The 72,089-nt window shown below is 35.4% G+C and overlaps 3 protein-coding genes across 6 annotated transcripts; 2 read left to right on the forward strand and 1 right to left on the reverse strand.

The window, feature by feature from the left end:
• Nucleotides 1-19,112: 19,112 nt before the first annotated feature.
• LOC21411729 (UDP-xylose transporter 3) lies at nt 19,113-21,565 on the reverse strand. Of its 2 annotated transcripts, XR_002902345.1 has the most exons (4): nt 20,617-21,565; nt 20,316-20,383; nt 19,944-20,033; nt 19,113-19,841 (listed from the first exon to the last, which is right to left on the reverse strand). XR_002902345.1 is itself a non-coding variant. In XM_024166653.1 (3 exons), exons 1-3 carry the CDS (start codon nt 20,737-20,739, stop codon nt 19,988-19,990), a joined length of 237 nt encoding a protein of 78 aa, XP_024022421.1. In that variant the 5' UTR covers nt 20,740-21,565; the 3' UTR covers nt 19,113-19,987. The 2 variants fall into 2 exon arrangements, 1 of the variants encoding a protein (XP_024022421.1); XM_024166653.1 differs by having other exon boundaries at nt 19,113-20,033.
• Nucleotides 21,566-36,587: 15,022 nt separating this feature from the next.
• Nucleotides 36,588-37,739, forward strand: LOC112091901. Its single transcript, XM_024166640.1, has 3 exons — nt 36,588-36,928; nt 37,118-37,349; nt 37,551-37,739. Exons 1-3 carry the CDS (start codon nt 36,588-36,590, stop codon nt 37,737-37,739), a joined length of 762 nt encoding a protein of 253 aa, XP_024022408.1.
• Nucleotides 37,740-52,983: 15,244 nt separating this feature from the next.
• LOC21409488 (protein transport protein SEC23) lies at nt 52,984-66,963 on the forward strand. 3 transcript variants are annotated; one of them, XR_002902344.1, is made up of 13 exons: nt 52,984-54,047; nt 54,141-54,314; nt 55,483-55,644; nt 56,206-56,348; nt 57,324-57,399; nt 57,525-57,697; nt 63,289-63,370; nt 63,590-63,667; nt 63,865-64,026; nt 64,135-64,398; nt 65,123-65,227; nt 66,183-66,420; nt 66,576-66,963. XR_002902344.1 is itself a non-coding variant. In XM_010099653.2 (12 exons), exons 1-12 carry the CDS (start codon nt 53,286-53,288, stop codon nt 66,327-66,329), a joined length of 2,328 nt encoding a protein of 775 aa, XP_010097955.1. In that variant the 5' UTR covers nt 52,984-53,285; the 3' UTR covers nt 66,330-66,963. The 3 variants fall into 3 exon arrangements, 1 of the variants encoding a protein (XP_010097955.1); XR_002902343.1 differs by having other exon boundaries at nt 66,587-66,963; XM_010099653.2 differs by having other exon boundaries at nt 66,183-66,963.
• Nucleotides 66,964-72,089: the final 5,126 nt, after the last annotated feature.

The following is a 72,089-nucleotide window of genomic DNA, read 5'->3' on the forward strand; positions in this document are numbered from 1 at the left end:
AAAAACCTTGAGAAATCCCTGAGAAAACACTTAGAAAACCCTAAGAAGACCCTGAGATAACCCTGAGAAAACCTTGAGATAACCTTGAGAAAACCCTGAGAAAACCCTGAAAAAACCCCGAGTAAACCTTGAGAAAAAGTTGAGACAACCGTGAGATAACCCTGAGAAAACCATGAGAAAACCATGAGCAAACCCTGAGAAAACTCTGAGAAAACCCTGCGATAAACCCTGAGAAAACCCAAAGAAAAACGCTGAGAAAACCCGGAGAAAACGCTGTGAAAAACCTGAGAAAACACTGAGAAAACACTGAAAAAATCATGAGAAAACCCTGAAAAAAAAAACCTGAGAAAATCCTGAGAAAACCCTGTGAAAACCAGGAGAAAAACAATGAGAAAACCCTGAGAAAACCCTAAGCAACCCTGAGAAAAAAAAAACCCAAAGGAAACCCTTAGAAAACCCTAAGAAAACACTGAGAAAACCCTGAGAAAAGCCTGAGAAAACACTGAGAAAACGCTGAGAAAACCCTGAGAAAATGTCGAGAAAACCCCGAGAAAGCCCTAAGTAAACCCCCAAAAAGCCCTGAAAAAACCCTGAGAAAAAACTAAGAAGACCCTCAGCAAACCCTAACAAAACCCTGACAAAACCCTGAGAAAACATCGAGAAAACCCAAAGAAAACCCTGTGAAAACCCGAGAAAACCTAGAGAAAACGCTGAGAAAACGTTGAGAAAACCCTGAGAAAACCCTGGGCAAACCCTGAGAAAACCCTGACAAAACCCCCGAGAAAATCCTGAGAAAACCCTGAAAAAACCCGGAGAAAAACGGTAAGAAATCCCTGAGAAATAGCTGAGAAAACACTTAGAAAACCCTGAGAAAACTCTAAGATAACCCTGATATAACCCTGAGAAAACCCAGAGAAAACCCTGAGAAAACCCAGAGAAAAACCCTAAGAAAACCCAGAGAAAACCCTGAGAAAACCCTGAGAAAACACAGAGAAAACCCTGAGAAATTCCTAAGAAAACGTCGAGAAAACCCCGAGAATACCCCCAAAAAACCTTGAGAAAACCCTAAGAAAAAACTAAGAAAACCCTGAGAAAACCCTAACAAAAGCCTGTCCAAGCCCTGACAAAACCCTGAGAAAACGTCGAGAAAACCCCAAGAAAACCCGAGAAAACCCTGAGAAAACGCTGACAAAACACTGAGAAAACCCTGAGAAAAGCCTGAGAAACCCTGAGCAAACCTTGAGAAAAGCCTGAGAAACCCTGAACAAACCTTGAGAAAACCCGGAGAAAACCGTGACAAAACCCTGAGAAAACCCCGAGAAAACCCAGAGAAAAACCTTGAGAAATCCCTGGGAAAACCCTGAGAAAAAGCTGAGAAAACCCTGAGAAAACCCTGAGAAAACCCTGAGTAAACCCTGAGTAAACCCAAAGAAAAACCCTGAGAAAACCCTGAGAAAACCCTGAGAAAACACTAGGAAAACGCAGAGAAAACCCTAAGAAAACGCTGAGAAAACCCCGAGAAAACCCTGAGAAACCCCCAAAAAACCCTGAGAAACCCTTGTCAAAACCCTAACAAAACCCTGACAAAACCCTGTGAGAACAATGAGAAAATATTGAGAAAACCCCGACAAAATCCTGAGAAAACCACGAGAAAACCCTGAGAAAACACTGAGAAAATGCCGGGAAAACCGTGAGAAAACCGTGAGAAAACCCTGAGAAAACCCTGAGCAAACCCTGAGAAAACTCCGAGAAAACCCTGAGAGAACCCAGAGAAAACCCTGAGAAACCCCTGAGAAAACCCTAAGAAAACCCTGAGAAAACCCCCAGAAATGTAACGCCCTCCGAAATTAAACTTGTTTAATTATGATAATTGTGGTTTATTAGTGTGTCTAAATTGATTTTCTTAATTAATCATGAACTTTTAAATTTATTTTTGGTAATTGCAGTTTTACCCCTCTTTACTTTTATTTGTCTTTCTTTATTATTTCTTTTCCTCATTTTATTTTCCTTTTCTTCTTTTCTTTTCTTTCTTTCTTTTCCTTTTCCCTCCTCTCCCATAACCTTCTCACTCACTCACACTCTCTCTTAGTCTCTCCCTTTCTCCCTCACCGAGCTCTCTCTCTCTCTCTCTCTCTCTCTCTCGCCCATCTCTTCCTCTCTCTTTCTTTCAAGTTTTCCCTCTCTCTCAAGAATGTTCTTGAACCGGATTTGAAGAAAAATGGAGGTTTCCAAGAGGTTTTCAACATCAAAGCTTGGATCGAGGTAAAACTCTTTGAAACTTACTTTAGATTTTCGGATTTAGCTTTGTGGAACTCGTTTTAGTCGAGTTTGGTGATTTTTGGTTTAAATTTTTGTTTTCAAATGGAATCCGAAAGGGATTTGGTGAAACCTTGATGAAAATTGGGGGTTTTTTATTCTTTGGACCCTATTTGTTGATTTAAAACTAGATCTATACATTTCCCTTGAGAATATGTCGAAATCGGACCCAAAATTACTGGTTTTGGCTTTGTTCCTCATGAATCGGCCATTGTTGGCCCTGGAATTTTTCCCCACCGGTTGACCGGTCCGGTCGACTGGTCACCCTTCCATAGGTCGACCGGTCACCTCTCCACCGGCTGACTGGTGGAGTTACACTCTTCTGCCACCGGTCGACCGGTTCCCACTGAAACTGACCCTAAATAGTCCTAACAACCCTGTTTTGACCCCGAAACTCGATGGGGGATTGACCTAACCTCATTTGAGAACTCAAAATGAGTGGATTAGCCACATGAATCCTTGTTTCCCATTCGATTCTCCGGAATGAATCTCTATCTACAAAGAATCATGATTTGAATTAAGAATTGTTTATGAATATTGATTTTGAACTATGGCACACTAATATGATACAATTGCATCTAATTAAACGAGAATGTTTGATGAGAAAGGTCAAACTCTAAATTGTTGCTTTTGATGGGAAAGTTAGTGGCACGATTGGAATTGGAGCCACAAAGGAAAGCGGAGGCTAGGAGAACGGAAAGCTAAACCAGGTTTGATATCCAAAAGGTAGGATATTCTTGTCCATATCCTTGTTAGCCTTACTTTAAATGGTTTTAGCCAATGAAAATGTTTTAGAACAAAACATGTTTAAAGAAAATGATTTTTAAGGAAATAACATGAGAATGCTATTAAGTTTTCCAATGATTTTGGAAATGAGATTTTAAAGAGTATCATTTCTTAAAATGAAATATTTAAGGAATGATACAACGCATGGTGGCCACAGAGATCGGGATGTGGGAATCGTATCCTTGGGGGCAGGTCCCGAAACCTGTACGGATCCACTTCTTGTTTAGTGGAATTATGGCTCTGCACTTTTCGTAGACAGACATTTTTACCGCTTCTTGTTTAGTGGTATGATGAGGTGCACACTTTCATTATACAAATATTTTCTACTGTGAGTATTTCCTTTTCTAAAAAGAGATGACCGGTTCCGGGTGTATATCTTCAGACCGTGAGTACCTCCATTTTAAATGCTTTATAAAATTATATCCTACTAGGCCTTTCGCTCACCTTTCTTGTTTTCAAATGTATTAAACCCCTCCAGGAGACGCGAGGAGTAGTGCGGAGTAGGTAGCTACTACCGGTGGCGTGGACTTGACCTCGAAAAGTGGAAGAGTTGTCTTCCCTTTTATCTTTTATTTCAAGGCATGTATAAAAGATTATGGATTGTAAACTTAAATATTACTAGACTGTGGTTGATGTCACATTTACTCTTGTTTATATTCATGTATGCTAAATACATGTGGGAATTCCTGACTTGATACCAGGGATGTGGTTTTAAACTGGTTTGGTTAGAAATTCCACCACCGTTCTTGAAATTAAATTTCTCTTGAATAAAAGGGGCTCGTTTGGAAATACCTGGATGTTTTGGATTTGAAAGAAATTGAAATATTTGTTAATCTCTCTCTCAAATAGGTTTAAGTTTCTAAACGAGCCTCCATGTCACTAACCCCGGTTTGGGGGCGTGGCAAGACTTGATATCAGAGCCCTTGGTTTAAAGCCTTAGGGTTTGGAATTGTGCATACATGAATGACATCAGGAAACCACTAAAACAGTCTAGCTTTCTTTTCAGATAAAAGAATGTCACCACGCCGTAGAAACCCTAACCCACCGGCGATGCCAAATGAGCAATTCATGGAAGCCATGTACGCCGCCTTCCAGGGGATGGCTACTAGAGCCCAAAATGAATGTCCCGCGGAGGACAGAAAATAGAACTACTTCTGTGAGTACAGGCGTAGTTCAATTCTTGCATTCACTAGCGCGGGTGGACCCCAGGAAGCTGAGTATTGGTTTGAATCGGTGTCTAAGTATCTCAGTACCATGGGAGTACCGGATGAGTATTGGGTGGAATTCGCAGCTTTTAAGTTTAAAGGTCCAGCAGGTGCATGGTGGAAGCATATCCGACGAATGCATAATGTAGAAGGGATGACTTGGGAACAATTCGAAGCGCTCTTTAATGAGCAGTTCTTTCCCCAAAGTTATCAAGATGAAAAGGCCATGGAATTCATGGGCCTACAGCAAGGGGATATGACAGTGAGGGAATACGAAGCTAGGTTCAATGAGCTATCCCGTTTTGCTCCTTCCTTGATTGAACCGGAGCGCATGAAGTGCTTAAAGTTCGAGAAAGGTCTTAAGGGTGTGATCCGGAAATCAGTGGTAGCTTTAAGGCATCGAGTCTACAGTGACCTGGTTCCAGCAGCCATATCTGTTGAACAAGAGCACATCGCCTTTCTCCAGGATCGAGAAGCTTCAGGAAGAACTTCAGGAGGACCTCAAAGGAATAACAGAAAAAGTCATGATCAAGGGCAAGGTAGTGGGGGAGTGCCTAGTGGTAGTAGTGGCTCTTCGGGAAGTGGGAAGAGTGAACCCTATAGCTTCAAGTGCCACCATTATGGGGAGCTAGGGCATACCAAGAGGAACTGTCCTATCAGGGGCCAACAGGTGAACCAACAGACCCAGTAATCACTGCAGAATCAAAGGGGTATTGCTCCTAGTCAAGACAGACTTTCACAGTTCACGCCTTTCTATTAGCCCCAGTTGCCTGCACAGATGCCAATTCCTCCTGCACCGATCTTCCGTCCGCCGAACTACTCTTATTTCTGGCCACAGGCTTCCATATCGGTACAGTCTACCCCACCGCAACAACAGTATAGGCCTGGGAACCAGAGACCTAACAACAATGAGAGAGGAAAAGGGAAAGCACCGGAGCAGATGCATACCATGGCCGGGGGAAGTTCTAGAGCTCATGCCAGAAACCCAGTCGTCGAGGGTATGGTACCTATCTCTCACTCTTTTGCACGAGTTTTGTTCGACACTGGTGCTACGCACTCTTTTGTTTCCACTACTTTTGTGAAAATTTTGGGTTTGCAACCCGATGACTTAGAGACTTCAATCTTTATAAGTTCTCCATTGGGACGTGTGGAGGTGACTAGTGTATGTAGGTCGTGTGTGATCACGATTGGAAGTGAGAAATTAAAGGCATATTTGATAATCCTTCCCATGAATCAGTTTGATGTGGTGCCTAGAATGGATTGGTTGTCAAGGTATAGGGCGATTGTTGATTGCCACCGTATGAGAGTTACCTTGACTACTGGTTCTGGCACGACAGTGAGGTATCAGGGAGGTGTTAACCCAGTTATAGAAGAACGACTACTGAGGCATAGTGTCGAAGGAAGGCAGAATTTAGCTTGTTTCTCATTCCTTTCGGCATTAGAGGGTGAATCTGGTATCGCCAGGGAGAATTTTGAGGTCCCCGTGGTCGATGAATATGCAGATGTATTCCCTGATGAGTTGCATGATTTACCGCCTGACCGGGAGATCGAGTTTTGCATTGACTTACTTCCGGAAACGGCTCCGATTTCTATTGCTCCGTAACGAATGGCGCCTGCGGAGATGAAAGAGCTAAGGAAACAGCTCAGAGAGTTGGCAGAAAGGGGATTCATTAGAAACAGCACTTCCCCGTGGGGTGCACCTGTCTTGTTTGTGAAAAAGCACGACGGATCCCTTCGGTTGTGCATAGACTACCGACAGTTGAATAGGGTTACCGTGAAGAACAAGTACCCATTGCCAAGGATCGATGAGTTGTTCGATCAACTGGGAGGATCACGATATTACTCAAAAATCGACTTGAGATTCGGGTATCATCAGTTGAAGATTAGGGAAGATGATATTCCAAAAAACAGCTTTCAGAACTCGCTATAGGCATTATGAGTTCTTAGTAATGCCTTTTGGATTGACGAATGCTCCTGCCGCTTTTATGGACTTGATGAATCGAATCTTCCGCCCGTATTTAGACCAGTTTGTGATAGTCTTCATTAATGACATTCTGGTTTATTCAAAGACTTGGGAAGAGCATGAGCAACATTTGAGGATCGTTCTCCAGACTCTTCAAGAACACCAGCTTTATGCAAAGAAGGAGAAATGTGATTTCTGGTTGACAGAAGTCAAGTTCCTTGGACATGTATATCTGGACAAGGAATTTCAATGGATCCTTCAAAGATTGAAATGGTGCTACAATGGGAACGACCGAAGAACGTAGCTGAAATTCGAAGCTTCCTAGGACTTGCGGGGTATTATCGACGATTTGTAAAGGATTTCTCGAGTATTGCTGCTCCAATGGCTCGGTTGACTAAAAAGGAAGTCAGGTTTGAATGGGATGCCGATTGTGAACATGCATTCCAAGAACTGAGGACTAGGCTAACCAGTGCACCGATTCTGACAATTCCTAATAGCGATGAGCCGTAAGAGGTGTATTCCGATGCATCAAGACGAGGACTTGGGTGTGTTCTGATGCAAAATGGACATGTTGTGGCCTATGCATCTCGTCAATTGAAGCCACATGAGCAGAACTACCCCACGCATGATCTAGAGTTAGCAGCAGTGATTTTTGCTCTCAAGATATGAAAAGGCTACCTCTATGGAGTAAAATTCCAGATCTTCTCCGATCATAAGAGTCTGAAGTATCTGTTCACTCAGAAGGACTTAAATCTGAGATAGAGAAGATGGATGGAATACATGGAGGATTATGACTTCACCTTACAGTATCATCCTGGAAAAGCCAACGTGGTAGCAGACGCTCTCAGCAGAAAGACTCCAGGAATTCCAGCATCTTTGGCATTGGAAGATTGGAAATGGAGTGCAATTGTAGGCAACTATGATCTTCAGTATTATGAGGATTCTAACCAAGCTATGGTGTACAACTTGGTTTCAACGCCAATTCTTATACAACAAGTCAAGCAGAACCAATGGCAGGATTCGCATCTTCAAGGAATTTGGACTCGAGTTCAGAATGGAGAAAAACTAGACGAATGGAATATTCAGGAAGATGGAACGCTCTACTTCAAGAATCGCCTTGCCGTTCCTCAAGTGGATGAGATAAAGAAGACGATCCTTCATGAGGCTCACAAATCGAGGTTCGTTATTCACCCTGGGAGTACCAAGATGTATCAAGACCTCAAAAGGCAGTATTGGTGGAGGGGTATGAAGAAAGATGTTTGCCAATACGTGCCAGAATGCGTGACTTATTTTCGAGTCAAAGTTGAACATCAGAAACCTGCTGGAGAACTACTGCCTCTTCCTGTTCCTGGATGGAAGTAGGAACACATTACGATGGATTTTCTGATGGGATTGCCGAGGACTGAACATCGACATGATGCCATATGGTTCGTTGTGGATAGGTTAACGAAGTCCGCGCACTTCATTCCCTTTCATACGACTTATTCTAGGAAAGTTCTAGCAGAGTTGTATCTGGAGCACGTTGTCAGACTTCACGGAGTTCCGTTGTCTATCACATCGGATCGTGACACTTGTTTCAACGCTAGATATTGGAGAAGTTTCTAAGAAGCCATGGGAATCGAACTGAATTTCAGCACCGCATTTCATCCTCAGACCGACGGACAATCTGAGAGAGTTATTCAGATTTTGGAGGACATGCTTCGTGCTTGCATTCTAGATTTTGGTGGAAACTGGAAGAAGTATCTTCATTTAGCTAAGTTCGCCTACAACAACAGCTATCAGAGTAGCATTGGGATGGCACCATTCGAGGCGTTGTACGGCAGACCTTGTAGATCGCCAGTTTGTTGGCTTGAGTCAGAAGATCGACTGACCCTTGGACCGGATGTTATCCAGAAGAATAATGAAAAGATAGCCGTGATCCGGGAACGACTGTTAACGGCTCAAAGTTGTCAAAAGAGTTATGCTGACAGGAGGCGTAGACCCTTAGAGTTCTTAGAGGGCGCTTTTGTCTTGTTAAGAGTCTCTCCGTGCAAAGGGGTTACTCGCTTTGGTGTGAAGGGGAAACTTGCGCCAAGGTACATTGGACCGTTTCAGATCACACAACGAATCAGTGTCGTTGCTTACCGCCTCGATCTTCCTCCAGAATTGTCTCACGTGCACAATGTGTTCCATGTTTCTATGCTTCGGAAGTGTCAACCCGATCCAGAAGCCATTGTGCAATGGTATGACGTGTCGATCCAGTATGACACGACTTATGAGGAAGCACTTGTACAGATTCTTGACCGGAAGATGAAAAGCCTACGTAAACATGAGATATTGTTAGTGAAGGTGTTGTGACAACACCATGGCGTTGAGGAAGCAATGTGAGAATTGGAAACGATGATGCAAGAACGATATCCGTATATGTTCATATCGTGAGGTAAATTTCAATTTCAGGGACGAAATTTATTAAGGGGGGTAGAATGTAACGCCCTCCAGAATTAAACTTGTTTAATTATGATAATTGTGGTTTATTAGTGTGCCTAAATTGATTTTCTTAATTAATCATGAACTTTTAAATTTATTTTTGGTAATTACAGTTTCAGCCCTCTTTACTTTTATTTGTCTTTCTTTATTATTTCTTTTCATCATTTTATTTTCCTTTTCTTCTTTTCTTTTCTTTCTTTCTTTTCCTTTTCCCTCCTCTCCCGTAACCCTCTCACTTACTCACACTCTCTCTTAGTCTCTCCCGCTCTCTCTCTCTCACCAAGCTTTCTCTCTCTCTCTCTCTCTCTCTCTCGCCCATCTCTTCCTCTCTCTCTCTCTCGCCCATCTCTTCCTCTCTTTTTCTTTCAAGTTTTCCCTCTCTCTCAAGAATGTTCTTGAACTGGATTTGAAGAAAAACGGAGGTTTCCAAGAGGTTTTCAACATCAAAGCTTGGATCGAGGTAAAACTCTTTGAAACTTACTTTAGATTTTCGGATTTAGCTTTGTGGAACTCGTTTTAGTCGAGTTTGGTGATTTTTGGTTTAAATTTTTATTTTCAAATGGAATCCGAAAGGGATTTGGTGAAACCTTGATGAAAATTGGGGGTTTTTTATTCTTTGGACCCCATTTGTTGATTTAAAACTGGATCTATACATTTCCCTTGAGAATATGTCGAAATCGGACCCCAAATTGCAGGTTTTGGCTTTGTTCCTCGCGAATTGGCCATTGTTGGCCCTAGAATTTTTCCCCACCGGTTGACCGGTCCGGTCGACCGGTCACCCTTCCATGTTAGCCTTACTTTAAATGGTTTTAGCCAATGAAAATGTTTTAGAACAAAACATGTTTAAAGAAAATGATTTTTAAGGAAATAGCATGAGAATGCTATTAAGTTTTCCAATGATTTTGGAAATGAGATTTTAAAGAGTATCATTTCTTAAAATGAAATATTTAAGGAATGATACAACGCATGGTGGCCACAGAGATCGGGATGTGGGAATCGCATCCTTGGGGGCAGGTCCCGAAACCCGTACGGATCCACTTCTTGTTTAGTGGAATTATGGCTCTGCACTTTTCGTAGACAGACATTATTACCGCTTATTGTTTAGTGGTATGATGAGCTGCACACTTTCATTATACATATATTTTCTACTGTGAGTATTTCCTTTTCTAAAAAGGGATGACCGGTTCTGGGTGTATATCTTCAGACCGTGAGTACCTCCATTTTAAATGCTTTATAAAATTATATCCTACTAGGCCTTTCGCTCACCTTTCTTGTTGTTAAATGTATTAAACCCCTCCAAGAGACACGAGGAGTAGTGCGGAGTAGGTAGCTACTACCGGTGGCGTGGACTTGACCTCGGAAAGTGATGAGTTGTCTTCCCTCTTATCTTTTATTTCAAGGCATGTATAAAAGATTATGGATTGTAAACTTAAATATTACTAGACTGTGGTTGTTGTCACATTTACTCTAGTTTATATTCATGTATGCTAAACACCTGTGGGAATTACTGACTTGATACCATTGATGTGGTTTTAAACTGGTTTGTAAACTTAAATATCACTATAAATACCTGGATGTTTTGGATTTGAAAGAAATTGAAATATTTGTTAATCTCTCTCTCAAACAGGTTTAAGTTTCTAAACGAGCCTCCACGTCACTAACCCCGGTTTGGGAGCGTGACAAGAAAACCCTGAGAAAACGCTGAGAAAACCCCGAGCAAACCCTGAGAAAATCCAGAGAAAACCCTAAGGAAAATTTGAGAAAACCCCGTGAAAACCCAGAGAAAACCCTGAGAAAACCCTGAGAAAACTTTGAGAAAACTCCGAAAAAAACCTAAGAAAATCCTGAGAAATCCATGCGAAAAGAAAGCCATGCGAAAACCAAGCGAAAAATCTTGAGAAAACCCTGAGAACACCCTGAGAAAATGCTGAGAAAACCCTTACAAAACCTTGAGAAAACCCTGAGTAACCCTGAGAAAACCCTAAGAAAACCCGGAGAAAACCCGGAGAAATCCCAGAGAAAAACCCTGAGAAAAAAGAAAACCCTAAGAAAACCCTGAGAAAACCCTGAGAAAACACAGAGAAAACCCTGAGAAAACATTGAGAAAACGCTGAGAAATCTTAAGAAAACGTCAAGAAAACCCCAAGAAAACCCTGAGAAAACCCCCAAAAAACCCCGAAAAAAACCCTGACAAATCCCTGGGAAAAAACATAGAAGTCCCTGAGAAAACCATAACAAAACCATGAAAAAACCCTGACAAAACCCTAAGAAAATGTCGAGAAAACACCAAGAAAATCCTGAGAAAACCTGAGAAAACCCTAAGAATATGCTGAAAAAACGCTGAGAAAACGCTGAGAAAACACTGAGAAAACCCTGAGCAAACCCTAAGAAAACCCTGACAAAAGCCCGAGAAAACCCTGAGAAAATCCAGAGAAAACCCCGAGAAAATCGGGAGAAAAACCATGAGAAATCCCTGAGAAAACCCTGCGAAAAAGCTGAGAAAACACTTAGAAAACCCTGAGAAAACCCTGAGATAACCCAAAGAAAACCACGAGAAAACCCTGAGAAAACCCTGAGTAAACCCTGAGAAAACCCTGAGAAAAAGCAGAGAAATCCCAGAGAAAACCCTGAAAAAACGTCGAGAAAACCCCGAGAAAACCCTAAGAAAACCCCCAAAAAACCCTGAAAAAACCCTGAGAAACCCCTGTGAAAACCCTAACAAAACCCTGATAAAACCCTGAAAAAACAATGAGAAAACGTCGAGAAAACCCCGAGAAAACGCTGAGAAAACCCGGAGAAAACACTGAGAAAAAGCTGAGACAACCCAGAGAAAACACTGAGAAAACCCTGAGCGAACCCTGAGAAAACTCTGAGAGAACCCTGAGAGAACCCCGAGAAAACCCTGAGAAAACCCCCAGAAAACCCTATGCAAATGCTAAGAAAACCCCGAGCAAACCCTGAGAAAATCATGAGGAAAAATTGAGAAAACCCCGTGAGAACACAGAGAAAACCCTGAGAAAACCTCGAGAAAAACCTGAGAAAATCCTGAGAAAACCATGCGAAAATCAGGAGAAAAACCTTGAGAACCCCTGAAAAAACCCTGAGAAAATGCTGAGAAAACCCATAGAAAACCCTGAGAAAACCCTGAGTAACCTTGAGAAAATCCCGAGAAAACCCTGAGAAAACCCTGAGAAAAACCCTAAGAAAATGAGAAAAAAGAAATCCTAGAGAAAACCCAGAGAAAACCCTGAGAAAACCCTGAGAAACCCCTGAGAAAACGTCGAGAAAACTCCGAGAAAACCCTGAGAAAACACCCAACAAACCCTGAAAAACCCCTGAGAAAAAACTAAGAAAACGCTGAGAAAAAACTGAGAAGACACTGAGAAAAGCCTAACAAAACCCTAGCGAAACCTTGACAAAACCCTGAGAAAACGTTGAGAAAACCCCAAGAAAACCCTGTGAAAACCCAAGAAAACCCTGAGAAAACGCTAAGAAAACACTGAGAAACCCGGAGAAAATCCTGAGCAAACCCTGAGAAAACCTTAAGAAAACCCCGAGAAAACCCTGAGAAAACCATGAGAAAACCCCGAGAAAACCCTGAGAAAATCCTGAGATAACCCTGAGAAAACCTTGAGAAAACCCTGAGATAACCCTGAGAAAACCCTGAGTAAACCCTAAGAAAACCCTGAGAAAAACCCAGAGAAAACCCGGAGAAAACCCTGAGAAAACCCTGAGAAAACACTGAGAAAACGCAGAGAAAACCCTGAGAAAACCATAAGAAAACGTCGAGAAAACCCCGAGAAAACCCTCAAAAAACCCTGAGAAAACCCTGAGAAAAAACTGAGAAGACCCTGAGAAAATCCTAACAAAACCCTGACAAACCCAGAAAAAACCCTGAGAAAATGTCGAGAAAACCCCAAGAAAACCCTGTGAAAATTGAGAAAATCCTGAGAAAACGCTAACAAAACGCTGATAAAAAAACCCTGATAAAACTCTGAGAAAACCCTGAGAAAACCATGAGAAAAAACTGAGAAAACCCTGAGAAAACTCTGAGAAAACCCTGAGAAAACCCCGAGAAAATCTTGAGAAAACCCTGAGAAAACCCCGAGAAAACCTTGAGAAAACCCCTAGAAAACCCTAAGAGAACGCTGAGAAAACCCCGAGCAAACCCTGAGAAAACCCTGAGGAAAAATTGAGAAAACCCCGTGAAACCCCAGAGAAAACCCAGAGAAAACCCTGAGAAAACTTTAAGAAAACCCCGAGAAAACCCTGAGAAAATCCTGAGAAAACCATGCGAAAACCAGGAGAAAAACCGTGAGAAAGCCCTGAGAAAATGCTGACAAAACCCTTAGAAAACCCTGAGAAAACCTTGAGTAACCTTGAGAAAACCCTGAGAAAACCCTGAGAAAATCCTGAGAAAACACTGAGAAAACCCTGAGAAAACACTGAGAAAACACTGAGAAAACCCTGAGAAAACTCTGAGAAAACGTCGAGAAAAGCCCGAGAAAACCCTGAGAAAACCCCTAAAAATCCCTGAAAAAACCCTGAGAAAAAACTGAGAAAACCCTGGGAAAAAACTGAGAAAAGCCTGAGAAAAGCCTAACAAAACCCTGGCAAAACCCTGACAAAACCCTGAGAAAACGTCGAGAAAACCCCAAGAAAACCCTGTGAAAACCCGAGAAAACCCTGAGAAAACGCTGAGAAAACGCTGAGAAAACCTTGAGAAAACCCCGAGAAAACCCTGAGAAAACCCCGAGAAAACCCTGAGAAAACCCTGAGATAACCCTGAGAAAACCCTAAGTAAACCCTGAGAAAACCCAGAGAAAAACCCTAAGAAAACCCGGAGAAAACCCGCCATCATATAACAGTGAACCATATTGACAGAGTCCGTCCAGCATTGATACGCTATGAAAACCTCATTAGGAGCATCAACAGGTGGCTCTGGAGGACAAGGTGTATTTAGTATGAAATTCAGTTTTTCAAAAGTTAGGACGATCTTTAGGTTCCTTTTCCAATCGGTAAAATTCTCACCAGTTAAAGTGTGTTTATTAAGTATCGATGATAATGCGCTAGAAGACATTTTGATCTACAATAAACATTCATATATCTAGTATAAGCAAACTTGCATAAATATTTAGTAATCAAACATATATACATGTTATAATGCAACCAATATGTTTGTGTGTCAAAACCTTAAAAAAATCACAACCTCACAATGATAATTCCCAACTCAAAATTTTGTAAGTCTCCTAGGGGAGATCATGCAAAATTTAATTGGGAACACGGATCCCCTCCGATCAATATATACCATCCGGATCAATCTCTGTCCAGTATATATTGATAATCGTTTTCTTTGGCCATTAATTTAATTAGTAGAGCTTCTAAGAGAGATTAATAATTAAATTAATCTTGAGTGTATAACCATCGTTTCAACTATTTGATCCATATTTTATAATTGTCACCTAGGGGTGTACAACCATAAAATATGCTCAAATAAATTATCCTCTCGGAGATCCACACCGGTACATAATGAATCTCTTCCTAGGGGTCGGTATCACCATGTATTATCTGCGGACCAATGATGGAGGCCATGGGTCTATTCTTCAAAAACCCTCACCCACTCAATCTTTTGGAAAAACAAGGTTTTATGTTAAAAATATGTATGAACAATTTTAATGAGTGGCACTCCCTATTCTACATGACATGTTATCACATTTATAGCAAATCATATTATATGCAATCATACAAAGCAATTAAGCTAGGCAACAAGCATAATAATAATAACCGTAATATTATGGTTTCAACCTAGAGAAAAGAAAAAATAAAGATTACTAAGAATAATCGAAATATATATCGATCCTTCATCTTGAATCTTCCCGGTTGTCCTTGAATTCTTCATCACGATCAAATTCTGGTTATCATAAAATTATTTTTCATGTTTTTTTGAAAAAATCTCAAAAAACTATAAAATCGTGCATGCCACGTTAGGTCCGGTCGACCGATGACAGAGGAGTTATTCTCAACCGGCCGGCCGCCTTTCACTAACTGGCTGACCATAGTGGTCGACCGGCGTCTGTGTAACAGTAACCCAGATTTTCAAATTTTCCAGTTTTTTGACAATTTCAAAAAATTGTCACCAAAATCTGAAAAAACAGAAATCAAAGGAGTTTTTCAATTTATTCAAAAACATAAAACAATTTTATAAACTAAGAAAAATTAGATACATTTACATCCTTCATCTTCAAGATCGATCTTCAAGATCCATCTTCAAGATCCATGATAAATCTCCTCCATTAATTTTACATGAAAATTCCTATACCGTTTTCTGGTTTACAAAATTTCTACTAAAGAAAATAAAATAAACTCTAACAGCGATAATAGGCTGTATATCTAATTATATTGTAAAGAACAAATTCCTATACAACCATTCTAAACTCTAAGGAACCATAACTGGTAAAAATTAAATAATCAAAAATCATTGATAATTTATAAATAATAATCGTCGTACGGGTGGGCACACGTCGTTCAATCCCCTTTTGGTATTCTTGAACTCTTTCCAACCACAAGAGAGCCAAAGGAAAAATCGTTCTTGAGAATTAAATAATTTTTCCTCTCAGGAATCTTTTGTCAATAGCCTCCAAAAAGTCTCTCAAGTGATCTATCTCATAATGTGACTTACTGGGCTATTTATAGTATTTAGGAAGTCATACTTCCGTAGTAATTAGGTTTCCCAAAGCTTTTATCGCATCCAGAGTCAGTTTCACCACGTCAGCACGCGCTACACCTTACAACCGGTCGACCGGTAACAGAGACGTTATAACTCACCAGTCGACCTGTTCTTCACAAATCGGTTGACCTGACCGGTCAACCAGTCTTCACTAACCAGTCGACTTATCCGGTCGACCTATCTGCACTGACAATAGTTATTTTCCTAGTTCTTCAACACGGAAAACTTACACAGAGCCTCAGTTTTGATTCAAGCAACCCAATAGAGAAAATGTCTGATCAAAATAGTCATATAATAGTCTTCCCATATTAAACAACTCTTAAAATAATAATTCAACCAATTTATCTAGAATTAATCTAACAATTAATTCACCCGATAAATCACTCATGAATTAATTAACCAATCTCCTATTAACTTTGAACCCTTTTTTTACGGAAATAACACAAGTTACCAATATGTAGGAAATACACCGTATAGTTACAGGAAATTATGTGAGCTAGCAAAGGAACCCAATGGACATATATAAATCAAGCTCTTATAATCACAACGCTACTTGTAAATCAACAGGTCCGTCTCATTATTATAAAACTCTAGCGCTACTCCACTAAAAGCCTAGAGCTGCACTCTCGATTTATATAACGTATTTACAAAGCTATGAGTAGCTCTCGTCCATGACTCAATATATTAGTGTATCACCCACATAGGATATCCATAATCGACTTGAGGTCAAGTTCTGTTTTACCTTCCCGATTACATTTATCTTATGTTCCATTATCACACCATCAGAAAATAACTATTCGTACCATTACAAACAGTAAACCATTAGATAACACAGAGTAGTCTAATGGCCGAGTGCTCGTATTTTTCAATCCACTGATAATGCATAAGAGGATATCATTGACTCTTTATAGGAGCTATGGATTCCATTATTTATGAATAATGAATCTACGCATACACGAGTCATACTTCTAATGTACCGGTAAGCGTACCTTTTTATAATGTCAGGATGTCTCCCTTTAGTACATCAAATGATACAAGTCAAGCATACGGTTTCATTATCTATCTCAGGATTAAGATGACAACATATAATTCATCAAAAGTGAATTGTTTTACTCAAACAGAATTATTAATTAAAATAATTCAATTTTAATCCGATCCAATATAGATTTCACCATTAAAAACTATATCAATGTCTCTACCCATGGAGTCTCACCTCTGATGACCAAGACAAGCCGTCTCCGTTAGGAAGTAGACAACATAACAATCTTAACATGAATAAAGCGCCCAACTTTATTCTCTCGATTGTTGATCATATGATTTAGACTATCATCTTTAGATTCCTGTCTTCCGCATGTTCTTCACATTACATGCATGACCTAAAGATTTAGAATTACAGTCTCAAATTTTTAGTTTGCTTATCATTCATTTAACTAACATGAACAAAAAGAGGACAATACATATATATATGAAATAAATAAATTTTTATTCATAATCAAAATGTCTTAAAAAACATCGTTACATTTATTTCTAAGGGCATAAACGCTAACAATAAAGCCATATAAGATGGATGAAGTTTATTAATTCTTTGTAATTCTCCAATTTGACCATATATAATAATATCTCCAACAATTAAAGCTCTTATATCTGTTGAAGTTGGAAGATCATATTGTGTAGCATCTTCTTCCCATCTGCCTATTAATCTTAATTTCATTGAATGTGTTTTATCATCATTGTAAAAAATTTTAACAGTTCTGAATAATTTAACCAACACATTTATTTTATCTAACATTGCTATTAATTTCATAGGAATAACTGTGTTCAAATCAGTTGAAATATTAGTTGATGTAACAACTAACAATATATTATGTATTTCGTTTTCTGTGTTATAAATATATAATTGTGTAAATGTTGGAGGATTATTATCAACTGTAAGTAAAGATCTCATTAAATGATGTATCTGACCACTAATTTTAAATATATAAGGACCCAATGTTTCATTAATATTTGATTCAATATTTACTCGAATGATGTAAAAGAAAACATGGAATTATACATTCTAATATTTTTCCTAAAATGTGTACTTAAACTTCCACCATAATAATTTAATAATTCATCTAAAATTAATGGTGTTTTTCTTTTAAATGGTAATTTAATTTTTCCATTTCGAACATAAGGAATATTTATATGGATATTTTTGTGTGCGTTCATTATTCCAAAATAATGCTCTACAATATTCACTATTTACAATCTCCAACATCAACATACTCATTAAATTCACCTATTTTCCAAATTGCACGAATAATATAAAATTAGTTAATAACTTTTATGTTAAAAGTTAAAAAAAATTAAGGTTTAGAATTTACTTTGTTGAACCGATGTTGTATTTGAATGTTGAAATGTGGACTCTAAGCAGATGGGACCACTATCAGAAGCAGCAGAGAGTTGTAAATGTTTAATCTAAATGGGCATTACATTTTTTGTTGCTGACTGTTGTTGTTCGATCTTTGACGTTTTCCTATTCTTAACACGTTCCGAACTTTTTTGATGATCAAAAATTTGATCAGATTTTCTTTTCATTTTTACTATCTGTAAAAAGTACAAAAAATAATAGTGACGGAGCAAACATTATATTAGTTACAGATAAATATTCTAAGATTTAAGAAACATGTTTAATAATTTTAAACGTAATAATTTATTTTATATATTAACTAGCTGAGAATCCATTGCCGCGAAAAATACTGTTATATTATAAAAAAAGTTAAAACTTTTTATAGTATAAGATTTGTTTATTTATACATATATACATATAGATATATTTATATAATATGCTACTTAAAATTTCTTACAATGTATTATAGTTTTTGTTTGTCTTTTTTATTTTGCTCTTCTTAACTGCAAAATACAAATTAAAAAAAATTAATAGTAATAATTAAAAAAGTTAAAAATCTTTAATTATATGTAGTGTAAATAAAAAAGAAAACACACAACATAGATAAATAAGTTTTAGGGATCAATTACTGAAAATTATTCTCATAAAACTTTTCCCATGATATTTCTTATCATTTAAGAAATGCAAACATATTTTTTGTATCTTTTGAAAATGCAAATACAGTATTGTAGCATAATGAAGTTGGATATTGTCTCATCTCTACAGGCATCATTGTTCATTGAGGAGGTATATAACAGGTTACAAATAGGAATTAAAACAAAGGTCAACAACCATGAACTAACAAAAATATCAGTTTTTTGGCTATGGGCTTAGCAAAAGAGACATTTAGATAAGATCAGTTTTTTAGCTATGGACTTAGCAAAAGAAACATTTGGATATGATCCTCATACGATCTCCTCATTTCAAAATTGATTATAATCATCATCGCCACATAAAAAAAACTAAATAAAACTAAAATATGTAAAATAAAGATATGTATATATATATATATCACTAAGAAACAAAAATACAAAAAGTTAATATCTCAGCAGTATTTATTAATGAAGCACAAAAGAAAATATACATAGATCACTAACATTTGTTAACAAAAGAGAATTTTCGTAAGCAGTATATATAAATAGCATCTATTAATGACATAACAAAACCATATACGAACAAAAATAATAAAACACAAACAACAGACATTAATATCACCACAACAAACCAATACATTCCATATCAGCAACAAACATTAAAAAGCTATAGGCAGAAGTTAAAAAAAAAAGATAAGAAAATACATTTGGTTTTTGCAATAATATGTTCACAACCTTTCTGCATATTCACATAACCCAAGTTTATAGTTTCACTGAAGAGATCTGCCCAGAAGTACCTACTTCTAAAGATGAAGTATCACCGGCCGCATAATCAATTTTCGAGCTAGAAATTAGACCAGACTAAGAACATTTACAGAGGGAATCATTTCTACAAAAATGCAAAAAGAATAGGGAGACAAAAGGAAAGCATTAAAAATCCCAGAGCTTCTTATAGTAGGAAATGTAGGGGGAGAAAAAATGAATCCTTACTGGCTCAAGACATTTTGCAGAATTGGTGAGACACATCTTGTTATCATGGGGTTTGGCATTTATAACATAAATCCTTACTGGAAACAGAATAAAATACGACAAACTCCCTCCAAACCATCAAACATTCTTGCTGCTTTGGTGCTTAAAAGGAGTTGAAAATCTCAAGAAGTTTTTGTTTTTTTGTTGCTAAACAAACTCAGCCTAATCTGAAAGACAGCATAATGAGATGCAAAAGAGCTCGGAAAGGCACTGTGAGGTCTGTGAGCTTCATAATAAGGACAAACAAATTCATGAATGCATAGCTACCAGTCATTTTCCAACACAACCATCCAAAACTATCAACACGACTTTGTGTGAGCCCAGATTTCTGTTTTCAAATTAAGATCCAACGCACTTACCAAAAATAAAATAAAAAGTTAAAAAAATCGATTGATTATTAATATTAATCGATAAAATGAAAGAAACTCACCTAGCATGAATGATCTTAACACTTGTTTTCATATTAGGCTGCGACTAGTGGTATACAATTGAACCCGCAATTCCGCTAAGCAAAAGAGTCCTTTTTGCAACATCAAAAGGGAAAAAAAATAAGAAAAAAAAAATCAGAAGATTATCACCAATTTCGTTCAAAAAGAAAGGCAAAAAGCGAAATCAAGAATTTTCAGATCAAAAACCCAAAAACCTAATAAGAACAACTCGATCAAAACAAAAAAAAAAGTGTTTTTTTTTTATGCAAATCACAAATATGTTGACATCTTGAAACAGATAAGAAACAAAAAAACAAAGGTGGAGAAACACAGCAAACGTATCTCACCAGGAGTTGAAGTGTAATATCACTCACCTGAACTGCTTTCTAAAGAATAATGTCTCCAAAAGAATGGTATATGGAATGATTGCTAGCTTTGTCATCTGAAACGCCAAAGACAGAGATATGCATTAGCATGAAATAAAGGTCGTTTTCGAGAAATGCATAAAGATGTGTACTCATAACAATGGTCAGTTACGGCTACAGTTCAGCATAATGTCATGGACAGTAAAACCAAATTAGTAACCAGTCAATACCTGGATAAAAAGAACAAAAAATAGAGACCCAGGATATGAGTTGCAAAATGATGAGAAATGAATAAATAAAACAAAATTACCTGATAGAAACCAACAGAATTAAAACCTAAGCCAAGATTCAGAAGTCCGATGGATATTCCATTTAGTATACCAAATCCCAAGACAGCTTTTGCATCAAAAGGCTTGTGTTCAAACAATTTCATCCATAATGCAACGTGAAGAGAGCAAAATGTGACCAAAAGATGCCAGCTTGTCAAAGTCGTGGTTGTTCATTCGATATTCTGAGTTAGTGCGCTAATTAAAGTCGAAGAAAGTAAATCGTATATGGCGATGAGCAAGTGACTAAAATAAAATGTCAGTAACAATGTAATATTCACTCAAAGAGACCATAACCGTGAAAAATACACATCAAAACTATCTATATCTTGCCTGATCAAATGAGCGATGTTATGAGGGAATTTACACTCATATACAAACAGTAAAAATAATATGTTGTGTCCAAAGATTTTAGAAAAGGAATAAATCACAGAAATGGAAATTTTAATTTCCCCAAGATGAATTCTTAAACCAACACATTTAAAACGTTACAAACGGTATATCGTTAAAGATGTAAGGGCATAATAACGTCCATCTCATAGGACTTGAAAATCGGTAGGTGATTTTCCTAAGCGTTGAGAAGAAATTGAATCATTTTAAAATTCTCTTAAGAGAAATATAGTTATCAAGCCCATTCATTATAGTTGACTTTAAATTTGTTCTATCACCAACCCCAATCCAACATGTTTTACATGTTCCATACTTCTTTAGCCAAACAATAACCAAGAAAGATCAACATCTATGTGAAGCACGTCACGCTTAGCATATCGTTCATATGTCAAAAATGTAACTTTTCAAGTGCAGTTGACAGAAATTCACATTCCATACAGATTCAAAAATCCATTTGTAATAACTTTGCAATTAGCACATTACCAATCCTGCATAGCAATAATATTGAACACAAAAACGTCTAATATTGAACACATTTTTTATGAGATTTTTCGGGAATAAAATATATCAAAAAACAAAAGAAATTTTTTTGAGAATGAAAAATATCAAAAATTTGTGTGGTTTGGGTTTTTTGAGAGGGAGTGGAGGTTGGAACGACGAAGAAAAAACAACAACCAAAGTGAAGTTTGTTTAAAAAGAATAACAACTCACTGTTGATTCCGATCTTAGATGAAGAAGATGAAGGAAGAAATATGTTGATTGCTATGCTGAATTTCTTGGGAAGAAGATGAGGCAGGGTTTCTGCCCAAATGTAATGAAGGAGGCGAGACAATGAAGGCATCTCTCCCGAATCTAACGAAGAAACGACGAGATGAAGAAGAAGAAGAAGAAGAAGAAGAAGAAGAAGAAGAAGAATCCGATGAAGAGATGAAGAGAAAAAGAAGAAGAAAAAAGATCAAAAAAGAAAGATTGAAGGCGAGAGTGAAAGGGCCGGTTGAGTGAGACTCAGAGAGGCGGCGGGATTAGAGTGATCGAAGAAGCTAGAAGGCCTAGGGATTTATGCGGACCAAAATGACCAAAAAGCCCCCTGCCAAGTGAAGGGGGAGAAAGGGCAAAATGGGCAATACACTGTACTATGTACAGTAAAAGACCAAGCAGCCCCTGCACGGAAGGAAGAAAGATGAGGGAAAGAAGGGCAAAAACGTCATTTCACAGTAAACCCCAACTCTTCTTTAGTATATTTATAAAATGTATTTTTTTGTTCTGGTACTGATAAATGTAACATATTTTTTTACTATATTAATATTCTCTTTTTATTACTAGAATTTGTTATTTTTAAATTATATTAAATTTGTTCAGTTTTATATTTATATATTTTTTTACATAATGTCTACATGAATATTTAGATAAAGTAATATATTATTAAAGAATTTTATGACGAAACCTATATTGTATTCATATAAAATTTAGTAATTTATCCTAAGTTATGAAATTACTTTTTATCTAAGTATTATTTTTTGAATTGTTACATTTACATAGTTTGTAAAAAAATGTTGGCATAAAAAATATACTACATTATCATCATAGAAATATCATATTTCAATTTAAATGTAAAAAAAGAGAATATTAAATGGAGAAAGAGCAACTATTGAAAATATTAACAAAATAGACATTATTAAAAAAAAAACACATGATATGAAAGAACAACAGAAAAAAACCTAAAATTTTTTTTTACTTTAATACTAAATTCTCAAAAGTTTATATGTAAAATAAACAAAAGTCAATAACTGTATTGAAGGTAATAATTTTATTGAAAATAATTAAATTTTGTTTTTAAAGTTTATTCTTTATTATTATATTTAGTTTTATATCTTTTATTTTTAAGTAAATCAAATTATATTAAGTTATGAAATCAACCTATAATAAAAAAGTATTATTAAGTCATTAGTGTAGAAGTTTTTAAATGTTAAGAAGTATATTATGTGTATTTTTTTTACATATATGTTTTTATTAAGCAGTAACTATCACATATAGATTCATTTACTAAATACAAAACAACTTTCCTTAAAACAATTATGCTTTATTTTATTGACTATTTATTTTTTTTCAATTTCACTATTGTACTAAAATAATATAATAAGTAAATTAGTGATGCTCAATCGTTAACAAACAATTAATAAGAAATATGATAATGGCTTTTATTACAGATATGTTTTAATTTTATCAACTACATTAGTTAGAATGTTAGATATGTTAACATCAATTGGACAATGTTGTTTTAAAAATAATTAAAAGGACAACATTGCTTTAAAACATTGATACAATACAAAGACAACCCTTATTTAAATGTACATGGATAGAATTTTAAATAAAGTTATAAAACGGTTCATCAAATCAAGTTATAAATCATTTAGATATACCCACTTTTATATAACATTTCTGTAAAAAAAAATTAAGGTAAGCCATATTTTATATTCAACGAAAAAACGAATGAACCACATGAAATTTATCTCTATCGAATATCTCACTTTCGTGTATGTCGAACGTTTGCAGAATTCAACAAGCTATCGTACGGAAATGCGGCTTTTTTCTTTATTCAACAAAAAAGATTTGAATGCAACGTGAAATCTACTTCAATTAATGAAAAGGCACTATAATTTAATATCAATAAAGAAAACATAACATAATAAATAAATAAAACAATAAATAATCTTTACAATACAGTTACTTTAATATTTACAATATATACATATATTGACTTCAGTAATGCCATGGTCTCGTATCCAATGTCCTCAGTATATATTAAATCGCAATATCTTCATCTTCACATGTAGAATAGAGTCCATTCCTTAGTAATACAAAAACATCATTATACCCAAATCTTTAATTATATTCTTTTTTTATCTAATATTGATATGAACAATCTTTGTTTTATTTAATATTGTATAAAAACAGCATACATTATGTATATACAATTTACAATCAACCATATCCACCGTAACAAAATACAAATTTGGTGAAGCTGTACAAAAATAAAAAATAAAAAACCTATATAAAATATTAGAATTTATCAAAAATAAAATAGAAGAAATAAAGATGAAAATCAAGTAAGTAGATATACATAAATTGATTCGGTTATTTATCATGAATTACTAATGGCATATATCAGTAATAACTAAAACAAAATGTAGCAATCCTCTTTAGTATTAACTATATTATTACAGGATTTATGCGAATAACACTGAAACCAAAAACCAAAATAAAAAGTAAAAAATAAAGAATGGTTCAGGTATTCATTAAACCAAAATAAAAAGTTAAAAAGAAAGACATCAGAACATAGAAAAGGAATCGCTCAGGTATTCATCTTTTTGTGCTACCAACATGTATCAAAAGTAACTGAAATATGATTCAACATTGTCATTAGCTGTCAGCTGAATTATTGAAAGACTTATACTAAATAACAAAGAAAAAAATTATAATAACTGTAGATGAGCAAAAGGAAAAATAAAAGACTGACTAAAAGAAAACCCAAAAGACTGACCAAGAAACTGAAGAAAAAAAAACAAAATGTTAACAATTGAAAAAAAATGTGAAAAAACAAAAAACAAAACTTAGACATTTGGACAGGAAAAATGAATACACTGAATTAAATAACAATGAAGTAATAACAAACCAAGGACAAAAGAAAAAAAAAAGCAATAAGAAAACTTTGAAAGTTAAATCACAACAAAATGATCAAAACTTCTCACCAAAGAACAAACACCAGAGTAAATATAGTGAACAAAAACCTTAGAAAAAAAATGGGACAAAGGATGAAATAGTTTAAAGTAGAATAAGAGAAATAAAACACCTATAACTAAGAAGCAAAAAGATTGGTTACTGTTCAAAAAACATAAAACACCCTAAACCAAATGATATGAGGACAAATCTTCAATAATTTGGGCAACATCAACACTTGCTAAATAACTATTAATAATTACTCAATACAAGGCAACAATAAAGAGGAAAAACATCATCATCAGCAGAAACCAATTGATTTTTAATAGAGAACAAAGAATTGACAAAACAAAAAAAATGATAAAATTTTTTTTGAAATAAACCTAACTAACAGTTATCTAATGCATGTTAACAACAAAAGAAAAACACAACATCATTACCTCAAACGAAGAAAAATACATACCACCTAAAACGAAGAAGGCAAACAGATAAAGCAAGCAGAGCATAAAAACAAAGCTTGAAGAAAGGTATAAGAAACAACATGATTAGAATAAGAAAGAAAATAATTAGAATAAAAAATAATACAAAACAAAATTAGAATAAGAAAAAAAAATAAAGCATTAACAGTAAAGAACAAAAAAAGTATAATAAAGAACAAACTTTTCATAGAATATAAGACTAAATTATTATAAACCTAACCTAAAAATAAATAGCATTTATTTAAATAACTTTATTAAATTAATTATTAAAAAATTACATACAGATAAAAATAACATATTCAATACAATTATAATTATTACAACTTAATAAAATCAACAGATCATATACTAAAGAAACAAAATCATATCATAAACTTTAATGATAAATAGGATAATTCTTACAAAATCATATCATAAACTTTAATGATAAATAGGATAATTCTTTCAAAACAGCGTTTATCATAAACATTAACGATAAATAAGATAGTTTCTTCAAAACAGTTAACATACATATTCAAGAATAGAATAATACATATACCTCAAACGAAGAAAGGCAATCGATATAACAGACCGAGCACAACAACGAAAGTCCGAGTTTTGATGAACAACGGGAAAAGAGAAAAAGTAACAGAAGATATAAGTTAACAGTGAGAAAACGAAAAGAAAAACAATGAGAAAAACGGTGGTAATAAAAAACGGAATAGGGTTTATATACACAAAGAGGAAACTTCTGGTTATTATCCGATAACAAAACTAAAAAAGAAAAACCAGCAGGTGAAATAACTGATTAAGAACAGGTGTAAGAAAGCATGTAAACTACAGAAAAATTGATCCAATAATAAAGAGGACAAATAATTAACAAACCTATTACACAGATTTAAAACGCGATAAAATTACCGGAAGAAAAAAAAGCTGGTGAATCTCGAATAACAAAATCAACACAGAAATATCAACGGATGTAATGATTAGTTAACAAAAGGTGTAACAATGCATGTAAATAATAGAGAAACGAAAGTAATAAAAAAAAAGGGAAAATTTTCTGAAAACAGAAAAACACAACCAATATTAAAAAGACACAAAAAACAACATTGAAACAAATCAGAAAAGAAAAGATATCCGAAACAAAAAATAGGAAGAAAAAAAAGTAACAACAGAACATGAAAAAAAGGACCAAAAACAATTAAAAAAACCTCTGAAACATCTAAACATCAACGGTGAAAATGATTAAAAAAATAAAATAAAAAAAGAATAAATCTTCTAAGAACCTCTTTAAAAAAAATTTCTGAAGAAGAAACCGTAAAATACATTCAAAGTGAAAAAATTAATTTTTAACAAGAACAATTGAAAAATTCTTTCTAAACGTCTACAAAATAAAGAAATCAACAAAACAAAATGAAAAGAAAATCTAACGTATCCCTAATTTACAAACATAAGAAAAAAAAAAGGGACACGAACAAAAAATGAAATAGTATAGTCTAAAGAACTAAAAATAAATAAATAATTTCAAGCCCTGAGAAAACCAAAGTGAGACGACTGAAGAAGAAGAAGGGAAAAAAATTTCCTTATGGAAAGGAAGACAAGCCTCTCCCTCTGTGGACAGAAAGCCACCCAAAAAACGCAAGAAGCACACATTCCTAAGCATCTCTGTGTCTTCCTCACCAGAAAAGTAACAACAATGAAAAAGTGTAATGCAAAGCATAAGAAACTCAAACGAAAAGACAAAGAAAAAATGGAGAGAAGAAGAAGACGAAAAGCATATTTAGGCTCCGTTCATTTCACCGATTCGAGTTTTGCAGTTATCAGAAACAGTCACATTTAACTTTTTTACTACAGTAAAAAGCTCCCACATAAAGTTACATCTCAATTTGAATTAAAAATTTAAATCAACGAACTAAACGGACCTTTAGATTAGAAGAAACGTAGAACTCTAAAGGCCCATTAAGACGTGAAAAAGCTGCAGACAGAGAGGAGAAAGGGGGGAATTTTTTCAGAGCAAATGAAGGCTGAAACATTAACGGGGAGGAAAACCTAAAGGAAGCAGGCTAAAGCTTGGGTGAAATGATGGGAAAACCAAGAAAAAAATAAAGCATGTAAAATTGATCCAAGGGAAAAACAGTAAAATCATACAACAAACAAAACAGCAGCTGAAGAGAATAAGGACCCAGACGGAATTTGTTGAAAAATGAGGGGCAAGAGAACACTGTTCTTTAAACATGAAACCCCTGACCTCGTGTAGTATATAGTATAATAATAAGAAATTACGATAAATCAATCGTAAACAATTTAAGCAAAAGATCACTTTTTGATTTCCCTCTGACGCCTCTTCCTTCCTCACATCTCACCTTCTTCCCGACCCTTTTCACTTCTTCTTCCTCTCAAAGGGGTCAAAAACCAAAACAAAAAAGAAAAACAAAAATCCCAATTCAACCCCCAAACCCGAAAAATCACTCAATTGCTGACCCAAACCCCCGACCTCTTTTAGTGTATAGTATTAGTGGATTATCCGTGCACTTGCACGGATATATAATAGTTTAATTAACAGAAATTTAAATGAAAAATATGTGTAGAAACACATATATATATATATATATGTTTATAAGTTGTTGTAAACTTGTAACACATATATACACATTTATTTACACGTCTATCTTTATAAATAAAAATATACATACTTATTTGTTACAGAGTTCACATTTGTATTTGAGAGAATTAGACACAATTCGAGTGTCTGTCTACTCAAATCTCACAAATCTCATGTAAAATAACAGATTACATGAAAAATACTAAAGAAGAACATATACCAACAAAATTATTAGAGGATTGGTACTAAAGACAGAAAAAAGAGCAGACAACATAAATAGTACAGACAAAGATAAGAAAGATAAGATGACATTTGTAACTGTCATCGAAACCAATCCCAGAAAAGTGACTCAAATATTTGAGAACAAAACAAATCAATCCCAGAAGACTAATTAAAATATTTGAGAACAAAACAAAGACAATAGAAAAAGAAGAAATACTGCAGTGGTAAAAAAGCAAGGGAAAGATGATATCAAAATAAAGGAAGTAAATAAATTCTTAGAAACTTCATAAACATAAAAATGAGTTCAACTGGCGAACCAACAACAGAGGCAAGAATAAAAGAAAAGAACGAAAACCCTTCAATAAAATCAGATAAAGAGCAAACTATTTTAGAGTAGACAATGACAATAAGAGCAACATACTGTTGACAAAACAGGATAAGTAAAATAATATAAATTTTAAATAATCTGGGCAACATCAAAACTTGCTAAATCACTATAAACACTTACTTAATACATGGTAACAATAAAAGAAAAATACTACATCATTACCAAATGAGAAGTCACGTTAGACAGAAAATAGAGTGTTGACAGACTAATATAACAAATAGAATAGAAACCTAATTTTTACTCAAATAACAATAACTTATATAATATACATACTTATTTGTAACACAGCTCACATTTGTATTTGAGAGAATTAGACACAACTCGAGTGTCTGTCTACTAAAATCTCAGAAATCTCATGTAAAATAGCAAATTACATGAAAAATACTAAAGAAGAACATATACCAACAAAATTATTAGAGGATTTGTACTAAAGACAAAAAAAAGAGCAGACAACATAAATAGTACAGACAAAGATAAGAAAGATAAGATGACATTTGTAACCGTCATCGAAACCAATCCCAGAAAAGTGACTCAAATATTTGAGAACAAAACAAATCAATCCCAGAAGACTAATTAAAATATTTGAGAACAAAACAAAGACAATAGAAAAAGAAGAAATACTGCAGTGGTAAAAAAGCAAGGGAAAGATGATATCAAAATAAAGGAAGTAAATAAATTCTTAGAAACTTCATAAAAATAAAAATGAGTTCAACTGGCGAACCAACAACAGATGTAGGAGTAAAAGAAGAGAACGAAAACCCTTCAGTAAAATCAGATAAATAGCAAACTATTTTAGAGTAGACAATGACAATAAGAGCAACATACTGTTGACAAAACAGGATAAGTAAAATAACATAAATTTTAAATAATCTGGGCAACATCAAAACTTGCTAAATCACTATAAACACTTACTTAATACATGGTAACAATAAAAGAAAAATACTACATCATTACCAAATGAGAAGTCACGTTAGACAGAAAATGGAGTGTTGACAGACTAATATAACAAATAGAATAGAAACCTAATTTTTACTCAAATAACAATAACTTATATAATATAAACACTAAACAATATTTTACAAATAATATTAACAAACTTAATACAAACATAATCATAATAACATAAAACAGTGAGCACATATATTAACAACTCAATATATACACTTAAGAAATCATAGTAATATAATATATACAATTTTAAGAGCAGTTGGAAATAACGTGGAAGAAGTAAGAAAGAAGTACCTTAGAGTAATAATGAAAATGGATAGAGTTGATGTAGGAAAAGTAAAAAAAACTCCAAAACAGAGACAACAGAAAAGAAAAAAAAACTCACTATTGAAAACTGAGGAAAAGAAAGGAAACAAAGAAGATAGGTTGTAACTGTATGACAATGAAAATAGAAAAAAGTGAAAGACAATAAGCATGACAGAGGAAACAATATATTTATACAAAGAAGATAAACTTTTGAGCATGTGGCGGTAGCAAATACTGCAAACAAAACTTAATACATGTAATAATTAGTTAAAAACAGGTGTTACGCTGTGTGATAACTACTGCAGAACAGAACGAATAATTTGCAGACAGTGAAAAAAAATTAATCCTTTAGGAAAAATTACCCTGCACTAAAAATAAATGTCTAAACATTCTCGACTAATGTAACCTGCAAACAAATATGAAAACATGTAATAATTTGTAAAAACAGGTGTTACACAACATGATAACCAACAGGAAACAAAACTAATGAACAAAAGATAATAAAAAACTACAGATCCCTTATAGAAAATTAGAGGATAAGGAAGAACACATAGAGAAACAAATAAGGAAAATGATAATAGAACATCAAATGTGCAGAGAAAAAAATGAACAAAGAACAGATGAAAAAACAACCCAAATAGAGAAAAGAGGACAAAAATAAAAGAAAAAAGGATTATTTCGAAGACCTAAACCACCAAACACAAAAAAGAAAGAAAAAGCAAGAAACATAGGCCAAAATTATTCCTAAAAAAAACATCCAGAAAGCAAGAAGACGCATAATAAAAAATTCAGAAAAACTAAAAAAACCAAAAAAAAAGATGGAGAAAATGAAGTAGAATAAAAGAACAAAACAACAAAACTAAAAAAAAATAACAAAAAAAAGAAAAAAAAGGAAAAACCATTCGCCGAAAAAAAATTAATAGAAAAAATTCTAAAATTACAAAAATGAAAACACAAAACGAAGAACATATCAAAAGAAGTTATACAATACTACTAAAACAAAACAAATATGGAAATAAAAATTGAATCAAAAAATGAAATAAAAAAACTAACAGATAACACTAACAAATAGCAAATCTCGAAATAAACACACTAACAGAAAACAGATCTTGGAAAACGGAAAAAAAAAACCGAATAAAAAAATAGAAGAAAAAATGAAGCCAAATCCAAGGAAAGAGATTAAGAGTAGTTAGAAATAACGTGGAAGAAGTACCTTAGAGCAATAACGAAAGTGGATAGAGTTGATGCAGGAGAAGTAAAAACACTACAAAACAGAGACAACAGAAAAGAAAAAAAAACTCACTATTGAAAATTGAAGAAAAGAAACGAAACAGAGAAGATAGGTTGTAACTGTATGACAACGAAAACAAAAACAAAGTGAGAGACAGTAAGCATGAAAGAGAACTTAAATATTCTCAGTAATTACATATTTCTAAGGTATTTAAATATTCTCAGTAATTATTGATTAATAAATGTTTCTGGCGTGTAAACTTAAATATTTCTAAGGTATTAAATATTCTCAGTAATTACATTTTTATCCAGAAGTGTGTGTGGGCACATTTTCTAGACTATCTTTAAATATTTTGTGACACATGCCATTTTTCTCTTCCTTTTTCTTTTCTTTTTTCTTTTTCTTTCCTTTTCCTTCCTTTCTTTTCCTTTCCCGTGCATACTCTATCTCCATCTCTCTCTCTCTCTCTCTCTCTCTCTCTCTCTCTCTCTCTCTCTCAATCTTCGTTCTCTCACTCCCTTTCTCTCTCGTTTTTTGTCTCAAACCAACCGGATTTCAAACTAAAGAAGGATTTCAAGAAGTTTTCATCGCCAAGAGAAGGATTCGAGGTAAGATTTCTAAAAAACATCTCTTGAATGTTAGAATTTTTGGATTTAAAAACTCATTTTTTGTTCGAAATGATCTAGTTGTTTTCCCTTGAGATATTTCAAATTGGAACTGAAATTATAGGTTTTCAGACTGATTTTGGTGAGTTTCCTCGCCATGCTGTTCTCCACAAGTCGACCTGTGTGGTAGACCGGACCGATCGACCAGAGTGCACTGATTCCACCGGTCGACCTATGCGGTCGACCGAATTGCACACCACCGGTCGACCGGTGGTGTTGCACTACTCTGTCACCAGTCGACCGGTGTACACGGGATTTGACCATGTTTTGCTAAAAAACCCTGTTTTGACCTCAGTTTTCGAGGAGAACCCAAATTAGCTTCATTTGGGGACCTAGAGTAAATGGATTAGCATCTTTAATCCATGTTTTAAGATTAAAACCCTCAGAATGATGATTTGAAACATGAAATAGTTTATGAAACCGGTAAATGAATTATGGCACACTAATAGGAAATCAAAGGATATAATTGAGATTGAAATTGCTTTAGGAATGAGGATCGGATCCTAAAGTGTTGTTTTGTATCAGTGCTAGCTGAGGACCCAGATTGAGGGGTTTAAGGAAGCAAAAGCCAGAATAAAGTAACGCTAGCCAGGTTTGGTACTTACGAGGTAGGATTCCTTATCTCTTTCTTTGGCAGTCTAATTTTAAAAGAGTTTTGGCCTTGTAAATGTTTTAAAGAAATGGCATGTTTGTGAAAGAAAAGCGTGTTTAAAAACAATAGCTTGATTTTAGCTATTAGAATTATAAAGAACTGTTTCATAAAGTTTAATGAATGATTTCTTAAGACAAGAGATCTTGCGAATCGGTAAACCGGCTGATGGCCTAGATAGGATGTGGAGAGTGCATCCTTGGGGGCAGAACCCGAAACCCGGCCCGGGGGTGGTAGGCTTGTGCATGTTGTTATGTAAGTAATTTATTATAGTATAAATTACTTGCTGATGCCTGTAATATGGAGATTTTCCGTTTATATTCCTTTTAGAAAAAGGATGTGAGGTTCCGACTGTTGTGTTGGAATTGAATGTCTTATTTACTTATTCATTTATTTATTTACTTGCTTACTCATTTATTTATTGGTTTACAAAGTTATTTCAAAATATATCCTACTGGGCCTTTCGCTCACGTTTTTATTGTTTTATAAATATTAACCCCTCCCAGGCGACTCTAGGAGCAGTGCAGAGTAGCGGAGTTAGTTGTTACCAGCTGATTTGGTGAGGATTGTGATCATCCTTCATGTGTACGAATGTAAGGATTGTAACCTCTTTAAACTCTAAATATTTAGATTTCTAGACTGTGGTTAATGTCTGTAATGTTATTTACACGATCGTGTATGTACAATACTGTATGTCCTGTGGGTGAAGTCCTGAATGAGGCTAGAGGTTCGAGTTTAACCTCTTTCTTGTAATGTACTTTTCAACTAAATGGGAGGCTTGTTTAGGAATTTCTTTAATATTTTATTCTTAATCACGTTTAACCCCTAAACGAGCCTCCACGTCATCGACCCCCGCCTTGGGGCGTGACAGAGTGGTATCAGAGCCTTAGGTTTAGGAACCACAGGATTGTACAAACTTGTGTGACATCAGGCATCCACTACACAGTCTAGTTTCTTTTCAGTTAAAGGAGATGCCGCCCCGTCGTAGATCTATTAACCGACCGGCACCGCAGACTCAAGAATTCATGGATGCCATGTATGTTGCTTTGCAAGGGATGGCCACTCGAGCTTAGAATGAGCGACCGGCCGAGGATAGGGAGCAGAGTTACTTCTGTGAATTTAGACATGGACCTATCCCCACATTCAATAGTGAGGGAGGCCCCCAGGAAGCAGAGTACTGGTTTGACTCCACAGTTAAACACTTAAATACTATGGGAGTGCCGGAAGAATATTGCTTAGAATTCATGGTGTATAAGATGGAAGGCCAAGCAAGTACTTAGTGAAAATAGGTGAGGAGAAGGCTTGATGTTGCGGGAATGACCTGGGAGCAATTTGAAGTTCTCTTTAATGAATAATACTTCCCACAGAGTTACCGGGATGAAAAAGCAATGGAGTTTATGTTCTTGCTACAAGTTGATTTGTCGGTGAGGGAGTATGAGGCTAAATTCAATGATCTATCATGTTTTGCGCCATCTCTGGTGGAGTCTGAACACTTAAAGTGTCTTAAATTTGAAAAAGGGTCTTAAGAATTTTGTCAGGAGACCCTTGGTGGCTCTAAGAATTCAAAATTTTCGAGACCTGGTGGCTGCTGCTACAAGCGTGGAACAAGATAACCTGCTTATCAGCAGAGCAAGGAAGCAGCTGGTTGTGAATCTACTTCTGGTGGACCTTCTACTTCAGGTGGGCCAGAGCGGAGTAGTAGAAGAAACCGCAATTAGGGACAGATTAGCGGAGAAATGATTAGTGGTAGTAGCAGTTCCTCTGGAAGTGACGGGAGTGCTCCTTATAGACCCAAGTGCCATCATTGTGGGCAAGTTGGTCACATTAGAAGGAATTGTCCTAATCAGAATCGACCGCCGACTCACCAATCTCAGAGTGATGCTTTTTACGATCAAAAGAGGCCACCGTAGTTTGTGCTGCCTTATTAGCCACAATTGCTAATGCCAATGCCATACCCTCCTGTGCCAACCTACCATCCGCCTCAATATCCACAGTTTCAACCTCAATCATCGGGACCAGTACAGATACGTCTGCCACAACAATATAGGCCAGGAACATAGAGGCCTAATATTGGTGATAAAGGGACCGAGAACGCGCAGGGACAAGCGTATACCCTGACAGGAGGCAATTCTGGAGGCCAAGCTAGCAACACCGTGGTTAAGGGTATGATTTTGATCTCTAACTCATTAGCACATGTGTTGTTTGATATTGGTGCTACTCATTCGTTTATATCAAGCTTTTTTGTTCAAACTTTGAAACTGAAATCTAAGAGCTTGGAAACCCCGATGATTTGAACTCTCCATTGGGATGTGTGGAGGTGAGTAGTATGTGTAGATCATGTGAAATCACGATTGGAGGTGAGTGATTAAAAGCTGACCTGATAATCCTTTCGATGAGTCTGTTTGACGTGGTACTCAGAATGGATTGGTTAGCAAGATACGGTGCGATTGTTGATTACTACCATAGGAGAGTGACCTTAATGACTAATTCCAGAGCGATGATCACTTATCAAGCAGACATGTACCCAGTCCTGGAAGAACGACTGTTGAAATACAGTATTGGAGGATGTAGGAATCTAGCTTGTTTTTAGTTCCTTCTTGCTTTAGAAGATGAACCCGAGGTAATTGGAGACAATGCGAGAATTCCTATGGTAGATGAGTTTGTAGATGTGTTTTCTGATGAGTTACCCAGTTTACCGTCGGATCAGGAGATTGAATTCAGCATTGATTTGACACCGAGAACGGCTCCAATTTCTATTCCTCCTTACCAAATGGCACCTGCTGAAATGAAAGAGTTATAGAAACAGCTCGGGAAGTTAGCAGAAAAAGGATATATCAGGAACATTACCTCCCCATGGGGTGCACCTATGTTGTTTGTGAAGAAGCATGACGGATCTCTTCGGTTGTGCATTGATTATCGTCAATTGAATAGGGTAACTGTGAAGAATAAATATGCACTGTCGAGGATTGATGAGTTATTTGATTAGTTGGGTGGATCACAGTCCTACTCTAAGATTGACTTGAGGCCAGGATATCACTAGCTTAAGATTAAGGAGGAAGACATTTTGAAAACTGCTTTTAGAACTCGGTATGGACATTTCGAGTTTCGGTAATGCCTTTCGGATTTACGAATGCCCCTGCTGCATTCATAGATTTAATGAATCGGGTCTTCCGGCCATACTTAGATCAGTTTGTGATTGTCTTCATCGATGACATTCTAGTTTACTCGAACACTTAGGAAGAACATGAGCAGCATTTGAGAATTATTCTTCAGACTCTTCGTGAGCACCAGTTGTATGTGAAGAAAGAGAAGTGTGGCTTCTGGTTGATAGAAGTGAAGTTCCTTGGACATGTGATATCAGGACAAGGAATTTCTGTAGATCCTTCCAAGATCGAGACTGTATTACAATGGGAAAGGTCGAAGAACGTAGCAGAGATTCAGAGATTCAAAGTTTCCTCAGACTTGCAGGGTACTATCGACGCTTCGTAAAGGACTTCTCGAGCATTGCTGCACTGATGACTCGGTTGACCAAGAAAGAAGTCAGATTCGAATGGGATGCTGAGTGTGAACATGTTTTTCAAGAATTGAAGACCAGACTGACAAGCGCACCAGTCTTGACTATACCCGATAGTGAACAGCCATATGAGGTATATTTTGAAGCCTCGAGGAGTGGACTTGGTTGTATCTTGCTGCAAGGTGGACGCGTCGTAGCCTACGCATCTCGCCAATTGAAACCACATAAACGGAACTACCCTACTCATGACTTGGAGTTAGCAGCGGTGATATTTGCTCTAAAGATATGGAGATGTTATCTCTACGGAGTAAAGTTTCAGGTATTCTCTGACCACAATAGTTTGAAGTACTTGTTTACTCAGAAAGATCTGAATCTCAGGCAGAGGAGATGGATGGAATACATGGAAGATTACGACTTCACGCTGCAGTATCATCCTGGAAAAGCTAATGTGGTAGCTGATGCCCTTAGCAGGAAGACTTCAGGAACTTTAGCGTCATTAGCCATGGAAGATTGGAAAAGGACTGAAGTAGTGAGTGATTATGATCTTCAGTACTATGAGGATTATAACCAGGCAATGGTGTATAATCTGATCTCCACACCGGCTCTTGTGCAACAAGTGAACCATAATCAATGGTAGGATCCTCATCTCCAAGGAATCTGGATTCGAATCCAGAATGGAGAGCAACTTGAGGATTGGAGAATCTGAGAAGATGGAGCGCTTTACTTTCACAACCGCCTAGATGTTCCTAAGGTCGATGAGATCAACAAGATGATTTTACATGAGGCCCATAAATCGCGGTACGCTATCCATCCGGGAAGCACCAAGATGTACTAGGATCTGAAAAGACAATACTGGTGGAGAGGCATGAAGAATGACATTCGTGAGTATGTCTCAGAATGTGTAACTTGTCTCCGGATCAAAGCTGAGCATCAGAAGCCTGCTGGAGAATTACAACCTCTACCTATTCCGAGATGGAAATGGGAGCACATCACGATGGATTTTCTAATGGGACTTCTGAAGACTGAGCAAAAGCACGATGCCATCTGGGTGGTGGTGGACAGGTTGACGAAATCTGTGCATTTCATACCGTTCCGTGCAATGTACTCCCGAAAGATTCTGGCAGAATTGTACCTGGAGCACATCGTCAGACTTGATGAAGTGCCGTTATCTGTTACGTTCGATCGCGATACTCACTTTAATACAAGGTAGTGGAAAAATTTCCAGGAAGCCATGGGAATATAATTAAATTTTAGCACAACATTTCATCCTCAGACTGATGGACAATCTGAAAGAGTTATTCAGATTCTAGAAGATATGTTTCGTGCTTGTATTCTGGATTTTGGTGGAAACTGAAAGAAATATCTTCACCTTGCTGAGTTTGCCTACAATAACAGCTATCAGGCCAGTATCGGCATGGCATCGTTTGAAGCTCTTTATGGTCAACCTTGTAGATCACCCATTTGTTGGCTGGAACCAGAAGATCAACTCACTATTGAGCCAGAAGTTATTCAAAAGATAGTTGTGATTCGGGAACGATTGTTAACAGCTCAAAATCATCAGAAGAGCTATGCTGACAGAAGGCGTAGACCTTTGGAATTCCAGGAAGACAACTTCGTTTTGTTGAAGGTTTCCCCAAGCAAAAGAGTTGTTTGTTTTGGTGTAAAAGGGAAACTTGCGCCAAGGTACGTTGGACCATTCCTGATCGTGCAACGAGTTGGTGTCGTGACGTATCGTCTGGCTTTACCGCCTGAGTTATCTCACGTGCATGACGTGTTCCTTGTCTCCATGCTTCGTAAATGTCAACCTGATCCGGAAGCCGTTGTGCAGTGGTATGACGTTCCGATACAATATGACACAACATACGAGGAAGTGCCAATTCAAATTCTTGATCGGAAGATGTGTCATCGTGATATTCCCCTAGTGAAAGTTTTATGGCAGCACCATGGAGTTGAGGAAGCGACATGGGAGTTTGAAACGACGATGCATGAGCTGCACCCGCATCTGTTTGCATTTTGAGGTAAGTCCTAATTTCAAGGATGAAATTCCTTCAGGGCGTGGAGTTGTAACACCCCGAAGAATTAAACGGGATTAATTAATGTAACTAAGATTTATTAGTGTGCCAAATCTGGTTTAATTAATTAATTATTGATTAATAAATGTTTCTGACTTGTAAATTTAAATATTTCTAAGGTATTTAAATATTCTCAATAATTACATTTTTTCCCAGAAGTGTGTGTAGGCACATTTTCTGGACTATCTTTAAATATTTTGTTACACCTGTCCTTTTTCTTTCCTTTTCCTTTTCCTTCCATTCTTTTCCTTTCCTGTGCATACTCTCTCTCTCTCTCTCTTCGTTCTCTCACTCCTTCTCTCTCTCATTTTTTGTCTCAAACCAGCGGATTTCGAACCAAAGAAGGATTTTAAGAAGTTTTCAACACCAAGAGAAGCATTCAAGGTAAGATTTCTGAAAAACTTCTCTTGAATCTCGGATTTTTCAGATTTAAAAACTCATTTTTGGTTCGAAATGGATCTTGATGGATTTTGAGTAAAACCATGGTAGAAATTAGAGATCTTGTGTTCTTTGGACTTGATTCAATACTTAGAACCTTGATCTAGTTGTTTTCCCTTGAGATATTTCAAATTGGAACTGAAATTATAGGTTTTCAGACTGATTTTGGCGAGTTCGCCCTGCTGTTCTCCACAGGTCGACTTGTGCGGTCGACCGGACCGATCGACCTATGCGGTCGACCGGACTGCACTGATTCCACCGGTCGACCTATGTGGTTGACCGAATTGGACACCACCGGTCGACCGGTGGTGTTGTACTACTCTGTCACCGGTCGACCGGTGTACACGGGGTTTGACCATGTTTTGTTGAAAAATCTTGTTTTGACCTCGATTTTCGAGGCGAACCTAAATTAGCTTCATTTTTTGACCTAGAGTAAATGGATTTGCATCTTTAATCCATGTTTTGAAATTAAAACCCTTGGAATGATGATTTGAAACATGAAATGGTTTATGAAACTGGTAAATGAATTATGGCACACTAATAGGAAATCAAAGGATATAATTGGGATTGAAATTTCTTTAGCAATGAGGATCGGATCCTAAAGTGTTGTTTTGTATCAGTGCTAGCTGAGGACTCGGATTGAGGGGCTTGAAGAAGCGAAAGTCGGAATAGAGTAACACTAGCCAGGTTTGGTACTTACTAGGTACGATTCCTTATCCCTTTCTTTGGCAGCCTGATTTTAAAAGAGTTTGGGTCTTCCAAATGTTTTAAGGAAAGGGCATGTTTGCGAAAGAAAAGCATGTTTAAAAATAATAGTTTGATTTTAGCTATTGGAATTATAAAGAACTGTTTCATAAAGTTTAATGAATGATTTCTTAAGACAAGAGATCTTGCGAATCGGTAAACCGGTTAATGGCCTGGATAGGATGTGGAGAGTGCATCCTTGGGGGCAAAACCCGAAACCCGGCCCGGGGCTGGTAGGCTTGTGCATGTGATTGTGTAAGTAATTTATCATAGTATAAATTACTTGCTGATGCATGTAATACAGAGATTTTCAGTTTATATTCCTTTCAGAAAAAGAATGTGAGGTTCTGGCTGTTGTGTTGGAACTGAATGTCTTATTTACTTATTCATTTATTTATTTACTTACTTACTCATTTATTTATTGATTTACAAAGTTATTTCAAAATATATCCTACTGGGCCTTTCGCTCGCGTTTTTATTATTTTATAAATATTAACCCCTCCCAGGCGACTCTAGGAGTAGTGCGGAGTAGCGGAGTTAATTGCTACCAGCTGAATTGGTGAGGATTGTGATCATCCTTCATGTGTACAAATGTAAGGATTGTGACCTCTTTAAACTCTAAATATTTAGATTTCTAGACTGTGGTTAATGTCTGTAATGTTATTTACACGATCGTGTATGTACAATACTGTATGTCCTGTGGGTGAAGTCCTGAATGAGGCTAGAGGTTCGAGTTTAACCTCTTTCTTGTAATGTACTTTTCAACTAAATGGGAGGCTTGTTTAGGAATTTCTTTAATATTTTATTTTTAATCACGTTTAACCCCTAAACGAGCCTCCACGTCACCGACCCCCACCTCGGGGAGTGACAAAAACATGTAATAATTAGTAAAAACTGGTGTTACATAACATGATAACCAATGAACAAAAGACAGTAAAAAACTACATATCCCTTATAGAAAATTTGAGGATAAAAAAGAACACATAGAGAAACAAATAAGGAAAACGACAATAGAACATCAAATGTGCAGAGAAAAAAAATATGAACAAAGAATAGATGAAAAAAGAACCAAAATAGAGAAAAGAGGAAAAAAATAAAAGAAAAATGGATTATTTCGAAGACCTAAACGACCAAACACAAAAAAGAACGAGAAGAAAAAAAGAAAAAAAAAAAGAGATAACAAAACCCTAATATGAAATAGGAGTAAAAAAATTTGACAGAACGAAATCTTAAAAAATGGACAGATATTTTGATTGAGAACATATTTCAACATTAATGTGAGCTTGATATTTTGTACACAAAGTAAGATTATATGGAAGCATAAATCTATTATCAAGTTTTATTCCTTCTTTAATAGTACTGAAATTTGTTTCTCTACGTGAGTAATTGACAAAACCATTTTCATCTATAGTTGTTTCATTTTCGTATTTTTTAGGAAATTTTTAGAACCTAATGAGTCTTTCATACATGGAGCATTTACTTTTGCATATCCACACGGTCCATGTATCATATAATCAGTAGCAACTTTGTAACCTAGTGGGTCAATTTCTGGATTTGGGATTTCAGCTGAAATAATTTTGTTTATTTGTATAGGATCTCTATATTTATATTCTGTATGTAACCAAAATAACATATGACAATGTGAAAGACCACGTTTTTGAAATTCGATGACGTATAAATCTACAATAATTAAAAGAAAACAAATAAAAAAAGTTAGAAACAATTTAAAAAAATATTAATATTTTTTCAAGTAGTTCACATATGAAATATTAATTTTTGTAACATAATAGAAAACTATACTTGCTATTATGGGTCCAAAAATCTTCCCTAATTTTCTTGTATGTAATAAATGATCTAATTTCATCTTGAAAACTCTACTTACAATATATGGTCTATCATTAGATTTTTGTCCTGAAATTAATGTGAGAGATCTTGTAATATTTGGCCATTTAGGATTGCATGTAAAAGGTAAAAACATCAGGATTTCCATAATGTCTACAAATTACCATTGCATCTTGATAGTTTTGAATCATATATCTTGGACTTCAAGTATGAGATGACGGTAAAATAATTTTTTTTCTAATTATTTTTGGGTCAGTATCACCTCTATTTATAGCATCTTGAATACCTTTATAAATTATAGATCTTAAATTATTTTGATTTTGTCTGACATAGTCTAACCGATCTTCTTCAACAGTAGCATATACATCTGTAATATATTGTTGGAAAAGTCTTCCACTTTTAAACAATGTATTTCCTTCATGTAAACGTTGTTGTAATTGAAATGCATAAAATGATCTCATCGAAATTCTTTTTTTTATGGTTTTGTTCCTATAAAATCTGGATTCCACTTATATTGATTCAATATCCATCTTCACCATAAGGAAATAATAATAGATACTGTACAGCCATATAAGATGGATGAAGTTTATTAATTCTTTGTAATTCTCCAGTTTGACCATAGATAATAATATCTCCAATAGTTAAAGCTCTTATATCTGTTGAAGTTGGAAGATCATATTGTGTAGCATCTTCTTCCCGTCTGCCTATTAATCTTAATTTCATTGAATGTGTTTGATCATCATTGTAAAAAATTTTAACAGTTCTGAATAATTTAACCAACACATTTATTTCATCTAACATTGTTATTAATTTCATAGTAATAACTGTGTTCAAATCATTTGAAATATTAGTTAATGTAAAAATTGACATTATATTATGTATTTCGTTTTCTGTGTCATAAATATATAATTGTGTAAATTTTGGATGATTATTATCAACTGCAAGTAAAGATCCTATTAAATGATGTATCTGACCACTAATTTTAAATATATAAGGACCCAATGTTTCATTAATATTTGATTCAATATTTGCTCCGAATGATGTAAAAGAAAATATGAAATTATACATTCTAATATTTTTCTTGAAATGTGTACTTAAACTTCCACCATAATAATTTAGTAATTCATCTAAAATTAATGGTGTTTTTTTTTAAATGGTAATTTAATTTTTTCATTTTGACAACATAAGAAATATGTATATGGATATTTTTGTGTGCGTTCATTATTCCAAAATAATGCTCTACAATATTCACTATTTACAATCTCCAACATCAACATACTCATTAAATTCACCTATTTTCCAAATTGCACGAATAATATAAAATTAGTTAATAACTTTTATGTTAAAAGTTAAAAAAAATTAAGGTTTAGAATTTACACTTTGTTGAACCGATGTTGTATTTGAATGTTGAAATGTGGACTCTAAGCAGATGGGACCACTATCAGAAGCACCAGAGAGTTGTAAATGTTTAATCCGAATGGGCATTACATTTTTTGTTGCTGACTGTTGTTGTTCGATCTTTGACGTTTTCCTATTCTTAACACGTTTCGAACTTTTTTGATGATCAATAATTTGATCAGATTTTCTTTTCATTTTTACTATTGGTAAAATGTACAAAAAATAATAGTAACGGAGCAAACATTATATTAGTTACTGATAAATATTCTAAAATTTAAGAAACATGTTCAATAATTTTAAACGTAATAATTTATTTTATATACTAAAATGTATTTTTTTTTGTTCTGGTACCGATAATGTAACATATTTTTTTACTATATTAATATTCTCTTTTTATTATTAGAATTTGTTATTTTTAAATTACATTAAATTTGTTCACTTTTTATATTTATATATTTTTTTACATAATGTCTACATGAATATTTAGATAAAGTAATATATTACTAAAGAATTTTATGACGAAACCTATATTGTATTCATATAAAATTTAGTAATTTTTCCTAAGTTATGAAATTAATTTTTATCTAAGTATTATTTCTTCAATTGTTACATTTACATAATTTGTAAAATAATGTGTGGCATAAAAAATGTACTACATTATCATCATAGAAATATCATATTTCAATTTAAATGTAAAAAAAGAGAATATTAAATGGAGAAAGTGCAACTATTGAAAATATTAACAAAATAGACATTATTAAAAAAAAACACATGATATGAAAGAACAAAAGAAAAAAACCTAAAATTTTTTTTTACTTTAATACTAAATTCTCAAAAGTTTATATGTAAAATAAACAAAAGTCAATAACTGTATTGAAGGTAATAATTTTATTGAAAATAATTAAATTTTGTTTTTAAAGTTTATTCTTTATTATTATATTTAGTTTTATATCTTTTATTTTTAAGTAAATCAAATTATATTAAGTTATGAAATCAACCTATAATAAAAAAGTATTATTAAGTCATTAGTGTAGAAGTTTTTTTTTTATACACAAATGTTAAGAAGTATATTATGTGTATTTTTTTTACATATATGTTTTTATTAAGCACTAACTATTACATATAGATTCATTTACTAAATACAAAACAACTTTCCTTAAAACAATTATGCTTTATTTTATTGACTATTTATTTTTTTTCAATTTCACTATTGTACTAAAATAATATAATAAGTAAATTAGTGATGCTCAATCGTTAACAAACAATTAATAAGAAATATGATAATGGCTTTTATTACAGATATGTTTTAATTTTATCAACTACATTAGTTAGAATGTTAGATATGTTAACATCAATTGGACAATGTTGTTTTAAAAATAATTAAAAGGACAACATTGCTTTAAAACATTGATACAATACAAAGACAACCCTTATTTAAATGTACATGGATAGAATTTTAAATAAAGTTATAAAACGGTTCATCAAATCAAGTTATAAATCATTTATATATACCCACTTTTATATAACATTTCCGTAAAAAAAAATTAAGGTAAGCCATATTTTATATTCAACGAAAAAACGAATGAACCACATGAAATTTATCTCTATCAAATATCCCACTTTCGTGTATGTCGAACGTTTACAGAATTCAACAAACTATCGTACGGAAATGCGGCTTTTTTCTTTATTCAACAAAAAAGATTTGAATGCAACGTGAAATCTGCTTCAATTAACAGAAAGGCACTATAATTTAATATCAATAATGAAAACATAACATAATAAATAAATAAATAAAACAATAAATAATCTTTACAATACATTTACTTTAATATTTACACTATATACATATATTGACTTCAGTAATGCCATGGTCTCGTATCCAATGTCCTCAGTATATATTAAATCGCAATATCTTCATCTTCACATGTAGAATAGAGCCCATTCCTTAATAATACAAAAACATAATTATACCCAAATCTTTAAATATATTCTTTTTTTATCTAATATTGATATGAACAATCTTTGTTTTATTTAATATTGTATAAAAACAGCATACATTATGTATATACAATTTACAATCAACCATATCCACCGTAACAAAATACAAATTTGGTGAAGCTGTACAAAAATAAAAAATAAAAAACCTATATAAAATATTAGAATTTATCAAAAATAAAATAGAAGAAATAAAGATGAAAATCAAGTAAGTAGATATACATAAATTGATTCGGTTATTTATCATGAATTACTAATGGCATATATCAGTAATAACTAAAACAAAATGTAGCAATCCTCTTTTGTATTAACTATATTATTACAGGATTTATGCGAATAACACTGAAACCAAAAACCAAAATAAAAAGTAAAAAACAAAGAATGGTTCAGGTATTCATTAAACCAAAAAAAAAGTAAAAAACAAAGACATCAGAACATAGAAAAGGAATCGCTTAGGTATTCATCCTTTTTTGCTACCAACATGTATTAAAAGTAACTAAAATATGATTCAACATTGTCATTGACTGCCAGCTGAATTATTAAAAGACTTATACTAAATAACAGAGAAAAAAATTATAATAACTATAGATGAGCAAAAGGAAAAAGAAAAGACTGACTAAAAGAAAACCCAAAAGATTGACTAAGAAACTAAAGAAAAAAAACAAAATGTTAACAATTGAAAAAAAAAATGTGAAAAAACAAAAAACAAAACTTAGAAATTTCACTTGGACAGGAAAAATGAATACACTGAATCAAAGAGGAAACTTCTGGTTATTATCCGATAACAAAACTAAAAAAGAAAAACCTGCTGGTGAAATAACTGATTAAGAACATGTGTAAGAAAGCATGTAAACCACAGAAAATTGATCCAATAATAAAGAGAGACAAATAATTAACAAACCTATTATACAAATTAAAAACGTGATAAAATTACCGGAAGAAAAAAAAGCTGGTGAATCTCGAATAACAAAACCAACACAGAAATATCAACGGATGTAATGATTAGTTAACAAAAGGTGTAACAATGCATGTAAATAACAGAGAAACGAAAGTAATAAAAAAAGGGAAACATTTCTGAAAACATAAAAACACAACCAATATTAAAATGACACAAAAAGCAACGTTGAAACAAATTGGAAAAGAAAAAAATATCCGAAACAAAAAATAGGAAGACAAAAAATTAACAACAGAACACGAAAAAAGGGACCAAAAACAATTAAAAAAACCTCTGAAACATCTAAACATCAATGGTGAAAATGACTAAAACAATAAAAAAAGAATAAATCTTCTAAAAGCCTCGTTAAACAAAATTTCTGAAGAAGAAAACCTAAAATACATTCAAAGTGAAAAAATTAATTTTTAACAAAAACAATTGAAAAATTCTTTCTAAACATCTACAAAATAAAGAAATCAACAAAACAAAATGAAAAAAATAGTAGAGTCTAACTAAAAATAAATAAATAATTTCAAGCCCTGAGAAAACCAAAGTCAGACGACTGAAGAAGAAGAAGGGAAAAACATTTTCTTCTGGAAAGGAAGACAAGCCTTTCCCCCTGTGCACAGAAAGTGTAACGCCTCGAAGAATTAAATAAGATTAATTAAGGTAATTAAGATTTATTAGTGTGCCTAATCTAGTTTAATTAATTGATTATTGATTAATAAATGTTTCTGATGTGTAAAGTTGAATAAGTCTAAGGTATTTAAATATTCACAGTATTTACATTTTAACCCAGAAGTGTGTATGGGCACATTTCTGGACTGTAATTTTAAATGTTTGACACTTGTCCATTTTTCTTTTCTTTTCTTTTTCTTTTTCTTTCTTTTTCCTTCCTTTCCTTTCCTTCCCGAGCACCCTCTTTCTCTCTCTCTTCACTCTCATTTTCACTCTCTCTTTCTCTCTCTCCCGTTTTTGTCTCAAACCAACCGAATCTCGAACCAAAGAGGAATTTCAAGAAGTTTTCAATGTCAAGAGAAGGATTCGAGGTAAGATTTCTGAAAAACCTCTTTTGAATCTCAAGTTTTTCAAATTTAAAAACTTATTTTGGTTTGAAATGGATTTTGATGGATTTTTAGTAAAACCATGGTAGAAATTGGAGATCTTGAGTTTTTTAGACTTGATTCAGTACCTAGAACCCGGATCTAGTGGTTTTCCTTTGAGATATTTTGAGTTGGGACTCGGATTTGTAGGCTCTACACTGATTTTCTTCAGATCGACCCTTTTGGCCATCCTATACTGATTACACCGGTAGACCTCATAGGTCGACCGGTCTGTACTACATCAGGTCGACCTATGCGGTCGACCGAAGTGCACACCACTGATCGACTGGTGGGGTTACACTGTGATGTCACCGGTCGACCGGTGTACATAGGGTTTGACCCTGTTTTGCTGAAAAACCCTGTTTTGACCTCAGTTTTCGAGGAGAACCCAAATTAGCTTCATTTGGAGACCTAGAGTAAATGGATTAGGTTCTTTAATCCATGTTTTGAGATTGAAAACCATTGGAATGATTATTTGAAACATGAAATGGTTTGTGAAATCGGTAATTGAATTATGGCACACAAATAGGAGATCGAAGTGTATAATTGGTATTGAATTACTTTAGGAATGAGAATTGGATCCTAAAGTGTCGTTTTGTATCAGTGCTAGCTAAGGACTCGGATTGAGGGGCTTTGAGGAAGCGAAAGCCGGAATAGAGTAACGTTAGCCACAAGTTTGATATTTAAGAGGTAGGATTTCTTACCCCTTCCTTTGTGAGCCTGTTTTCAAAAGGATTTTGGCCTTGCAAATGTTTTAAAGAAAGGGCATGGTTGCGAAAGAAAAACATTTTAAGCCCCATAGCTTGTTGTAGATTCTGGGGAGTATAATGAACTGTTTCATAAAGTTTAATGAATGATTTATTAAGATAACAGATATTACAAATCGATAAATCGGCTGATGGCCTAGATAGAATGTGGAGAGTGCATCCTTGGGGGCAGGACCCGAAACCCAGCCCGAGGTGATATGGCTTGTGCATTTGGTTGTGTAAGTAATTTATCATAGTATAAATTACTTACCGATGCCTGTAATACGAAGATTTTCAGTTATATTTTCTTTGAGAAAAAGGATGTGAGGTTCCGGCTATTGTGTTGGAACTGAATGTCTATATTTATTCATTTACTCATTTATTTATTTGCTTATTCACTTATTTATAAAGTTATTTTAAAATATATCCTACTGGGTCTTTCGCTCACGTTTTATTATTTTATAAATGTTAAACCCCTCCTAGACGACTCTAGGAGCAGTGTGGAGTAGCTGAGTTGCTACCACCCGATTAAGAGAGGATTGTGTCTATCGTCCTGGTGTATAAATATAAGTATTGTAAAATTCTGTAAACTCTGGTATTTAGATTTCTAGACTGTGGTTAATGTCTGTAATATTATTTACATGTTCATGTATGTACAATACTGAAGATCATGTTGATAGATCCTGTGGGTGTAGCCCTGAACAGTGTTAGAGGTGGGAGTTTTAGCCTCTTAAGATCTTCCTTGTAATTTAATGTCCGCTAAAAGTGGGGCTCGTATGGAGACTTCTTTCATATTTCACTGTTGGTTTTAATTATTAAACGTTTAACTCTTAATCGAGCCTCCACATCACCGACCCCCTGCCCCGGGGCGTGACAGAAAGCCACCCAAAAAATGCAAAAAGCACACATTCCTAAGCATCTATGTGTCTTCCTCACCAGAAAAGTAACAGCAATGAAAAAGTGTAATGCAAAGCATAAGAAACTCAAACGAAAAGACAAAGAAAAAATGGATAGAAGAAGAAGACAAAAAGCATATTTAGATTAAACGAAGAGTAGATTAAAAGAAGCTGCAGACAGAGAGGAGAATGCGGGGGGGGGGGGGGGGGGGGGGGGGGGGGGGGATTTCAGAGCAAATGAAGGCTGAAACATTAGCGGGGAGGAAAACCTAAAGGAAGCAGGCTAAAGCTTGGGTGAAATGACGAGAAAACCAAGACAAAAATAAAGCATGTAAATAGGATCCAAGGGCAAAACAGTAAAATCATACAACAAAACAAAACAGCAGCTAAAGTGACTAAGGACACAGACAAAATTTGTTGAAAAATGAGGGGCAAGACAACACTCTTCCTTTCTCACATCTCACCTTCTTCCAAACCCTTTTCTCTACTTCTTCCTCTCAAAGGGGTCAAAAACCAAAAACAAAAAAGAAAACAAAAATCCCAATTCAACCCCCAAACTCGAAAAATCACTCAATTGCCAACCCAAACCCCGACCTCTTTTAGTGTATAGTACTAGTGGATTACCCGTGCACTTGCACGGATATGTAATAGTTTAATTAACAGTAATTTAAATGAAAAAAATGTGTAGAAACACGCACACACACACATATATATGTTTATAAGTTGTTGTAAACTTGTAACACATATATACACATTTATTTACATGTCTATCTTTATAAATGAAAACATACATACTTATTTGTAACATAGCTCACATTTATATTTGAGAGAATTAGACACAACTCGAGTGTCTGTCTACTCAATTCTTAGAAATCTCATGTAAAATAACAAATTACATGAACAATACTAAAGAAGAACATATACCAACAAAATTATTAGAGGATTTGTACTAAAGACAGAAAAAAAGAGCAGACAACATATATAGTACAGACAAAGATAAGAAAGATAAGACGACATTTGTAACCGTCACCGAAACCAATCTCAGAAAAGTGACTCAAATATTTGAGAACAAAACAAATCAATCCCAGAAGACTAATTGAAATATTTGAGAACAAAACAAAGACAATAGAAAAAGAAGAAATGCTGCAGTGGTAAAAAAGCTAGGGAAAGACGATATCAAAATAAAGGAAGTAAATAAATTCTCAGAAACTTCAGAAACATAAAAATGAGTTCAACTGGCAAACCAACAACAGAGACATGAGTAAAAGAATAGAGCGAAAACCCTCCAGTAAAATCAGATAAAGAGCAAACTATTTTAGAGTAGAATGACAATAAGAGCAACATACTGTTGACAAAACAGGTCAAGTAAAATAACATAAATCTTAAATAATCCGGACAACGTCAAAGCTTGCTAAATCACTATAAACAGTTAATACATGGTAACAATAAAAGAAAAATACTACATCATTACCAAATGAGAAGTCACATTAGATAGAGAATGGAGTGTTGACAAACTAATATAACATATATAATAGAAACCTAATTTTTATTCAAATTGTGATAACTTATATAATATAAACATTAAACAATATTTTACAAATAATATTAACAAACTTAATACAAACATAATCATAATAACATAAAACAGTGAGCACATATATTAAAAACTCAATATATACACTTAAGAAATCATAGTAATATAATATATATAATTTTAAGAGCAGTTGGAAATAACGTGGAAGAAGTAAGAAAGAAGTACCTTAGAGCAATAACGAAAGTGGATAGAGTTGATGCAGGAGAAGTAAAAAAACTCCAAAACAGAGACAACAGAAAAGAAAAAAAAAACTCACTATTGAAAACTGAAGAAAAGAAAGGAAACAGAGAAGATAGGTTGTAACTGTATGACAACGAAAACAAAAAGAAAACGAAAGACATTAAGCATGAAAGAGGAAACAATATATTTATACAAAGAAGATAAACTTTTGAGCATGTGGTGGTAGCAAATACTGCAAAAACAACTTAATACATGTAATAATTAGTTGAAAACATGTGTTACGCTGCATGATAACTACTGCAGAATAGAACGAATAATCTGCAGACAGTGAAAAAAAATTAATCTGTTAGAAAAAATTACTCTACACTAAAAACAAATGTCTAAACATACCCGACTAATGTAACCTGCAAACAAATATGAAAACATGTAATAATTAGTAAAAATAAGTGTTACACAACATGATAACCAACAGGTTACAGAACCAATGAACAGAAGACAGTAAAAAACTACAGCTCCATTATAGAAAATTAGAGGATAAAAAAGAGCACATAGAGAAACAAATAAGGAAAATGACAATAGAACATCAAATGTGCAGAGAAAAAAATTATGAACAAAGAACAGATAAAAAAACAACCCAAATAGAGAAAAGAGAACAAAAAAAAAGAAAAAATGGATTATTTCGAAGACCTAAACCACCAAACACAAAAAAGAAAGAAAAAAAAAGAGATAACAAAACCCTAATATGAAATAGGAGTAAAAAAATTTGACAGAACGAAATCTTAAAAAATCGACAGAAAAAAACACGGAATCTATTCTGAACGATAACAAAAAAAGAGGAGAAAAAAGGGAAAATGAAATCCTGAAATAAAATAAGAGGGAAAAAAATTGACACAACGAAATGTTAAAGAATCTGAAGGGAAAAAAAACAACAAAGAAGGAAAAAGCAAGAAACATAGGCCAAAATTATTCCTACAAAAAAAACCATCCAGAAAGCAAGAAGACGCATAATAAAAAATTCAGAAAAACTAAAAAAATGAAAAAAAAGAAGGAGAAAATGAAGTAGAATAAAAGAACAAAACAACAAAACTAAAAAAATAACAAAAAAAAAGAAAAAAAGGAAAAACCATTCGTAGAAAAAAATTAATAGAAAAAAATTCTAAAATTATAAAAATGAAAATACAAAACGAAGAACAGATCAAAAGAAATTATGCAATACTACTAAAACAAAACAAATATGAAAATAAAAATCGAGTCAAAAAATGAAAAAAAACTAACAAATAACACTAACAAATAGCAGATCTCGAAATAAAAACAATAATAGATAACGGATATGGAAAAACAGAAAAAAAAAAACCGAATAAAAAAACATAAGTAAAAACAAAGCCAAATCCAAGGAAAGAGATTAAGAGCAGTTGGAAATAATGTGGAAGAAGTACCTTAGAACAATAACAAAAGTGGATAGAGTTGATGCAGGAGAAGTAAAAAAACTACAAAACAAAGACAACATAAAAGAAAAAAAAAACTCACTATTGAAAATTGAAGAAAAGAAAGGATAAAGAGAAGATAGGCTATAACTGTATGACAACAAAAATAGAAACAAAGGGAAAGACAGTAAGCATGAAAGAGAAAACAATATATTTATACAAAGAAGATAAACTTTTGAGCATGTGGTGGTAGCAAATATTACAAATAAAACTTAATACACATAATAATTAGTTGAAAATAGGTGTTACGCTGCATGATAACTACCGTAGAACAGAACGAATAATTTGCAGACAGTGAAAAAAATTAATCTATTAGAAAAAATTACCCTGCACTAAAAACAAATGTCTAAACATTCCCGACTAATATAACCTGCAAACAAATATGAAAACATGTAATAATTAGTAAAAATAGGTGTTACACAACATGATAATCAATAGGAAATAATACCAATGAACAGAAGACAGTTAAAAACTACAGCTCCATTATAGAAAATTAGAGGATAAAAAAGAGCACATAGAGAAACAAATAAGGAAAACGACAATAGAACATCAAATGTGCAGGGAAAAGAAAAATGAACAAAGAACATATGAAAAAACAATCGAAATAGAGAAAAGAGGAAAAAAATAAAAGAAAAATGGATTATTTCGAAGACCTAAACCACTAAACACAAGAAAGAAAGAGAATGAAGAAAGAAAAAAAAGAGATAACAAAACCCTAATATGAAATAGGAGTAAAAAAATTTGATAGGACGAAATCTTAAAAAATCGACAGAAAAAAAACACGGAATCTATTCCGAACGATAACAAAAAAAGAGGGGAAAAAAAGAGAAAATGAAACCCTGATATAAAATAAGAGGGAAAAAAGATTGACACAACAAAATCTTAAAGAATCTGAAGGAAAAAAACAACAACAAAGAAACCAAGAACAACAAAGAAAGAAAAAGCAAGAAACATAGGCCAAAATTATTCCTAAAAAAACCATCCAGAAAGCAAGAAGGCGCATAATAAAAAAAATTAAAAAGACTAAAAAAACCAAAAAAATAAGAAGAAAATGAAGAAGAATAAAAGAACAAAACAACAAAACTAAAAAAATAATAAAAAAAAGAAAAAAAGGAAAAACCATTCGCCGAAAAAAATTAATAGAAAAAATTCTAAAATTACAAAAATGAAAACACAAAACGAAGAACAGATCAAAAGAAATTATACAATTCTACTAAAACAAAAAAATATGGAAATAAAAACCGAATCAAAAAACGAAAAAAAAACTAAGAGATAACACTAACAAATAACAGATGTGGAAATAAAAACACTAACAGATAACAAATTTGAAAAAACGGAAAAAAAACCGAATAAAAAAACAGAAGAAAAAACGAAGTGAAATCTAAGGAAAGAGAAACGAAAAATAAAACCAAAAAACGAAATAAACATAAAAAATGAATCTCAGAAGCCTCACGAAAAGGAAGAAAGAGAGAAGGAAAAAAAAAAGAAATGCATATAAATGACCAAATTCAGAAACTTGATGGAAAAAAATGGCGAGAAATCCAAACAAACAAAAAAAAATAATCCTAGAAGCCTCACGAAAAAGAAGAGAGAGAAGGAAAAAAAAATAAATGAATATAAATGAAGAAGTCAAGAACTCTCACAATAAAAAAAGAAAGCCAAACTAAACAATCAAGTACAAAAGCTTAATGAGGCTCTATTTTGAAGGATAAGACAAAAATATCTAAACAGAAATCAAAGTAGAAATAAGCAACTAAGAATAAAACAGTAAAAATAAAAATTTAAGACACAATTGGAATTTTTTCAAAGCAAAAAGAGAAAAAGGACCGGCATTGTTCTAAGAACAATAATCCGGATGTCTCCTATGTATAAAGTATAATAAGAAATTACGATAAATCAATCATAAACAATTTAAGCAAAAGATCACTCTTTGATTTCCCTCTGACGCCTCTTCCTTTCTCTCACATCTCACCTTCTTTCCGATCCTTTTTCTCTTCTTCTTCCTCTCAAAGGGTCAAAAACCAAAACAAAAAAGAAAAACAAAAATCCCAATTCAAACCCCAAACCCGAAAAATCGCTCAATTGCCAACCCAAATTCCGATTGATCAAAGCAAAAGCAAAACCTAGACCTTCGACGATGACGGAGATGGCGAGCACCGACATAGACGGCATCGACGGCGTCCGCATGACCTGGAACGCGTGGCCCCGCACGAAGGTCGAGGCGAGCAAGTGTGTGATCCCACTCGCCGCTGTGATCTCCCCGATCCGGCCCCACCCGGAGATCGCCACCCTCGATTACTACCCTCTCCGCTGCAAGACGTGCGCCGCCATCCTCAACCCCTTCTGCCGCGTCGACTTCACCGCCATGATCTGGATCTGTCCCTTCTGCTTCCAACGCAACCATTTCCCTCCCCAATATGTCGGGATTTCGGACACCAATCTCCCCGGCGAGCTCTTCCCCTCCTACACCACCATCCAGTACTCCCGCGCCCTCCCCACCAATCCCAATGCGCCGGACCCGCCTTCGCCGCCGCCGGTGTTCTTGTTCGTGCTCGATACCTGCATGATTGATGAGGAGATGGAGTTTGTTAAGTCCGCGCTGAAAAGGGCGATCGGATTGCTGCCGGATAACGCTCTCGTCGGATTCGTGTCGTTCGGGACGCAGGTGCAGGTTCACGAATTGGGATTCTCCGACATGACGAAGGTTTATGTTTTTAGGGGGACCAAGGAGATTTCCAAGGAACAAATTTTGGAGCAATTGGGGCTCGGAGTTGCTGCCCGGAGACCGGCAGTGGCCACTGGGGGATTCCAGGCCAAGGTCGTGCAGAATGGGTTGCCCGGATTGGGGATTAGCCGGTTCTTGTTGCCCGCTTCGGATTGTGAGTACACGCTCAATTCGGTGAGGACAAGGATGTTTTATTTTTCTATTTTTTGAAAATTTGATTGATTTTTGTTTTGGATGATTGAATTGTTTATTTTGTGTGGATTTTAGGTTTTGGATGAGTTGCAAACGGATCAGTGGCCCGTGCCCCCTGGTAGTCGGGCGTCGCGGTGCATTGGAGTGGCGTTGAGCGTCGCGGCGGGGTTGCTTGGAGCTTGTTTGCCTGGCACCGGAGCTCGCATTATTGCTTTGGTCGGAGGTCCATGCACAGAAGGGCCGGGCTCGGTAATTTCCAATAAAAATCTTTCTTTCTTTCTTTTTATTTTTTTATTTTTTTTGAAGCAGTCCTTAGGAAATAGGATGCAATGCAACATAAATATGCTGTTGATTGTTTTGCAAAATGAGGTTTTCAGGGCCAAGCTCCATAAATGCTTCTTACAAGATGAGTTTATAGTGCTTATTAATTAAATAGGACTCTTATTTGTTGCTAATTGTGACTAAAAATTAGTTTTTTTTTTTTTTTTAATTTTTTTAATAGATCTTTGCTTTAGGCAATTCTGTTATGGTTTTTGGAGTCTTGCCCACTATGGCTAATTCTAGACTTTTGCCATAGTTTATCCTAGGATAGTCTATGGTTGAGAATTATGTGAACGACTTCTTTTTGGTTTCACTTTTCTCATTGCATTTGCCTCTTATAGTGCTAGCAACTCCTCCTGAATTTGCTTTAAATTCAACGATGATTAGCTTTAGTGATTAGTGAATATATGAGCTGAATGTCAACCATTACTTACTCAGAAAAAGAAAGTTGGTGGTACTTAAACGCTAAAATGCTATTGGTATTGATCTCATGGTTTCCAGATCTGATAAGTCTCAGACTAGGTTTTTTGGTATGTTTATTCCAAAGAAGGCTTCCTAAACAGGTACAAAACTTTTCTCTTTACTAGTTAGATGGGATCAGACCTGATTCGGAAACAAAAAACAATGACACTTTGTGAACAAAGTGACAAAATAGCAAATAAAGCTGAATAGTAATGTGAGTAGACAATGACATTCTAGAGTTCATTATTGTGGTGATTTTTCTTTTGATTTTCACGTTTGAGAGCTCATGCATTTGATATCTTAATTTTACTTGCATTAATTTATCAATCAACGAGATTAAGGGGTTGTTCTTTTGGAGTGTAACTTAAGTGTAGTTTTTGAGTTGAATTTGAATTATAACTTGAGTTGAAGTTGTAATTTGAATAAAGTTGAGTAAAGTTGAATAAAGTTGAAACTTAAAAGAACATAAACTTGAATAAAATTGGAACTCGAGTTATCTTTTTTTGAGTTTTTTGGACAAAAGAACATGCCCTAGAATTAAAGAAAACAAGGGTTTACCAATTTGTATTAATCAATGGTTGTTGCAAAAAAAAAAAAATTATGATGGTGATATGGAATTGTTAAACTACTGCAGATTATATCGAAAGATTTGTCAGATCCAGTCCGTTCCCATAAGGATCTAGACAAAGATGCCGCACCATATTTTAAGAAAGCAGTCAAATTTTATGATAGTCTTGCGAAGCAGCTGGTTAGCCAAGGTCATGTTTTAGACGTCTTTGCATCTGCCCTTGATCAGGTATATGTGGTCATCCTTTGTAGTTTAAAGCATCTAGAGTCCTTCCCTGGGCTCGTTGTGTTGGTATTTATAATTTAGTAATTACCATGTTTTTCTTTTGTTGTTGGAAATGTGTTCAAGTGACACACATGTATAGTCAGCCGTTTGTACGTAAAAGAAAGAATCTTTTGTATCTAATGTTAAACTCTATGTACATTCTGTTCCAGTTTTGTCTGTCCTGATTGGATGAAGTCTTCAATAAAATTTGATCAATTCCTAAGTCGAAGGAATTGAACGCTTTCCTTTACTATTCCCTTGAAAATCTTCAGAATTTGTAACTTCCAATTATTGTTAAATAATATGTTATCATTTCTGAAATTACCAATCAAATAGATTCTGGCTTATGTTTGACACATGGAACCAGAAACTTTGGTATGTGGAATAGATGTTTTGCTCAAGATTTTTAGAAAATATTGTGAGAGCTTGTGTTTGCATTCATTTAAACTTAGGAGATGTCATTTCAAGCTTCCGCTCACTATAAGTTGTATGGTTATTTACTGACTTCTGGGCTTTATGTCTTAGGTTGGTGTTGCGGAGATGAAAGTCGCGATTGAGAAAACTGGTGGCCTTGTTGTGCTATCTGAAAGTTTTGGTCATTCTGTATTTAAAGATTCTTTTAAGCGTGTTTTTGAAGAAGGAGAAAAATCTCTTGGACTCTGCTTTAAGTGAGTACTTAATCACTATAGAACATTTTTAATGTTTCTCCTTTGTTTTCAATTGTTTTATCCTTTGTTTTTTTCTTATTGCTTTAAGACTCAATTGTATAGCTGCTTTGCCAACTCTGTCCAATTTTTCTGTCCAATTTTTTACTTGCCCTTGTATGTTGTTGAGTTTCTATCCTCTGCAAGTTGTAACCAAGTGAAACTTCCTTATGTGTAATTTTTAGGATCTTCCTATACTTTTGTTGTGCTGAAAGCGCACATAAGTGTAGTTGTGATAAATCAAGTTTGTGCCATAGAGTGTTAGCCCTGTATAAAAGAAAATCGAAAAAAAAAGAAACTACCTAGGGCTGTGATTGATTTTAACCAGGTAGAGTGGATTATATATCATGGAGCATTGGCGGATCTGACTTTTGGTTTTTACATGCGACATGAAAAGAGGGTGGGTGGGTGAACCATTGTGAGACGAATATGATTCATACTGTCCTTTTAGGGATAAAATAGGTAATTTGTGTGAATAGAACATCAAAAGGATGGAGGGAGGGATGCAATTTTCCACCCGTGGATTGTGGTTGTGACTGATGCTTCATTTTTTTCCCCCTTTCTTTGGTGGGCAATATATGGAAATGCTCAGCTGTGAGGAATGAATGAACTTTGTTGTCATTGGTTGTTGGGAGCCGCAAAATTGGTTTATAACTTGGTGACTTGAAGGTCCAAGTTTTTTTGAGGGAGGGAGTTGTTCTCAACGCCTTTTGAATTTAACGAGACTACTTTTAGGCCTTGCAGGTGTCTTTTCTTGGTTTAATATATGTTATGTTATTTTATTTAATATCTACATGGTACATTTGCACTGATATATGTGCACTTGCAAACAGCACTCTCACCGACCTCTTTTTTGGTATTTTTCAATCTGTTAAATTATATGTTTGGGCTCAAGATGATATGACATATCAAGCTGATTTCTAAATGAATTTATTCTAGTGGTACACTCGAGATAAACTGTTCAAAGGACATCAAGATTCAGGGGATAATTGGTCCTTGTACTTCTTTGGAGAAGGTTAGTTTCTCTTTCGTTGCTTGATGAGATTGAATTCCCGGCCTGAAAACGATTTATTAGTTATGACTAGAACCTGAGTTTTTTCCCCTTTATTGGAGTTGATTTCTTCATTGCTTTGTTTGCAGAAAGGACCTGCTGCTGCCGATACTGTTGTTGGTGAGGGGAATACGGCTGAATGGAAGATGTGTGGCCTTGACAAGAGTACCTCCTTGACAGTTTTCTTTGATCTGTCAGCAAGTGATCGATCCAATACCCTAGGGACTGTAAATCCACAATTGTATTTGCAATTTATTACGAGGTACGAAGTAGGATTATATGATAGTGAACAAACAAATTTTCTCACTGTATATTATTTCATTGAGGAAGATTTACAACTATTTATAGAGTACAGGGGTATTGTCTAATTTGATATATAGCCTAAACTAGGAAACTCTTAATTGCAAAAGAATTAGGTAATGAATTATGGTATGACAGCCACCTATACAGCTTGCATTGACTTGAAATACCAGGAAACTTTCTCTAAGGATCCGATCATTGACTAGACAAATCAGGGAATGATTTCCCTGAGAATCCGAGGGAAATCATGGAGTGATTTTCCTAATCTCGAGTCAACGAATCTTGACAGATTCGTCAACACCGCTCCTCAAGCTGTTGAGTGGATGTTTTCCATTCCCCTTTTTCTGGTAATACTTTGAAATGATGCATTAGGAAGTCCCTTCGTTAGAATATCTGCCAGTTGTCTGTTGGTAGGAACATAAGGAGTGCAAATAAGTCCATTCTCGAGTTTCTCTTTGATGAAATGACGATCGATTTCCACGTGCTTTGTTCGATCATGTTGTACAAGATTGTGTGCAATATTTATAGCTGATTTGTTGTCACAATATAGCTTCATAGCACTTTCCCATTTCACTTTAAGTCTCCTAGAATGATTCTTATCCATAAGAGTTCACATCTGCCTTGAGCCATTGCTCGAAACTCCGCTTCGGCGCTTGATCTAGTGACCACTGACTGCTTCTTACTCCTCCAAATTATGAGATTTCCTCCAAGAAAGGTGCAGTATCCTGAGGTGGATCTTCGGTCCACAAGGGACCCAACGCAATCTGCATCCGTGTATGCCTCCAAGTTGAGCCTTCCATTTCTTTTGAATAGGATTCCCTTGCCAGGAGGTCCCTTGAGATATTGAAGGACTTTGTATGCAGCTTGTAGGTGTGTCTCGAGGGGCATGCATAAATTGGCTTAGAACACTTACTGCATAGGCCATGTCTGGCCTTGTATGAGCCAGATAAATGAACTTCCTGATCAGCCTCTGATATCATCCCTTGTCGACTTTTGGACTATTTGCAGCTTCTCCTAACTTATGATGATAGTCAATAGGAATTTCTGAGGACCTGCATCCCATCATACCTATTTCCTTGAGTAAATCCAGGATATATTTTTGTTGGGAGATAAAAATCCCACTTTTTGAATGTGCAACCTCAATTCCTAAGAAGTACTTGAGCCTTCCGAGGTCTTTTATCTCAAACTCCCTGGATAGATGGTCTTTCAGCTTCTTGATTTCCTCAACATCATCTCCTGTCACAATGATGTCATCCACAGACAATTAAGGCAGTAATCTTGTCCTCTGATGATCGTTTGATGAAGAGTGTATGATCTCCTACACTTTGCTTGAACTTCATTCTTTCCATGGCTTTGGTGAATCTTCCAAACCATGCCCTTGGGGACTGTTTCAGCCCATAAAGGGCCTTCCTTAACCTGCACACATTGTTAGTTCCAAAGTTTTGATTGAAACCAGGTGGTGGTTCCATATATGCTTCCTCCTCTAGATCACTGTGTAAAAAGGCATTTTTTACATCAAATTGTTGTAAAGTCCAATTAAGATTGGCTGCTAAGGATACTAATATCCTAATGGTGTTTAGTTTTGCCACCGGTGCAAAGGTTTCTACATAGTCTACCCCATATGTCTGAGTATAGCCTTTGGCAACAAGCCTGGCTTTGTATCTCTCAAGTGTCCCATCTGCATTATATTTCATTGTGAACACCCACTTACACCCAATTAATTTTTTTCCCTTAGGCAACTCAACAATCTCCTAAGTTTTATTTTTTTCCAGTGCTCTCATTTCCTCAATCATAGCTTTTTTCCACTCCTCATTTCTAAGTGCTTCTTGAGCAGTTTTTGGAATCTCGATAGCATTTAACTCGGTGAGAATGGCTCTATGTGGTGGAGAAAGATTGGCAAATGAGATGAAATTTGCTATAGGGTGTTGTGTGCATTTCCGTGTGCCTTTTTTGTTTGCAATAGGCAGATGAAGATCATGAAATTCTAGTGGTAATGGATCAGATTTGTTACCTGCTTTTGAAGCTTGATCTTGCACAGGTTATGATGATTGAGCCATCACCGGTTCAGGATTTGGCTTTCTTCTCGAGTACACTTGCAATGGAGGCATTGGATGGTTATTTATTTGACAAGAATGGACTGGACTTGTGTTTGGATCTTTTTGGGTAGGACTTGAGCGTGGATGATAATGGTTTGGACTGCTAAGAACTTGGGCTGGACTGGGAAGAGGGTTTGAATTGTCTGATGAGTGTACTTCTGTTTCTTGATCTGAGGTACTTCCTGGACTTCCTGGATCTATTATATTAACAGGTGTTGGATTGAGATCAAAAGTGAGGAAATCTAAGAGGATGTTTGGTAGAGGGATTCGTTCCCTGATTCGAATCATAATTCATGGTTCGCTACAGTATTTTTTCTCACAAAAAATTCATGTAAATCGAAAATGATTCGAATCACATGGTTTGAATCCTCCAACCAAACGTCATTTAAATTCGAGTTGTCTTCTAATCTAGGCTCCCTTGGAAGACAAGTTTGACCACAGAATCCTTGATTTTCAGCAAAAGTGACATCTTTTGATATGTAGAATTTCCTATTACTTGGATAATAACACTTATACCCTTTCTGTGTTGAGGAATATCCTAGGAAAATTGACTTTAAGGCTCTTGGATCAAGTTTACTGTTTCGGTCTTTTTGGTGGATGTGAACATAGGCAGTACAGCCGAAAGCTCGTAAAGGAAGTTGTGAGTGTTTGATATGAGGAAATGATTATGATAGTACATCAATGGGAGACCTGTTTTGTAGCACTCTATTGGGTAATCGATTAATGAGGTATGTGGCTGTTAAGACTGCTTCCCCCCAGTAGAATTTAGGAACATTTTTTCTCAAACAATAAAGCACGAGTGACTTCTAGGAGATGACGATTTTTTCTTTCTGCAACTCTATTTTGTTCAGGAGTGTCAAGGCATGAAGACTCATGGATTATGCCATGTGTTTGATGGTGACATTACTTTATTAAAATATTCTCTCCCATTATCAGAACGAATATACTTAATGTGAATTCCGAATTGTGTTAAGAATCATTTTATGAAATATGGGAAAAATCACTCACATCAGATTTATTTTTCATTAGAAAGAGCCAAGTAGTTAGAGAGTAATCTTCTATAAAGGAAACAAACCAACGAGCAACACTGATGTTTGAAATTCTAGATGGTCCCCACACAGATGTGTGCATACAGATGTGTGGGGACCATCTAGAATAGGAAATTCTATGGTGCTTAGCCATTTGACACACTTCACAATGAAACTCATTGACATTTTCTGAAATAGTACAGGAAACATAGGGGTTGTTCTTTTGGAGTGTAACTTGAGTGTAGTTTTTGAGGTGAATTTGAATTATAACTTGAGTTTAAGTTGTAACTTGAATACAGTTGAGTAAAGTTGAATAAAGTTGAAACTTAAAAGAACATAAACTTGAATAAAGTTGGAACTCGAGTTGTCTTTTTTTGAGTTTTTTGGACAAAAGAACATGCCCATAGTTTTTAACAGAGAAAAAGATGGACGGCCCATTTGAACACGATGAAGCAAATCTGAGACTTTCTTGTAGTTTGATTTTCAGAGATGTAAGACTGAGAAATATAATCATTTTTACTGCCACCATCACTCGTGCCTAGATAGTAAAGTCCCTGCCGTTCCTTAGCACGCCCAATCATCTTCCCCGTGGTCCGATCCTGAAACACAGTGTGTAGAATAAAAGGTTACTGAACAGTTTAGGTCAGATGTGAGCTTTTGAATAGACAACAAATTAAAGAATAGTTTAGGAACATGAAGAACAGATTTCAAAGGCAATGTTGGTATGGTTTTTATGATCCCTTTTCCAGCAATAGTCACCAAAGTTCCATCGGCTGTTTTTATCTTTTGGTTACCAGGACATGGGGTATAGGACGAAAAATGGTTTGAAGAATTTGTCATATGATCGGTTGCACCTGAGTCTACTAGCCAAATTCCATTAAGATTGCTCTCTGAATCACGTAAAAGATGGGTTGTAGAATACTTACCTGATTGAGCCATGGAGTAGGATCCTACCGGTTTATCCATTGCTGTTAGAAAGCTGCGGAGTTTTTCAATTTCTTCTCGATTGAATCTACTCATCTCCTGAGTTGCAGCAGTTGCATCCTGCTCCTCTACATGGGAATTATTTCTGGGTGGTTTCCCATGCAGCTTCCAACAAATGTCCTTAGTATGGCTCGGTTTCTTGCAGTAATTGCAGAACAAACTGTCTCTGTTGTTTGTTATTTTGTTGAATGGCCTGGAATTCTTTGTCCGGTTGGTGTTCTGTTGTGGATTCTGAGGGGCAGTAGCGGCAGCAGCAGCAACACTAGGAACAACAACAACAGCAGCAGGAACTGAGGCAACTAAAGGCCGAACTCTCACTTGGTGGAGTTTCAAGCATGACGCCTCTCCTTCCTTCACCACGGAGAGTGGAGAAGACTTCACTCAGGGATGGTAGTGAATCTTTTCCAAGTATTTGCACACGGACTTGGTCATATTCCACATTCAAACCAGCCAAGAACTCATAAACTCTCTCTTTCAACAAATTTTAACGTCATTGCAGCATCTTCGCTGCACTTCATCTTAAAGTTTTGGTAGTAATCGAGTTCAATCCACAGATTTTTCATTTTGTTGTAATAAGCGGTGACCGAGAGATTACTTTGCTTGGTTGAGTGAATTTTTGTCTTAATCTCATAGACTAAGGCAGCATCGCGAACCTTTGAATAGGTCTCCTCATGGTGTCCCAGATGTCTTTTGACGTGGGCAGGAACATAAGATTGCCACTGATTTCGGGCTGCATTGAGTTCCAAAGTCATGTCATGATTGATGAGTCTTCTACATCCCAAGCCTCGAACTTTGGATCATCCTCCTTCGGTATGGGGCCTGTCAAGTGACTCAATTAAGGAAGGTTCTAACTAATTGGGACCACACTAGATAATTTCGGCCATTGAGCTTGAAGGGGGGCTGCAGGTTGCGGCTGGGGGTTTTGGGTTGAATTAGAGGTTAGGTTGACATTTGTGGTATTGTTTGCCTGTTTCAGAAATTTCTGACATTTTCTAGGTGCCTAAAGGAATAACCGTGGACAGTTTTGTTTTTTTTTCAGCAAAAGATCGTGAGGGGCTCTGATACCATGAACAAACAAATGTTCTCACTGTATATTATTTCATTGAGGAAGATTCACAACTATTTATAGAGTACAGGGGTATTGTCTAATTTGGTATATAGCCTAAACTAGGAAACTCTTAATTACAAAAGAATCAGGTAATGAATTCTGGTATGACAGCCACCTATACAGCTTGCATTGACTTGAAATACTAGGAAACTTTCTCTAAGGTTCCGATCATTGACTAGACAAATCAGGGAATGATTTCCCTGAGAATCCGAGGGAAATCATGGAGTGATTTTCCGGATTTCGAGTCAACGAATCTTGACAGATTCGTCAACAGATAGATTGTATCATCTGTTGGTTTTGCTTGGAGACTTAGCATCATTGTTGTTTGGAACTGCAGGTATCAGAATACCAATGGTCGAATGATGCTTCGCGTTACGACTGTTACTAGAGCGTGGATAGATACTGCTGTTAGCACAGAGGTTTGTTTACTTTGTTTATCTGAATTTGCAGCAAGGAGCTTTTTGGTTATTAAATTTAAAATATTGAATTGATATGTCATTAATTTCTTCACATATTTTTAAGCTTGGAGGTAGCATTCTTATGCTTGATTGAGATTTGATATTGTTTGCTGCTTATATGTTGAAGTACATTCATTGAATCTATAATTCTAACGTGGAAAGAAATATTCGCCTCTTCAGGAACTGATACATGGATTTGATCAAGAGACTGCTGCTGTAGTAATGGCTAGAAAGACATCCTTGAAAATGGAGACAGAGGTAGCATCTTCTTTTGACTTATTTTTAATTGCAATTTCTATTGTCCATTCTTGAATCTGGATGTCTTGTAGGTGAAGGTAAAAAATAAAGGTGATTTTGATGTTTTTATTTATTTATTATATTTTTATTGAACAATTGACTTTATTTTATTTTTCTTTTTAGAGTTCTGTCTAGTGATTACTTTTTATCTCAACTAGGAATCATTTGATGCCACACGATGGTTGGACAGAACTCTAATTCGCCTTTGCGCCAAATTCGGTGACTATCGGAAGGATGATCCTTCATCTTTTACACTACATCCGTGTATTTCATTGTTCCCACAATTCATGTTTAATCTGCGGCGGTCACAGTTTGTCCAGGTATCAATTTTCTCTCCCTTTCCCCCTCTCGTTTCCTGAACCTTTACTAATGTTACGAAATATACTCAATAGTTGAACTGTCTCCGGTGCGAATTTGATAATTTTTAGGTTTTCAACAACAGTCCGGATGAGACTGCCTATTTCCGTATGCTACTAAATCGGGAGAATGTTACCAATGCGGTTGTCATGATTCAGCCATCACTAATGGCCTATTCGTTCAATTCACTGCCAAGACCTGTTATGCTGGATGTGGCTTCTATTGCAGCAGATCAAATCCTCCTGTTAGATTCGTATTTTAGTGTTGTTATTTTCCATGGAATGACTATAGCTCAGTGGCGTAATATGGGATATCAAAATCAACCAGAGCACCAGGTTTTTGCTTAATTATTTCGACTGAATTTATTAACTATGTTTTTTTTCACTTGGTCTTTTGACTTGCAACCCCTTTTTCCCCCATGTGCTTCGCTTAATTATTATTTTTTATTTTATTTTTAAGAATTGACCCATGTGCTTAGATTTTATCATTTTCATTTTCTTTATTGTTTGATAAAGGGATTTCGGCACAAATGTCCCTTTTTGAAGGTTTTTTTATTTTTTATTTTGCATAAAACCTGAAGTTTTGTAAAATTGCAAAAATGGCCGTTTTTATCAATTTAAAGGTCAACCACTGATTGACTTGATTGACATAGCAGTCAATCACTAATTGACTTAGTAGCCAATCACTGATTGACTTAACAATCTATATTGACTTATCACTGATTAATTCGATGATTCTTCATTAGTAATCAATATAGTTAACCAAAATCAATTATTAATTAATTAATTTTACTCAACAAATTGCAGGTTTATTAATCATAAAAATGGATAAATAAATAATGAATCGGTTAATCACTGATTGACCGTGGTCAATAACTGATTGATTGTGGGTCTGATTGACTCCTGTAAATTAAACGGCCATTTTCGTAAAATATAAAAAGTTCAGCCATTTATGAAAAGATGTGGTAAAAAAAGGTCATTTAGCTAAGTTTTCCTTTGATTGATAAATGTGCTTAGATTTTTTTTTTCCAGTTTATCATGTATGCTTGTATATTTTCAGGCGTTTGCACAATTGTTGCAAGCTCCACAGGGCGATGCCCAAGTGATCATCCAAGAACGCTTCCCTGTACCTCGGTTGGTGGTATGCGATCAACATGGTTCCCAGGTCAGGATCTTTCTACAATTTTCAATATGAGTTGCTTTACTTAAGCTTGTCGACAACATTGTAAAAGATTTGTCTCTTTATGTTGTCATTGTTGACTAAAAAGCCAAGATGATTTTTAGTCACCAAGTCATGGCATGCCGAGTTCTTGTTACTGCCTTATGCTACTGATTTGATTAGATTTAGATCTTGATCGTTTAAGTTGATTTTAGAAAGGTTGGTCCCAGTATTACTAGAGTTTAACACAGCACAGATGGCATATACAAGATTTTCCAGCATATCGGTCTCACAAGTTAGTTGAAACTTGTTGGAGTTTTAGTTCACTATGTTCTTCTGGACAAAAGTCCTTTGAACAAGTCTCAGAAATGCTGTCTTACTATCTCCTTATGGTTGAAATTTTATTGTATTTAGCTGTTTTTAGCTGGTGCTTATATTTGATTATGTTTGAGCTTTATCGCAATTAGACTTACAAATGACTTGTCCTTGTTTCGTGTCATATTCAAGTAAGCTTGAGCTTGCATTCCCAATGTATATTTTTTGACTCGGATGGTTCAAATTTCATTTCCTGATTTGTTACTGGTTTTGGCTGAAAGTGTGCCCCCAAACTCCGCATCCCACCCCACCCCACCCAAATGGTATTTACCTCTGGAAGTGAGCTATTGGTGCCGGTGGTGATGCAATTGTACTGTGAAAATTTGGCTGATGTGTTCTGAGTTTTTAATTTTTTAAAATATTTTGCCAGTGCTTATAATTCCAATTGCTCTTGCATTATGAGCTGAGGAAAAGCAAATCTGTAACTCTGGGCTCTTATATTGGCTGTGTCTACATGCCTTGTGGAAATGTTGATTCCAAACACGGAATCCATAGCTGATTCAGATGATATGAGTTTTATGCTCTCTCGTTTCCCCCATATGTTTTCCTGAATTACTATAATGGCAATAATTGTCATGCTTTTCAGGCACGCTTCTTATTAGCGAAGCTGAATCCGTCAGCTACTTACAACAATGCCCATGAGATGGCTGCTGGGTCTGACATAATCTTCACGGATGACGTGAGCCTTCAAGTTTTCTTCGAACACCTGCAGAGACTGGCTGTGCAATCCTGAGAGCAGAGGAGAGTAAAGGACTCTACAAACTGGTCGGTGTTTTTGGTGTGGGGAAATTCCTTTTGTTTCCCTATCCTCTTGTTCCAATCAGGTTTTCCTTTTTCCTTTTTTCTTTTCTTTAACCCTTTCTTACCATTGTATTTAAAGACAAAATCGGTCCCATATTCGTTGAAGAATAAAGAACAAGCACACCACATTTTTTGTGGTTGCCAGGAAAGGTAAAGTTCGTTTCGTTTGACTTTATAGAATGACTGCAGAAGATGCGCTGAGGTTGATTTATGTGGAAAGAAAGGGATGAGAGGAAAGGTAAATGAGAAGGCTTTTTCTCCTGCGTCAGTACTTTTTGCCAACTGGTTGAGAAGTATGTGTTGTGTACGAGGATTTTTTTTTTTTTTTTTTAATTTACTGATATGGGCTTCGGCCCATGTTTGTAGGCGGTTGTATTTACTCTCTGAGTTTTCTAGCCCAATATTGTGCTGGAAGCCTACAATTCATTTAGGTTTAGGTTCTGTTTTATTTTTGCTGAAAAATTTGAGTACAATTTTTGATTGTATTGATGTTGACGTTGTCTTGCCTCGAGCGTGCGTAAAACGATTTCTAAGGTCAAATTCGGAAACAGATGGACAAGTTTTTGTTGTTTTGTTTTTTAATTTAATTTCACCGAGTTCCAATTGAACTTAGATGTTATATTCTCAGATTGATTTTCAAACTTTAAAAACTCATTTTATCTTTTACATTTTGAATCAGTACTACTTATTCTCGCTTTCTATAATATCTATTAAGTTCAAACCAAAAAACAGGGAGTTAAAACATTTAACTAAAGAAAAGCGTGTTAGAGTATCTCATCTCATGAATTATATCATAAAAAATTTACATGCTTTGGATTACATCTCTTTTTTATTAAAAAAAAGACATTTCTTTTTATACGTATTCACTCAATTTCAGGAGTTTGATAAATTGGTCTCTCAACTTTTAATTTTGACTCTAAACATTAAAATTATTGTAATGTTGATCAAATTGAGAATAAAGTTTTCGTACGGTTTTCAAATTGAAAACAAAGCTAAAAGATTAGACAGTTTCTTCAACATTAGTCTTTTTGCATATAATTGATCCCATGTGGACAGACAATGAAAAATTTTATAAAATTGAGGATTAACTATTTTGGGGGAACAATTGGGGGTTTCTCAATTTCAAATTTTTTTTTCACTTGTGATGTGTATACGGAAAGGGAACCAATTTGATGCAACACCCTCTAGTCTACACCCGGAGCATCGTCACAGGAGCCACCCATTTCGACCACCGCGCCTCCTCTCCGTTGTGTATTATTCCGGCCTCCGTTTTTGACACCGCCGGTGCCATTGGACTCAGTGGACGACGTAGATTAAGAAACAACCCTCAGCCGCCCGAATTAGCCACTGTTTGCTGGAGATCGGACCTCGCCGCTGCCGCCGCCGTTTGGGTGGAGGGTGGTTCCGATGATCCAACCATTGGATTGTCATGATTTTGGTGTCAAAACACTCAGAAGAAAGTGGGTAACAAAATCCCATACCCAATTTTGAGTTTCCATTGCTGGAGAATCGAGAATCAAGTCGCCGGATTTTGCCGACGTTTTTGGGTTTGATCGGAGTAGATAGAAGCCGAATTTCGTGAAATTAAATGCACCATTGAACTCAGAATGTTTGATTTAGGGGGGATAGGACCCAAGTCCGCCGTGGAAATATGCTCCGGCAACCTTCGTCTCTGCTGCCACCGCCGCCGTGGCAGGATTCCTTCGAGTCTCAGTTCTTGAGGTTCCCGATGCTCGATCGAAGATCTGAGACCATATCCTGACTAGTTGTAACACCCCGAAGAATTAAGTGGAATTAATTGAGATAATTAAAATTTATTCGTGTGCCTAATCTGATTTAATTAATTGAGTTTTGATTAATAAATATTTCTGACGTGTAATATAAATAATTCTAAGGTATTTAAATATTCTCAGTAATTTTTATTTTAACCCAGAAGTGTGTATGGGCGCATTTCTGGACTGTTTTCTTTAAATGTTGGTACCTGTCTATTTTCTTTTCTTCCTTTTCTTTCTTTTTCTTTTCCTTCCTTCCCGTGCACCCCTCTCTCTTACTCTCTCTCACTCTCTCTCACTCTCTCGTTCTCTCACACTCCCTCTCTATCTCTCTTGTTTTTACTTCAACTCAATGGGATTTCGAACCAAAGGAAAGTTTCAAAGGGTTTCAACATCAAAAGAAGGATTCAAGGTAAGATTTCTGAAAAAAACCTCTCTTGAATCTCTAGATTTTGGATTCTAAAACTTATTTTTAGTTCGAAATGAATTTTGATGGATTTTGAGTAAAACTAGGGTAGAAATTGGAGATCTTGGGTTCTTTGGACTTGTTTTAGTGCCTAGGACCTAGATTCAGGTGTTGTCCCTTGAGATATTGTGAATTGGGACTGGATTTGCAGGTTTTCAAACTGATTTTTGTGAATTTTCTTGCACTGGAGTTCTTCGCCGGTCGACTGCCTAGGTTGACCGGATTACACTGAGGCCACCGGTCGACCGGTCCGGTCGACTAGATTACATACCACCGGTCGACCGGTGGTGATGCCCTGTTTTGTCACCGGTCGACCGGTGTACACGGGGTTTGACCTTGTTTGGCCTGAAATTGCTGTTTTGACCCCTGTTTTTGGGGAGGACCCAAATTAGCTTCATTTGGGGAACTAGAGTCGGTGGATTAGTATCTTTAATCCATGTTTTGGAATTAAAACCCTTGGAATTATGATTTGAAACATGAAATTGATTATGCCACACTAATAGGAAAAAAATCAAAGGATATGATTGAGTCTGAATTACTTTAGGAATGAGATTGGAATCCTAAAGTATTGTCTTGTGACAGTGATAGCTGAAGACTCGGACTGAGTGGCTTGAGGAAGCAGAAGCTGGGATAGTGCGCCACTAGTCACAAGTTTGGTAAATTTGAGGTAGGATTTCTATCCCTTTCTTTGTGAGCCTAATTTTCAAAAGGATTTTGGCCTTGTAAATATTTTTAAAGAAAGGGGCTTGTTTGCAAAAGAAAACTATTTGAAAACCGTGGCTTGTTGTAGTTCACAGAACCTATGGGTTGTTGTAGTTCATGGGGATCCACAGCTTGTTGTAGTTCGTGGGATTATAATAACGATTTCATAATGTTTAATAAACGATTCCTTAATGAAAGAGATCTTGCGAACCGGTAAGAAAATATTGCTGATGGCCTAGATAGGATGTGGAGAGTGCATCCTCGGGGAAAGAACCCGAAACTCGGTCCGGGTAGGCTTGTGCACTTGGATGTGTAAGTAATTTGTACAAATTACTTGCTGATGTCTGTAATACGGTAATTTTCAGTTATATTTCCTTTGAGAAAAAAGATATTAGGTTCCGCTGTTGTGTTGGAATTAAATGTCTTATTTATTTACGCACACATTTATTTATTCACTTATTTATAAAGTTATTTCAAATATATCCTACTGAGCATTTCGCTCATGTTTCAATGTTTTAAAATGTTAACCCCTCCCAGGAGACTCTAGGAGCAGTGTGGAGTAGCTGGATATTTGCTACTGTTAGATCAAGCGAGGATTGTGTTCATCCTCTGTCATATAAATGTAAGGAAGTGAACTTCTGTAAACTCATGTAATATTTGGATTTACTAGACTGTGGTTGATGTCTGTAATGATTATTTACATGTTCATGTATGTACAATACTGTATGTCTTGTGGGTGGAGCCCTGTGTGTTGTTAGAGGCTCAGGACTTAGAAATTAATATTATATTTTAATCAAGTTAAGTGGGGCTCGTTTGAGAATTTGCTTTATTAACCCCTAATCAAGCTCCACGTCACCCACCCCGTTTGGGGGTGTGACAAAGTGGTATCAGAGCCCTAGGTTAAGAATCCACAAGATTGTACATGCATGTGTGACATCAGGAATGCACTGAACAGTCTAGTTTCTTTTCTGATAAAAGAGATGCCGCCACGGCGTAGGTCGGTTAACAACCCGGCTCCACAGAACCAAGAGTTTCTGGATGCCATGTATGCTGTCTTTCAAGGTATGGCCACTAGAGCTCAGAATGAGCGGCCGGTTGAGGATAGGAAGCAAAGTACCTTCCGGGAATTTAGGCGTGCACCCATCCCCACATTCAATAGTGAGGGAGGACCTCAAGAAGCGGAATTTTGGTTAGACTCCATAGTTAAACATTTAGATACTATGGGAGTACCGGAAGAATACCAGATATAATTTGCTGTATATAAAATGGAAGGCCAAGCAAGCAACTGGTGGAAGCAAGTGAGAAGAAGGCTTAATGTTGCTGAAATGACTTGGGAGCAGTTTGAAACTCTTTTCAATGAACAATACTTCCCTCGAGTTTATGACCTTGCAGCATGGTGATATGACGATTAGGGAATATGAGGCTAAGTTCAATGATTTGTCCCACTTTACGTCATCTCTGGTAGAATCTGAACATCTGAAATGCCTGAAGTTTGAGAAAGGCTTGAAACCTAATGTAAGGAGACCCTTAGTGCCTCTAAGGATCCGAAATTTTTGAGGCTTGGTGGATGCTGCTACCAGTGTGGAACAAGATAACTTAGCCTATCAGCAAAGCAAGGAAGCAGTTGCTCGAGCTTCTGCTTCGGGTGGACCCTCTGCTTTGGGTGGGCCACAACGGAGCGGTAGAAGAAATTGGAACCAAGGGTAGGTTAGTGAGGATGTGATCAGTGGTGGTAGTAGTTCATCTGGGAGTGACAGAAATTCTCCCTACCGACCAAAGTGCCATCATTGTGGGTATGTCACGACCCTAAGGATAGGGCCGTGATTATTTTAAAATTTAACTTAATTAAACTAGCCTGTTTCACCAAATCACAAAATAATTACATAAATATCAATATAGTTTGCTCCGGAGTCTTTCTTTCACAAATAATTTTTAAAACAGTCCATTAAGTCCAAGAAAAATAGTACAACTCAGGGACAATGTCGACCAATACAGTTTGCATACAGAAATACAGTACATCTCAAAATTTAAAACCATAAATCCGAAACAAACGTACCGCTTCGAATCTCGCATCTTCAATCCATTGGCATCCACTTGTCACGCTGCAAATCTAAACCGCTAACTCTGGAGGAGGAGTTTAAAACATTGAAAACATAATAAAAGTGAGCGGAAGGCTCAGTATGATACAATTTTATAAAACATTTTAAATAAAGGTACTCACGGTCCGAAGACATACACCTGGAACCAATCATCCTTTTTAGAAAAGGAAATACTCACATAGTAAAAAATATCTGTATAATGAAAGTGTGCAGCTCATCATACCACTGAACAAGGAGCGGTAAAATGTCTGTCTAGTGAAAAGTGCAGAGCCATAATTCCACTGAGCAAGAAGCGGATCCGTACGGGTTTCGGGACCTGCCCCCAAGGATGCGATTCCCACATCTCGATCTCTGAGGCCACCATGCGTTGTATCATTCCTTAAAATATTTCATTTTAAGAAATGATACTCTTTAAAATCTCATTTCCAAAATCATTGGAAAACCTAATAGCATTCACATGCTATTTCTTTTAAAATCATTTTCTTTAAACATGTTTTGTTCTAAAACATTTTCATGGGCCAAAATCATTTAAAGTGAGGCTAACAAGGATATGGACAAGAATATCCTACCTCTCGGATGTCAAACCTGGGCTAGCCTTTCGTTCTCCAAGCCTCCGCTTCCCTTAAAGCTTTAATACTTGACCTTCTCCACTA

Source organism: Morus notabilis, unplaced genomic scaffold (assembly GCF_000414095.1).
Source record: "Morus notabilis unplaced genomic scaffold, ASM41409v2 Scaffold35, whole genome shotgun sequence".
NCBI classification, from domain to species: Eukaryota; Viridiplantae; Streptophyta; class Magnoliopsida; order Rosales; family Moraceae; genus Morus; species Morus notabilis.

Coding starts and splice junctions, on each gene's coding strand:
- LOC21411729 (XM_024166653.1), bottom strand. CDS start 20,739: ATGAAATTGTTTGAACACAAGCCTTTTGATGCAAAAGCTGTCTTGGGA. Junction 20,384..20,616: donor ATTCTGTTGGTTTCTATCAG/GTAATTTTGTTT, acceptor TTGGCGTTTCAG/ATGACAAAGCTAGCAATCAT. Junction 20,034..20,315: donor TTCTTTAGAAAGCAGTTCAG/GTGAGTGATATT, acceptor TGTTGCAAAAAG/GACTCTTTTGCTTAGCGGAA.
- LOC112091901 (XM_024166640.1), top strand. CDS start 36,588: ATGAAGAATGACATTCGTGAGTATGTCTCAGAATGTGTAACTTGTCTC. Junction 36,929..37,117: donor GATACTCACTTTAATACAAG/GTAGTGGAAAAA, acceptor CTACAATAACAG/CTATCAGGCCAGTATCGGCA. Junction 37,350..37,550: donor ACAACTTCGTTTTGTTGAAG/GTTTCCCCAAGC, acceptor GCCGTTGTGCAG/TGGTATGACGTTCCGATACA.
- LOC21409488 (XM_010099653.2), top strand. CDS start 53,286: ATGACGGAGATGGCGAGCACCGACATAGACGGCATCGACGGCGTCCGC. Junction 63,668..63,864: donor CCTTGAAAATGGAGACAGAG/GTAGCATCTTCT, acceptor TATCTCAACTAG/GAATCATTTGATGCCACACG. Junction 64,399..65,122: donor AAAATCAACCAGAGCACCAG/GTTTTTGCTTAA, acceptor GTATATTTTCAG/GCGTTTGCACAATTGTTGCA.